Below are 72,089 nucleotides of genomic sequence, written 5' to 3' on the forward strand. Positions count from 1 at the left end.
TCCTATGGGGGAAACAGCTTTAAAGGGTTAAGTACCATGTATAACAACTGGGCTTCCCTAGGGTTGAGAGTGTAATCACATGCGTGGTAAATTTCACAAATATTTCTATGCACAATTATTAGGAATTTTAACATTTTCATGCTTAAACATCAGTGCTTCAGCTAACCGGAAGACCTGGTTTTCCAAAATGATCTGGTTTCCAATAATTACATGAGCCTAGAAACTAGCATTTTCTCCAGAAACCTCAGATTGCCAGCACATGGGCAAAACCCAGTTGTGCTTGGGTTCTGTCAGCAGACACAATATTTCTAAAGAATTTTAATTTGTTGACAATCAATATACAAAATGTTCTGAATAAATAATGAAGCACTTAGCTTATCTTTTAAAAAAAGGAAGCGGTGGCAACAATGGAGCGTATATATCATATGTCATAACTCACTGGAGCTGAGGATGAACTTTCCCCCTCAGACAAGGCTTGCACTTTCAGGAAGGCCACAGTCCCCACAAACCCTTGTTTTCTTTAAACCCGGCCCTACTTTCTTGCACTGATGTCACCTGACTGGTTACCATAGACTTTTCATTTTGTGACTTCTGAAAAAGTAGGTGCCATGGAGATACCAATTCACTTTGCATAAATGGTTGCTAATCATTACAATTTTATAAATTGGATTACATATGACTGTTATTATTTTATGAATTCAGAAACTACCAAGAGAAGTTAAGTATGTAAATCCTGATGAAAGTTACTGCTAGTTAGTAGGAGAGCTGAGTTTCCCATTATATCCCAGAGACTTGCATATGATAACCATATGTTTAGTGGTGGCAAATGGTAAGCAATGAATATGGGGAATGTCATTTTTCATATACTAATGGAATTTTAACGAACATATCCAAAATGTCCCTTTAGAGATTTATTCAAGATGTGTTTTAGTCTAGAAGAGACACTGATGTACCTCTAGGAAAAAATAAAAACTTATTGTGAACCACACAACCAGTACATGGCAGAGGGAAGCCACACAAACGTGGAATTTAGATAATCACTCCACCTGATAACATCCTCATTTCCTGTTATCGTGTTCTAAATCAAGCTAAGTGGAAGCACTCCTTAGAATATGTGGTAAAAAATTGGATGGAGAAACCACTTCTAATCATCATGGCTTCTTAGAATTCAAATCCTTGTTAAGTATTTTAAACCACATAATTACCATATCACGGAGGAACTAGGTTTAAATAGTGCTTTGATTACCCATCTCAGATCTCCCACTGCCTGGACTTCTTGCTTTCCATTTAAGAAGCAAGGTAGTATTTTTATTTATTCTTTTGTTATTCTATATGCATTATAATATTGTAAAACCTAATCACATTGTTCTAAAAAATATTTTTAAGGAAACTAATGTCAGTCTACTTTAAGGTCCTTTGAGAAATTGTTTTGCAACATAAGCTACTGATTTAGCTCCTTTTCAGTGCTTCTGGATACAATTAATGTTTAGACACTGTAAAATGTTTAGCATACTGCTCTATTTTATAATGAAGAGCCAACATCTTATTTTAAGAGCTAGGTCATCTTAATGAGGTTTTTTTGTTTTGTTTTGTTTTGTTTTGTTTTGTTTGGAAATCCAGGGTGCTGTGTATTTAAGGTGTGGACTCCTAGATCACTTCTTTCATCTGATAATCGGACATTAGCCTAACATAGTTGTTCCGGAGATGAGATATTTAAAACATACCTAGCACAATGTCTGGCATATAGCAGGTGCTTAGTAACTGCAACTATTTCTGTTTCTCATTTATCAATATGCTAAAAGCATTTCTTTAACTCTCAGTTAGCATTTGCCTATGTTCCAATTTCTTTTATCCATGGAGGATAAAATGTCTAAGTTAACTTGAGGTAAACTGCTATATATTATAAATTTATTTCATATTTTAAGAGGCAATAATGTGTTTAAAAAGTATTTTAAAGCATTGTCATTATGAAGTGCTTCTAAAATTAATATACTATGCATAATCTTATAAGAGTAAACAAAGAAACCTGAGATTTTTAGTAAAAATGATAAATTAATAATAAATTTAGGCAATGCAAATCTTAAGACAGAATAGTGCCTATATGTACACATTCCCCAGAAGTGCATAAGTAAGGAACACCAGCAAATTTAATACGATTTGAATAAAACAAAATCTCATCCTTTAAGAGTAATTAAATTAATATTTGTAGATCTAGACAGTAAGGCACTGTTACAGATCAAAAACACATTAGAGTAACTATTTCACTTTTCAGTTCTTTGTTTAACCACTGGGAAATTTAAGTTGATACGTAGTCAGCAAACCTTAAGGACTAATACATAGTCACAGTATTAGAGACTGACCCAGAAGGGATTTTAGAAATCAGTCTCTTCAGTAGTCTCTCTTTTGCTACACATATGAGATGAGGTGCAGTGATGTTCAGTGAGTTGCTTGAGCTCCAGCAGCCTGGCTCAGGTTGAGCTGCACCCAGACCTCTTCACACCCAACACAGTATTATTTCCATCTGCTACTTCTCATGAGGAAGGCAGACTGCATTTTTGGGTTTACCTGATATCGATTTAAAAATGAGTTTTTCCTCTATTTTGCATTTCTAATAGTCACCATCTGCAAGATTGAAGAAGAGTTATAAATAAATGGCCCAGGACAGTATACTTATTTTTTCATCACTGTATCTTCATGTCTGGTATAGTACCTGGTATGTCGTAGCAACTATTCATTGCATGAGTAAATTAGTAAATTAATTAACCACGTATATATAGGGCAAATCACCTTACTAACTTGCTGTACCTGAAAAGGAACTTCCACGTTTTAGAAACCAAGATTTTACACTATATTCTGTTACAAAACTTCTCCTTATAAAGAACTTATCAAATTCATATCCATGTTTGTCTCAAGTGAATCTGCTTTTAATCAAAGTTTTCATTACACTTTCCTAATTGTCTGGAACAAAGATAAATGAATATGTAATTAATGAGGGAATGTGTGATTTTTAAGTAGAGCAAAACCATTATTAATTTGCTACATATCTATGTTACAGGACTAAGTAAACATGAAGTTCCTCATTTTTACCTGCCTTTTGGCTGTTGTTCTGGCAAAGCATGTAAGTATAAAGAGATGTTTACGAGTATCTAACTATTCTTTTTTTTTAAAAAGATTTTTATTTATTTATTTAACATAGGTAGAGAGAGAGCACAAGTAGGCAGAGCGGCAGACAGAGGGAGAGGGAGAAGCAGGCTGTCTGCCGAGCAGGGAGCCCAATGCGGGGCTCGATCCCCGGGCCCTGGGATCATGATCTGAGCCGAAGGCAGCCGCTTAACCGACTGAGCCACCCCATATCTATCTATTCTTATTGAAATATAAGAAGAGTGAATGTTTATGCAGACGATGGCAGGGGTAGGCAGTAGGGAATAGAGACAAGTGTGTGACCTTTAAACCCTGTAACTAAAGATATCATTGGCCTTGTCTTATACAAGGTATCAAGGTTAACAAAAATAATTTTTATAAAATATTCTTGTAGGATTGCGGAAACATTAGCTATAAGGTTAAAAGGCATACACTGCCTTCCAGATCCACTTGAATGTACTGGGGAATTTTTTTTTACTCCAACAACCACTTCCTAAAAGTAAGAAATATATTGAGATAAAACAAGGATATTTTGAAAAGTGTGGGAAAGCCACAGATAAAATGTAGACTCCAAAACCATCTCTCAAGCAAGTGTCAGAATTTCACTAGTCTTGGTTACAGTAGCTCAGAATTCATGATGTTTAGACAGAAAACATCGATGTGCTGAAGAGTAATTACCTTTGAAAATCACTGCCAAATAACTTCTTGCAAAATAATCCCTTAACTTCTCAAGGCATCATATTCTTCTAGTGAGAATATACTAAATATTCATATCACAAAATGATAAGGTGGACTAGATATGTTGTGTGATGTGCTTTGAAAACACACATGTCATCTTCTAACTTCCTCAGAAGTAACTGATTTTTTCCTTCCCCTACAGCCTGCACTGTCAATCCCTCTCCCATACCTAATATCGCCCTCCCCACAAGTGCACCACATCGTTAAGGTTATCAGAATTCTCTGTTTCCTTTGTGTTTCCATATGTCGCATATAAATCTTGGAAAGTTTTTATTTCTTAAATTTAGAGCCAATTCACGACCAAAACTAGGGTAAGAATTCCATTTAGGTAAATAGAAAAAAAAATAAACATAGTAACACTTCAGTGATCAGTCTTACACCAAGTTTGATTGTTTCTTCAGTTTATAATCTACTAGTCTTTTTTTTTTTTTTTTTTTTGAGAAAAAGAGAGAGAGAGAGTGTGCAAGCCTGGGAGGAGGGGACCCATGGCCGGTCAGGAGGAGCAAAGGGGAAGGGAGAAAGAATCTTAAGCAGGCTCCACACTCAGCATGGAGTCCAACACATGGCTCGATCTCACAACCGTGAGATCCTGACCTGAGGTGAAATCAAGAGTGGGTCGCTTAACTGACTGAGCCATGCAGGTGTCCCAATATAATCTACTAGTCTTAACCACTCTTCCCCTTTTCTCTCTAAGTCAGTATTGTCCTCAATCTTTCTTTTAAGATTAAATCTAGAAATCAACATAAACTAAATAAAATATAATCTCATGGTATTAAAACATTTTAAGATTCTGTAGCACATCTACGCTTATATTTTAGACTGTAACAGTATTAGTACTTAAAAACCAAGAACCCAACCACTTCTTAAAAGTAAGACATAAATTAAGCCAAACAAGGATTTATTTGAAATATAGAATCATTTGTCCATGAATATTAGGGAAAACATTCAACTAAACCCTAAACATTCCCAGAAAGAGATTTCTAAAAGCCCATGTCACCAAAACAAAACTGACAAGACAGATTTGCATTTTAAATAACCAATAAAACTGAAACTTGTGTTTGTTTTGTCTTTTTATACAGAAGATGGAACAGCACTCCTCCAGTGAGGTAAGACACTTTAATAAAACATAAAATCCTTTCACCTAGTAAAAACATAATATGCACTGAACTAGTAAGTCTTTACATTAGTTTTTTTTTTTCACCAATGAGACTAGAACTATAGTGTCAGACAAAAAATGGAAGTACAACCATAAAAAATAGAGAGGGAGGAGTAAAGACCAAAACATCCTAACTACCAAAATTAAATTTGTGGTTTGTTTCTAAAGGTCTCTCAATATAAATGATAGTAGCTCAGAAGTCGTGATGAACACTGTATATTTTGTCAATCCATTCTTTGTTTCTGCAATAAGAACTCATGTTTTTCTGGATCTGTATTAATTGCTAATATCCAAATGATTCTCTGGCCACGGGTGCATAACAGTTGCCCAAAGATATCTTCAGTGTTACTGAAGGATTTTCATGTTTCCTGTGATGCATTTCACCTCTTTAAAAAATACCAAGGAAAAAAGGTAGTAATGAAAATAAAAGATAATTGGAAATTATACAGTGGAAATAGAAAATCTTCTCTCTTCTCTATGGATGATATTTGGTAAAGCTTTTGATTCAGTTATTCATAACTCAAAATAGTGTGGAATGAGTTCATTATCTGAAATATAGTAAATTAATCATGTAGAGAGAGTGAAACTTTGGTCAACTTTGTTCTTTAACTCAGGCAGAGACTAAATGTTATCTACACAATGGATAATGGTTGTAGATTGGCACTTTATTGCTAGTATGAATACAATCTAGGTAAATTAAGCTATATTGTTTTTCTTTTTCTAAGGAATCTGTCAGCATCTCCCAAGAAGTTAAGTCCTAACTTCTTTATTTTCTTTTCTCTCTTTTTTTAATTTTATTTTGTTATGTTACTCACCATACATTACATCATTAGTTTTTGATGTAGCTCAGCATAATACCCTCCAGTTCCATCCACGTCGTTGCAAATGACCATGTTTCATTCCTTTTGATGGCTGCACAATATTCCATTGTATATATATATACACCACTTCTTCTTTATCCATTCATCTCTCAATGGACATCTTGGCTCTTTCCATAGTTTGGCTATTGTGGACATTGCTGTTATAAACATCGGGGTGCACATACCCCTTTGGATCACTACATTTGTATCTTTGGGGTAAATCCCCAGTAGTGCAATTGTTGGGTCATAGGGTAGCTCTATTTTCAACATTTTGAGGAACCTCTATACTGTTTTCCAAAGTGGCTGCACCAGCTTGCATTCCCACCAACAGTGTAGGAGGGTTCCCCTTTCTCCGCATCCCTGTCGACATCTGTCGTTTCCTGACTTGTTAATTTTAGCCATTCTGACTAGTGTGAGGTGGTATACTCATTGAGGTTTCAATTGGATTTCCTTGATGCCAAGCGATGTTGAGCACTTTTTCATGTGTCTTATATTACATATAATTTAACTTTTTTTATTTAATCAAGATTGTAAAAGAAATTATTTGTTCTATAGAAATTTAAGCAGGAGAAGAGTGTGGTCATTTCTTCCAGTAAGGTAAAATTTAATTTTTTCAATCCATTAATCTTTGATTGATGAGATATCTTCTTCTATCAAACATAAGTCATTTTTTCATTCACCCAGAATGAGTATTATTTTTAGCTATAATTGTGAAAATTGTGATGTCTTCCATTGCTTTACCAAAATGCTATGGACTAACATGAAAGATTATAGGAAAAGATTTGTGAGCCATTTGCAAGTCACATTGTTGAAGCAGAATATCTTTGAGTTTCTTTTTAATGGTCCATCATCTTCACTTTTCTTCCCTAGTTCTGTACACTTTTGCTCACAAAGTTATATTTTCTTTGCTATCACTTTCTGACCAAGAATATTATACTGCATTTCAATAAATGCCCTATCTTTCTTGGTATTGTTTTCTTTTGGTAGGACATTTGTCCCACATCCTATGTGAGGTATATATTGATTTCACATCTATAGTAAAATGTGAAGTAAAAACATTATATTACTTTGAAAAAACATTGAAATTAACCTGGATTTGGAAAACATATTCCAAGTCAATCAAATTTGAAAACCAAGATTTAAAAAAAAAAAGAATGACACTAAAATTATACCCTCTTACCCTAATTCTATGAAGAATTCAATTGGAGAAAATATATTTCTGCATGATCCAGATTCTGTGAGGAATAGAGGACATATCTTTTAATGGTTTTTACTCCTAGAAGCTTCAAACTTAATTTCTTTTTTAAAAGTTATTTTCTACTGTAACATTTTTCTTGAAATTGACTCATTTAAACTTAAGTCAATTTATCATAGAAGCAATATATATTTCCTTCCAAAACATATGTTAGTTGACCTAGTGGTATGTTTTTTTACAATTCACAATAAAATAGTGACTGCTAAAATGAAAACATGAATTGCCTAAATTAATCTCGTGTATTCATTCATTCATTTGGCAAACACTTATTGAACAAGAACTATGTCCCAAACACCATCTTAGTCTCTAGGGATACAATAATAAATACAACAGTCTCTGCAGATACAAGAATATATACAATAAATATGACAGTAAATACTATACTGATTTTATATTTATCACCAAATGGGAAATTCTGATATAATTCACACAAAAGTCACACAATGAAAATTAATCTACTCTAACATTTCTCTTTATGGATGAGGAATTTTTCCTTTTATATTCAGGAAAAATTATTTATAAACAATGCTGTGGAATAAAAGATATAATTCTTTTTCTTCTCTCTTCAAGGAAACCACAAGGAACATAAATGAATAAGTTTATATTTATTTGAATAATTTTTTATTCATATTACCAATTTGTAATATTAGAATATTAATGGCATATGGGAATGTCTATAAGTTTCCTCTTTTGATAAAGTGGAAAGAAATTTATAAGTTGCTTAAAAATGACAATTTTTCCCTACTCACTTTAGTAGTATCCACCTAAATTGGTTCATATTCTTTTTTTTCTTTTTTTTAAGATTTTATGTATTTATTTGAAAGAGAGAGAGAGAGATCACAGAGGCAGAGGGGGAGGGAGAAGCAGACTTCCCAATGAGCAGGGAGCCTGACTCAGGGCTCAATCCCAGTAGCCTGAGATCATGACACAAGCTGAAGGCAGACACTGAACCAACTGAGCCACCCAGGTGGCTCCTGGTTCATAATCTTTTGAGACACTTCTTTTTAATTACAAGATAATTTTTATCTCTTCCATTTGTTTTCCAAAGGTGATGAATAATGAGCAGCCAAGAACCTGGTTTTATTGCTGTTATTTCAATTCTTCTAACTTATCATATTAATAATAATGTAGGTAATATGAGAAATATCCCCAATAACCACTAACATTCAAGAATAATACTGAGGATTTCTGGGCACCTGGGTGGCTCAGTTGGTTGAGCAACTGCCTTCAGCTAAGATCATGATCCTGGAGTCCTGGGATCAAGTCCCTCAGGGAACCTGCTTCTCCCTCTGACCCTCCTCTCTCTCATGCTCTCTCTCTATCATTCTCTCTCTCTCAATAAATAAATAAATAAAAATCCTTAAAAAATTATTAAAAAAAGAATAATACTAAGGATTTCTTATGGTGGTCAGATTTTGGTATTTATTATTATTTTTCAAGGAATATTCTAGCAGATCATCTAGTGAAGTAAAAAACCTTTTCTTTTATCATCAAATAGCAAACTCATCAAGAAATACCAGATTCCCAGCAAAATGTGTCTTAACTTGTTAGAGTCACATATAAGATAAGTAATGGAAAAATCTTATCCAAACACAATGTTGTTTTGGGGAGATTCAAAGTGGCTATCCACACCACAGTGTACATCGGTGCTCTTTGATAGAGACATCAGATATCTGACTGCAGAGAAAAGTGCATTTTTAAATCAAGCTCATGTCAGATCAAGAGCCTACCACCTGCCTTCAACATAGTTTGATCCTAAAAAACATCTCAATATTGCTTAGCGCAGTGATTCTCAAAGTGTTAGCTCTCAACCAGCAGCATCAGATTTACCTGAGCATTCTGAAACACTTTAAAATTTGAGAACCTCTTGCTTAAAGGGAGTGAATAAGGGAATGGATTGAGATGTGTAGGTCACAGGTTTAAGAAACAACTGCTGTGGTAGAACTATCCAAGCAAAAAGCATGATGTGAAAAGGTATCCAGGAAAGAAGCATAGCTGTGGCCCTCAGCCTTATGGCTTGAGGCCCAGCCTGAAATCTTCCTACTTAGTGTTTAGGAAGCATGTTTTACTCTTTCTCTAAGCTGCCAGTTTGTCTCAGATGGAGAGCCACTGGTCACTTATAAATAATAATTATATCCTCTAGAAAGAATGTGCAGGATTTATTTTACCACACACCTCACAAGGCCTACTTTGCCATTTTTTTTGTCAAACTTACATTCACTCGAGGCATTTGATATTGTAGGAATGATATAGAATTGATGAAAATTTTGACATGAAACATATCTGCAGTTATATGTTATACTTTGACACAAAGCAAGGGCTCTGGTGATGAAGCTTTTAATTTATTGAATTCGGAATAAAATGGTATGTTTCTCAGTAGTAATGGCACGGGCCCCAAATATTCCAATAAATTGACCCTACCATTCTAGTACAACTCTAAGACTAAAACATGCAGTTAAGTTAGTTCTTCTTTTCTTCCCTAAGAAGTCTGAAGTTCCCACAGAGGTAAGTGCTTTTCATTCAAATAAAATGAATTAATATCAGCAGTGTTTTCTTTTTGTGTATTTTTATAGCAAGTGCTTTTGTTTTCCCAAAAGAAAGTTAAACCCACTGTGGAAAAAACGAACTACCTACAACAACTGGTAAATTCCTCACACAAATTATAGTTTTAAGCAAACTGTCATGCTATGGCTGTTTCTTCTCCTGAATGTTCACATAACTCATTGTATCCCAGTGAGATAATTATCCCCAAATTTATAGTAGGTAATATTTTTTCCTATTTTTGTTACTTTTAATTTCTGCTACCTTGTCAAATGTGTAGATGGAAGTTCTAAGAAAAATAAGCATTGAACAATTATCCAACTGATTTTGAAAGAGTTACAAACCTCAGGAAAATAGTTTCAAGTTTAAATGATGGAAGTTAGATACCAATGCAGCTGAGGCATCACATCATTGCCTGCTCAACTTCTGACAATGGCATCATAGACAGATGTCTCAAGAGTAAAGGTTTCCAAGCCACACATAGGAGGTCATGTAACCCATTCTCTGTGAACTAAAGAAGTTTGCCATGGGCATAAGGGAAGAGTACATGCTTTGGAGTCAGCAACTTGTGTTCCAACTATAATTTCACAAATTATTACTTAACCTCTCCTAGCTACAGTTTCCTCAACTAAAAGTGAAGATAGCTATATTGACCCTGCAGAATAATATTAGATGATATATGTAAATTATGTTACAAATGTTCAGAACACAGTAGATAGATGCACTTAAAAAAGTGACAAGTATTATTATCATCTCCCTACACAGAACAGACATTCCTTTGAAAACCTTTATAATAGGAGCAGTCTTTCTTTGAACACTTAAAGATGGGGCTCTCCAAATAAGACCTCTCTTAGTAGGGAACTCTAATTATTATAAGGGGCATTCCTATACTTCGTTCAAAATGCCTCCAGTAGCATCCCCCCTTTGTACCACACTTAATGTAACTAAGGATTTATCCAATAATTATTCCCAGGCAATGTTAAAGACCAGTTGACATTTTATATTCCCATTTATTCCCAATCTCCATGAAATGAAAATTTTAAGGAAAGATGCCATTGTGATTTCATATTTAATCTCTAAGAGAAAGTCTTTAGAGTCAGATCTATGGGTTCTGGTATTTACTAGAATATTTATTGAGCCAGATAGACATAAATAGATATATGATAGATAGATAAATATAGTTGATAAGTATTTTATTTTATTTATATAAATAAATTTATATTTATAAATAGAAGGCACTATGAAAACTACTCTATATTTTAATAACTATAATCCTATATGGTAAGTAATGCTCAGAGAGATTAAGCAATATGATCAGGATCATGGATTCCCCAGGATGAAGGGAATTAAAGTTCAGTTCTATCTGACTCCAAAGACCAGACTTCTTATACACATGGAAAAGAAATGACAGACACTGACTTTTAAATCAAAAAATTTTCCTTTTGCTTTCTTCTGCATTTGTTATTTTCACAGAGGTATTGTTCTGGAGGCCTTGATTAAACAGATAATTTCCTTAATTCTGCAATTTACTATAAAGTAGACATAGTTAGAATAAGTTTTATGTGACTAAACTATTCTTGTGTTAGGTAAATTTGCCACCACTTACAAATTATCTGTGTAATTCGGTTCTGCCAAGATCTGCTTTGACCTATGGAGGAGATATTGGAATAAATATTGATAATTTTCTCTCTCTCTAGAACAAAATCAACCAATTTTATCAGAACTTGAACTTCCTCCAATATCTCCTCCAGGCTTCTCATCAACATCAGATTGTTATGAGCCCATGGGATCAGATTAAGACAAGGGCCTACACCTTTATTCCCACTGTGGTAAGTGCTGCTTTCTGATTGTTTTGTTATTTTGTTTTAGGTGAGGGATGAGCTCAGGATAAAGATATATAAAATAGCTAAAGACAAAGTACCCGGACAAGTATTCACTTGGAATATAGAACAATTATGCATAAAATCTTGTAATCCAGAAATTAAATCACAGACAATATTGTCCAAATGTACTAACAAATAACAATTGTAACCATAGTGACAAATAAGTAATTTCATTTAAATTAAACATATATGTCCTAAATGTTTGCTCATCTATCATTTTGCTTGGTTCCTCAAACAATTCTTTAATATAGGAGGGAGATAGATCATCACTTTTATGCAGCAAAAAGACAGTAATGTAAAAAAATGCAAGAAAGTGAAGTAACTTGCCCAAATTCCAAGTATTCTTCCATTTTGTTTTATAAAACAGTTTTGTCTTAAGGAACTTTTCCTCATATGAGAAATAAATAACAAAATTTCTCTTGGTCTTTTTTTTAAATATACAGAGAACAGCTGTCCACCAGTGAGGTAAGGCATTTTACTACAAAGATAATACCCCAGTAATTAGCAAGACATTGTACACTTCCGATGCACTGCACTAGATGGTCTTTGTTCTAGTTATTCTAAGCAATAAACTTAGATTTACAGAATATAGGAGAATTGGAACTCCAGATCTCTAAGAAAAATTGGGGGAGGGCAGAATAAAAATGTACACATCCAAAGATATAGCTATTAGATTTGTACTAGGATACTTTACCAAAAATTTTAATACTACTTTTTTTAAAGGTCACTCATTAATATCGTTATCATACCAGGAGATCTGGTGTATATCTTTTTTTTTAAGATTTTATTCTTTTATTTGAGAAAGAAAGTGTGAGAGAGAGAAAACACGAGAGCGGGGAGGGTCAGAGGGAGAAGCAGACTCCCCGCCGAGCAGGAAGCCTGGCGCAGGACTCAATCCCGGGACTCCAGGATCATGACCCCAGCCACAGGCAGACGTCCAACCGACTGAGCCAGCCAGGTGCCCCAAGATCTGGTGTATATCTTAAAGTTTGCAAATAAAGTGGGGGGGAATCCGAAGTATAATTCTGCAATAAGGACTCCAGTTCATCCAAAACCATATAAAGTGCTATTGTCTGCATGTTTCCATGTATATCACAAATGACTAAAGTCATTTTCACATCATCTGAGAAATAGCCTAGTTGTAGTCCTATTTATTTCACCCCGAGAATGAATAAAAGTCCAAAACAGAAAAAAAAGAAAAAAAATAACAATTTTAAAAATAAGATTAAAATGTATAACTTAAGGAATTTTTAAGGAATCTGGCAGCTTATCTCAGGAAGTAAATCAAAACCACTTATATATTTTTTAAAAGATTTTATTTATTTATTAGAGAGAGAGAATGACAGAGAGAGAGAGAGAGCATGAGAGGGGGGAGTGTCAGAGGGAGAAGCAGACTCCCTGCTGAGCAGGAAGCCCGATGCGGGACTCGATCCCGGGACTCCAGGATCATGACCTGAGCTGAAGGCAGTCACTTAACCAACTGAGCCACCCAGGCGCCTCTCAAAGCCACTTATATTAAATATATATTTAAGACATTATTTTTTATTTTGTTATGGCTATATAATAAATATTATTTATGTTATAATTATATAAACAGGAAAAGAATGTGATTATGCTTACCAAATAACATTTACTTATTTATTGGTTAATTAATGGGATATGTCATTCATCATTCATTTAATAAATATATATTTAACAAGTACTATATCCCTTACATGATCTTAGATCTTAGGGACACAAAGAGCTACTTTGTGTCACAACAGCGATTAAAAGAATCAATAAAAATAAGTTTACATTTATTCTTCCTCTTTATAAAAGAGGGTTTTTTTTCCTCTATATATTTAAGAGGAAATTACATATAACCAATGCAGTGAGAATAAAGTATCTAATTCTTTTCTTATTTCTTTAAGGAAACCCCAAAGAAGACAGTTGATATGGTAAGATATTGATTCTATATAAAGCTATATTTAATTCATATTTTTAAAAACTAATATTAAAATAGTAATAGTTAGGCCTATCTAAAATGCTCTTCTTTTAATAAAAAAGAATGATAATTTTAAGTTACTTAAAAATACAATTTCTCTCTACTTCTTTAGTTTTCTCAATTATCCTAAATTCTTTCAATTAAGTCCTTCCATGTAAGCAAGACCCTTCCATGTAGCATAAATTTTATGTGGTTTCCACTGTTTCCTTAAAAAAAAAAAACCTGGTTTTTACTATTTTTTAACTGAAAACTTTACTACAATCCTTTTTCACCTGTCATACTAATATCCTTATAATATGAGAAAGATCTTTAATTTCACAAATATTAAGAATATACTGCTAAGGATTCAATTACCTTCGTCCCCCAACTTTGATGATGATAAGGCTGCTGCTGATTTTTTTTCCTCAAGAATTCTTCTAGCAGCTCATCTAGTGAGGGAAAGGATACTTCTAAAATGAAACAACCTAATAGTTTATTGAGAAATACTGTACTTCCCTGCTGTTGATTAGTTATTTTAAGTAAATTAGGTATTACTAATTTTTTAACAGAGCCACATCAAAATACCCAAGAAGGAAATACTGGAAATAAAGAAAAACCTTTATAAAAAATATACACAGACTCAAAATCATTTTAGAGATTTGAAATGATCTATCTACACAGTCAAGAGTGCTATTCTAGCTCCTACTTTTGATCATGTATAGCTGAACTCTAGTTCATTGCAAACATGCATTTTTTAAAATAAGCCAATGCCAAATCAGGGTCCTGCAATTACCTTCACCATAGTTTTTACCCCGATTCTCTCTCTCATATTGTTTAGCGAGTTGAATACCGGATTGGGTTATGAACTGGGTAAATCACAGGTATAAGAGCACCTGCTGTGGTAGAAAAGCCAAATCGATGAGCACAATGAGAAAACATCTCAGGAGCAAATAAGGCATGGATTGTAGCCCAGAGTCTTATAGGCTGAGTCACAGCCCAACATCTTCCTCTTCCGTGCTTCAGAAGCATGCTTTACGCTTTCTCTCCATCTCCAACTGTGGGCCTGTGGCTACTGATAAAAAAACAGAGGTCTTCCTGGAAATGGCAGGCAAGCTTTGCCACATACCTCCACAGGCCTGCTTCATTTTTCTTTCTTCTCTCTCTTTCTCACTCATTCCCCTTTGTATATAGTTTGCATCTGCCTATGCTCTATGAGACTTTGACATTATATGAACAGTGTAGGTAAACAGAACATTTGGAAATAAAACATACTTTCAGGCAAGTATCATAATGCTGACACAGAATGCACTGAAAATGAATATTGAAACTCAATTCATAGTAAATTCCTATAAAGTAGCACTTTGTTTCTTGGCAGCCATGACTTGGCCCTTAATTATTAAAATAATTAGCTCTAATTCTCTACAGTAATGACATAAATAAAATTCGTGGTGGGCTATCCAAATAAAGTTGATTCTTATTTTCTTTCCTTATTGTTTTGCTTAAGGAGTCAACTGAAGTACCCACTAAAGTAAGTAATTTTTATTCAAGCAAAATTAAAATATGCCCCCATTATATTTTTTTGTACTTATCACAGTTTATTTTTATTATTAACAGAAAACTGAGCTGACTGAAGAAGAAAACAATTACCGGGGGGAGAGCAAGATGGCGGAGGAGTAGGAGACCTGGATTTCGTCTGGTCCCAGGAATTCAGCTGGATAGGGATCAAACCATTCTGAACACCTACGAACTCAACAGGAGAACGAAGAGGAGAGTAGCAACAACTCTCTGAACAGAGAAGCGACCACTTTCTGGAAGGTAGGACGTGCAGAGAAGTGAATCCAAGGCGATATTTGGGAGGATAGACGGCGGGGAAGGGGGCCTCTGTCGGCCGCTTCTGGCAAGTGATAGAGCCGCGGAGCACAAAATCGGAACTTTTAGAAGTTGGCTCCGCTGAGGGACGTCACTCCAGTGGCTAAGCAGGGGGTGGAACCCTCGCGGGACAGTGTGGTCTCAGGACCCTCGGGGTCACAGAAAGACCGGGGGTGCCTGAGTGCGGCAGAGCTCCCAGGTATCGGAGCGGGGAAGCTGGCTGCAGAGACGGAGCCAAGGCGCGGGCTCTTAGCTCAGGGTGGCCATAAACTGTGATCTGCAGCCCAGTTGGGCCACTGCTCCTCCAGCAGGGACCCAACAAGTGGCAGATCCGGGGAGATTCACCTTCCTCCCCCGGGAGGAGCGGTGCAGGAACACACCGCAGGGATCTGCTGGGTTTGGAGACTTCACACGGGGTCGGGTGCCAGAGATAGAAACGCTCGGTCACAGGCCGGGTGAGCACGGAGTGTGGCCGGAGACCAGGGAGACGGGAGTGATTGACTGCTTTTCTCTGGGGGTGCACTGAGGAGTGGAGCCCCAAGTTCTCGGCTCCTCCGGGGCGAAGACTGGGAGCCCGCCATTTTCACTCTCCTCCTCCAAAACTGTATGGAAAGCTTGCAGGGAACAAAAGCTCTCAAGAGCAAACCCAAGCAGATTACTTAGCCCTGACCCGGCAAGGGCGGGGCAATTCTGCCTCCGGTGAAGACATTTAGGAACCCCAGCAACAGGCCCCTCCCCCAGAAGATCAGAAAGAACAGCCAGCCAAGACCAAGTTTACCAATTAATGAGAACGGCAGAACTCCAGCGCTAGAGGAATACTGCACATAGAATTCATGGCTTTTCCCCCATGATTCTTTAGTCTTTCAAAGTTAATTTTTTTAACTTTTTTTTAAATTTTTCTTTTTCCCTTTTTCAACCAACATCTTATCACTCCCTTTTTTTAAAAAAACATTTTTATTTTTTCATTTTGAGAGTCATATTCTATCCCTTCATAGTAGTTACCCTTATTTTTGGCATCTATATATAGGTGTTCTCTCTTTCAAATTTTCTTTTATAATTTTCAAGGATATTCCATTCCATCATTGTATTAACCCTTATTTTTGTACATATGTAAGTTTCTCTTTCTTTAAAATTTAGGGAGGCACTTTCTTCTAACAGACCAAAATACACCCAAAATCTACTGTTTGGCACTGATCTATGCACCAGCCTGATCATATTCTGTTTTTTTTTCTTTTTTCTTTCTTTATCTCTTTCTTCCTTTCCTCCAGTTTCAGGTCTTTTCTGATCTGTTTAAAGTATATTTTCCGGGGACATTGTTACCCTGTTAGTATTTTGTTCTCTCATTCATCTATTCTCCTCTGGACAAAATGACAAGATGGAAAAAAATCACCTCAACAGAAAGAACAAGAGGCAGTACCAACTGCCAGGGACCTACTCAATACAGACATTAGTACAATGTCGGAAGTAGAGTTCAGAATCATGATTTTAAAGATACTAGCTGGGCTTCAAAAAAGCCTGGAAGTTATTAGAGAAACCCTTTCTGGGGAAATAAAAGAACTAAAACCTAACCAAGTTGAAATCAAAAAGACTATAAATGAGGAGCAATCAAAAATGGGGGCGCTAACTACTAGGATAAATGAAGCAGAATAGAAATTAGTGATGTAGAAGAACAAATGATGGAAAATAAAGAACCTGAGAAAAAGAGAGATAAACAACTACTGAATCATGAGGGCAGAATTCAAGAGATAAGCGATACCATAAGATGAAACAACACTAGAATAATTGGGATCCCAGAAGAAGAAGAAAGAGAGAGAGGGGCAGAAGGTATATTGGAGCAAATTTTAGCAGAGAACTTCCCTAATTTGAGGAAGGAAACAGGCATCAAAATCCAGGAGGCACAGAGAACTCCTCTCAAAATCAATAATAATAGGTCAACACCCCGACATCTAATAGTAAACCTTACGAGTCTAAGAGACAAAGAGAAAATCCTGAAAGCAGCTTGGGAGAAGATATCTGTAACCTACAATGGTAGAAACATTAGATTGGCAACAGACCTATCCACAGAGACCTGGCAGGCCAGAAAGGACTGGCATGATATATTCAGAGCACTAAATGAGAAAAATATGCAGCCAAGAATACTATATCCAGCTAGGATGTCACTGAAAATAGAAGGAGACATAAAAAGCTTCCAGGACAAACAAAAACTAAAGGAATTTGCAAACACAAAACCAGCCCTACAAGAAATATTGAAAGGGGTTCTCTAAGCAAAGAGAGAGCCTAAAAGCAGCATAGAGCAGAAAGGAACACAGACAATATACAGTGACAGTCACCTTACAGGCAATACAATGGCACTAAATTCATATCTTTCAATAGTTACCCTGAATGTAAATGAGCTAAATGCCCCAATCAAAAGACACAGGCTATCAGACTGGATAAAAAAAACAAGACCCATTGATATACTGTCTGCAAGAGACTCATTTTAGACCCAAAGACATCCCCAGATTGAAAGTGAAGGGGTGGAAAACCATTTACCATGCTAATGGACACCAAAAGAAAGCTGGGGTGGCAATCCTTATATCAGACAAATTAGAATTTAAACCAAAGACTATAATAAGAGATGAGGAAGGACACTATATCCTACTTAAAGGGTCTATCCAACAAGAAGATTTAACAATTGTAAATATCTATGCCCCTAACATGGGAGCAGCCAATTATATAAGCCAATTAATAACAAAAGCGAAGAAACACATCAACAACAATACAATAATAGTGGGGGACTTTAACACCCTCCTGACTGAAATGGACAGATCATCTAAGCAAAAGATCAACAAGGAAATAAAGACTTTAAATGACACACTGGACCAAATGGACTTCACAGATATATTCAGAACATTCCATCCCAAAGCAACAGAATACACATTCTTCCCTAGTGCCCATGGAACATTCTCCAGAATAGATCACATCCTAGGTCACAAATCAGGTCTCAACCCGTACCAAAAGATTGGGATCTTTCCCTGCATATTTTCAGAGCACAATGCTTTGAAACTAGAACTCAATCACAAGAGGAAAGTCGGGAAGAACTCAAATGCATGGAGGCTAAAGAGCATCCTACTAAAGAATGAATGGGTCAACCAGGAAATTAAAGAAGAATTTAAAAAGTTCATGGAAACCAATGAAAATGAAAACACAACTGTTCAAAATCTTTGGGATACAGCAAAGGCAGTTCTAAGAGGAAAGTATATAGCAATACAAGCCTTTCTCGAAACAAGAAAGGTCTCAAATGCACAACCTAACCCTACACCTAAAGGAGCTGGAGAGATAACAGCAAATAAAGCCTAAACCCAGCAGGAGAAGAGTAATAATAAAGATCAGAGCAGAAATCAATGAAATAGAAACCAAAAGAACAGTAGAACAGATCAACAAAACAAGGAGCTGGTTCTCTGAAAGAATTAACAAGATTGATAAACCCCCGGCCAGACTTCTCAAAAAGAAAAGAGAAATGACCGAAATCAACAAAATCATGAATGAAAGAGGAGAGACCACAACCAACACCAAAGAAATACAAACAATTATAAAAACATATTATGAGCAAGTCTATGCCAGAAAATTAGATAATCTGGAAGAAATGGATGCATTCCTAGAGATGTATCAACTACCAAAACTGAACCAGGAAGAAACAGAAAACCTGAACAGACCTATAACCACTAAGGAAACTAAAGAAGTAATTAAAAATCTCCCAACAAACAAATCTTCCCAGGGCCAGATGGCTTCCCAGGGGAATTCTACCAAACATTTAAAGAAGAATTAATACCTATTCCTCTGAAACTGTTCCGAAAAATAGAAATGGAAGGAAAACTTCCAAACTCGATTTATGAGGCCACCATTACCTTGATCCCCAAACCTGAAAAAGACCCCATCAAAAAGGAGAATTACAGACCAATATCCTTGATGAACACAGATGCAAAAATTCTCACCAAAATACTAGGCAATAGGATCCAACAGTACATTAAAAGGATTATTCACCACAGCCAAGTGGGATTTATCCCTGGGAGGCAAGTTTGGTTCAACATCTGCAAATCAATCCATGTGATACAATACATTAATAAAAGAAAGAACAAGAATCATATGATCCTCTCAATAGAAACAGAAAAAGCATTTGACAAAGTACAGCATCCTTTCTTGATCAAAACTCTTCAGAGTATAGGGATAGAGGGTACATACCTCAATATCATAAAAGCCTTCTATGAAAAACCCACAGCGAATATCATTCTCAATGGGGAAAAACTGAGAGCTTTCCCCCTAAGGTCAGGAACATGGCAGGGATGTCCACTATCACCACTGCTACTCAACATAGTATTAGAAGTCCTAGCCACAGTAATGAGACAACAAAAAGAAATGAAAGGCATCCAAATTGGCAAAGAAGAAGTCAAACTCTCACTGTTTGCAGATATGATACTGTATGTGGAAAACCCAAAAGACTCCACCCCAAAACTGCTAGAACTCATACAGGAATTCAGTAAGTGGCAGGATATAAAATCAATGCACAGAAATCAGTGGCATTTCTATACAACAACAACAAGACAGAAGAAAGAGAAATTAAGGAGTCAATCCCATTTACAATTGCACCCAAAACCATAAGATACCTAGGAATAAATTTAACCAAAGAGGCAAAGAATCTGTACTCAGAAAACTATAAAGTACTCATGCAAGAAATTGAGGAAGACACAAAGAAATGGAAAAACGTTCCATGCTCATGGACTGGAAGAACAAATATTGTGAAGATGTCAATGCTACCTAGAGCAATCTACACATTCAATGCAATCCCCATCAAAATACCATACACTTTTTTCAAAGAAATGGAACAAATAATCCTAAAATTTGTATGGAACCAGAAAAGACCTCACTCGAATAGCCAAAGGAATGTTGAAAAAGAAAAGCAAAGCTGGCAGCATCACAATTCCATACTTCCAGCTCTATTACAAAGCTGTCATCATCAAGACAGTATGGTACTGGCACAAAAACAGACGCATAGATCAATGGAACAGAATCGAGAGCCCAGAAATGGACCCTCAACGCTATGGTCAACTAATCTTCGACAAAGCAGGGAAGAAAGTCCAATGGAAAAAAGACAGTCTCTTCAACAAATGGTGTTGGGAAAATTGGACAGAAGAATGAGAAGAATGCAGAAGAATGAAACTGTACCATTTCCTTACACCACACACAAAAATAGACTCAAAATGCTTGAAAGACCTAAATGTGAGACAGGAGTCCATCAACATCCTAAAGGAGAACACAGGCAGCAATCTCTTCGACCTCAGCCTCAGCAACTTCTTCCTAGAAACATCGCCAAAGGCAAGGGAAGCAAGGGCAAAAATGAACTATTGGGACTTCATCAAGATAAAAAGCTTTGCACAGCAAAAGAAACAGTCAACAAAACCAAAGACAACTGACAGAATGGGAGAAGATATTTGCCAATGACATATCAGATAAAGGGCTAGTATCCAAAATCTATAAAGAACTTCTTAAACTCAACACCCGAAGAACAAATGATCCAATCAAGAAATGGGCAGAAGACAGGAACAGACATTTTTCCAAAGAAGACATCCAAACGGACAACAGACAAATGAAAAAGTGCTCAACATTGCTCGGCATCAGGGAAATCCAAATCAAAACCTCAATGAGATATCATCTCACAGCAGTCAGAATGTCTAAAATTAACAAGTCAGGAAATGACACATGTTGGCAGGGATGAGGAGAAAGGGGAACCCCCCTACACTGTTGGTGGGAATGCAAGCTGATGCAGCCACTCTGGAAAACAGTATGGAGGTTCTTCAAAAGTTGAAAATAGAGCTACCATATGATCCAGCAATTGCACTACTGGGTATTTACCCCAAAGATATAAATGTAGGGATCTGAAGGGGTACGTGCACTCCGATGTTTATAGCCGCAATGTCCACAATAGCCAAACTGTGGAAAGAGCCAAGATGTCCTTCGACGGATGAATGGATAAAGAAGTGGTATATATATATACAATGGAATATTATGCAGCCATCAAAAAGAATGAAATCTGCCATTTGCAATGACGTGGATGGTACTGGAAGATATTATGCTGAGAGAAATACGTCAATCAGAGAAAGACATGTATCATCTGACCTCACTGATATGAGGAATTCTTAATCTCAGGAAACAAAGTGAGGGTTGCTGGAGTGGTGGGGGGTGGGAGGGATGGGGTGGCTGGGTGATAGACATTGGGGAGAGTATGTGCTATGGTGAGCGTTGTGAAGTGTGCAAGACTGTTGAATCACAGGTCTGTACCTCTGAAGCAAATAATACATTATATGTTAAAAATAAAAAGAAGAAGAAGATAGCAGGAGGGGAAGAATGAAGGGGGGGAATGGGAGGGGGAGATGAACCATGAGAGACTATGGACTGTGAGAAACAACCTGAGGGTTCTAGAGGGGAGGGGGGTGGGAGTGTGGGTTGGCATGGTGATGGGTATTAAAGAGGGCACATTCTGCATGGAGCACTGGGTGTTATATGCAAGCAATGAATCATGGAACAATACATCAAAAACTAATGATGTAGTGTATGGTGATTAACATAACCTAATAAAAAAATGTAAAAAAAAGTTTAAAAAAATATTTAAAAAAATTACCAAAGAATTTGGGTAAATTTTCCCATACAAACATTTATAACATAACCAGACTGGATGAACATTGTTGAGCTACATTATTGAGCTCTCAACAAATATTTTTAATAAATTCTAATCTCTATAAAACTCTTCCTTATACTCTGTCAAAACTCTTAGAAAAATATTCTCCCATAATACTAACTGTATCATTGCGATGTATCCACCCATTCATTATTCCCTGGTTATTCTAAAAAGCCACTGATTGTCCATTTTGTAAAAACAGGAAATTATTCTGAAGGTTGATGCTACTGTGTTTAATTCTAATTTTAATCCCTATAATAATCTATAGTCAGGTCCATACAGATGGTTCAAAATAGAACATGAAAGAGGGGAATATATATTAATCATAAAATAAGTAATGGCACTATGCGAAGAACTCCCTTCTATATTAATTCATTTATTTCTACAAGGTCAGTGACACTCAGAAAGATTAATAATGGTTCAGTGTCACAAATTCTACTAGATTAAATCACACATTTATGTATATAACTGTAAGGAAACAATGTTTTCTACCAATCATGGAAATGCAACCACAATCTGAGACACTTATCTTAGTAAATTAAGAAATTATCCTCTTGCCTTCTTACAAGTACTTTTTCTTCAAGTATTTTGGCCTTGTAGTCTGAGTTAACCAAAGAATTTTTTCAATTCTACAGTTCATTCTACAAAGGAAATATAGAAAATTCAGAAAAATTTTGCATGAATTAACTTTCTTTGGTTAGGTCTGTTTAGTATCATTTAGAATTTATCTAAACAAACCAAGTTTTAGTTTCTTTGGTTATGTCCAGATCTCATCTGGTACATGCAATATTAGGATAATTACTTACATTTTTTTTCTAGAACAAAATCAACAAATATTATCAGAGGTTCACCTTGCCGCAATATCTCAAGACTCTTCCTCCATCAGACAACAATGAAGCCATGGAATCAGATTAAGATAAATGCTTATCAAATTATCCCTACTCTGGTAAGCTCTCCCTTTTTATTTTATTTTTTCATTATGTTATGTTAGTCACCATACAGTTTTTGATGTAGTGTTCAGTGATTTATTATTTGCATATAACACCCCGTGCTCATTACAACATGTGTCCTCCTTAATACCCATCACCTGGCTACCACATTCCCCCACCCCCCACCCCTCTGAAACCCTCATATTGTTTCTCAGAGTCCATAGTCTCTCATGGTTCGTCTCCCCTTCTGATTTCCCCGCCTTCAGTTTTCCCTTCCTTCCCCTAATGTCCTCCATGCTATTCCTTATGTTCCACATATGAGGGAAACCATATGGTAATTGACTTTCTCTGCTTGACTTATTTCACTTAGCATAATCTCCTCCAGTCCCATCCATGTCTATGCAAATGGTGGGTATTGATCCTTTCTGTTGGCTGAGTAATATTCCATAGGAAACAAAACTAAGAGGCAACCCACAGAATGGGAGAAGACATTTGCAAATGACATTACAGATAAGGGCTGATATCCAACATCTATAAAGAACTTCTCAAACTCAACACCCAAAATACAAATAAGTCAAAAAATGGGCAAAAAACATGAACAGACACTTCTCCAAAGAAGACATACAAATGGCTAACAGACATATGAAAAATGTTCTCCCTCTTTATTTTTAATTTAAAAAATAGACTTATTTTTTGTAGTAAAAGTAAACTAAAGAAATAAAATTTCAACAGATTCTGTTCAGTAGTAGCTAAAACAAAATTAAAAATTTTAAGGCTGGAAATTAAATTATAAATCATAAAGCACAAACAGCTATAAAAATAATTAAAATGATAAATTGCATTTACATTGGATTTAAATCTCTCAAGTATTTGCTTATAAGATTTCAATTGATTCCTATAGCAGTTTTGAGTGGTAGGTTAAGATAGAGAATATTATTTTCATTTTACATAAGTATCTGAAATTCTAAAAAGTAGTCCAAGCTCTAGTTAACATTTTTCTTTTGTTTAATTTTTAAAAATGTGACTTGGCAAACATTCTTTTTCAATATGAAGAATAAGTGAGAGAGCAAGAAATCGAACCCAGGGAACTAATAATTTAATATAAACAATATAGAATTTAGAATCAGAAGACCTGACATAAATAAGCTTTTGATTTTGAGTAAGTCACTTCATCTCTCGAGTTATTTTTTTTTTAAATACAATTTAGTTTCTTCAATATATATGTAACATTTAAAATTATCTTCCACATTATTAGAGAAAATATGAATTTAGTATCTGTAGTTGAATGTGAGATGCCTAAAATCTGTTCTAAATATTTCCATGGAGGTATAAATATTATTTTTGTTTGTTATTACAAACATTTAGCTAAAATATGCTATTTCTTTCTCTTTTAAAGAGACACCTTTAAGATTCTTGAATTAACAACTACTTGATTTTGGTAAGTGCCTTTATGTCTAGAATTTAAACAGTAATCTAAAATAGAATTGCTTTGTTTTTTTAAAGATTTTATTTATCTATTCGAGAGTGAGAGAGAGAGAAAACGAGAGGGGTGAGGGGCAGAAGGAGAAGCAGGCTCCCCGCTGAGCAGGGAGCCAGATGCAGGGCTCAATCCCAGAACTCCGAGATCATGACCTGAACCGAAGGCATACCCTTAACTCCCTGAGCCACCCAGGCACCCCTAAAATAGAATTGTTATGTGAAGAATGTGACCTTAATATTGTTAAGTAATATTGTTTCAATTTTAATTAAATGATATTTTGGCTTTTGAAATATCTTATATCTTGTGTATACCTTCTTGATTCATAAATGTCAGTTACCTGTGTAACTTTTTCATGCATGTTTTATGAATATTTTATAAAATATATTATAATAAATTAATTAAGAAAATAAATTATAAGAAATTTTCTCTGTATTGATGATGCATTCAGCCAGAAGCAATAGCTCTGGGGGGAAACTGTCACAAACTTAATGTTCACAGAGATATGTACCATGTCTTTGGGTCGAGCCAAGAAATGCAGATTCAGCATTTCTGTTTGGTAGAAGATATATAATATCAAGAAAGTTTCCTAGACAAGTCAAGCTACTCTAAAATAAATTCTTTGCATCATTTTCTCTGGAAAAATCATCATTTTTTTAATACCCAAAGCCTACTTTTCATAGTTTCTGTCTTAGATATTTTACCCATTGCTTTAAAGCCATAGTGGAGATCCAAGGAAATGAATGCACATGGGTGTTGCTTTTATGCACTCACCTTTAACTTTTCTTATATTTTCCTTGCAGTACATAGGCTATCTCTTATCTTAGAATTCTGTCTCGTTCAATTTATCTCCTTGTTCTTTTCATATGCCCTGCAACAAGACAAAGTTTCAAAGAAATTAGTAATAACAGCAATTTATTAATGATTTTACCATGTGCTGGTCACTGTTCTGAGTCCTTTGCTTATATTAACTAATTCATGCTCACAAAAAAATCTATGAGGTAGTTAATATGATGAGCTGATTTGAGGTAAGGAAACTGAGGCCCATGGGGTTTAAATAAGTTGTTTGTGATCACCCCGCAAAAGTCAAAGAGCCGAGCCTAATACAGATTTCTGGCCCTAAGGGTCAAACCCTCCCCTACTGATGCCAAACTATACCCCAAGTCCAGATAGGGTATTTATTGAGAGGATACTTTTTAACCTTAGGTACACTGTCACAAATTTGATTTGTTTTGTCATGTCATTTTGGTCTTCCTAATGATGAAAAAGAGGCAACTTCACAAAATAATCTTTTATGAGAAAAATACTAACATAGCTACTATAGATACGAACTAAAAATACAGCTGTATTTTATAAATAGCAATATTCCCTTTGCTATTATTATTTATATATTTATTCTACATTTTTAAAAAGCTGATCATGTGCTCCATCATGTGAGGGACATTAGATAGAAATAAGATGCCAAACTTACCCTCATTAAGCTCTGTTCTAGACAAGGACACAGAAATGGCAATACGATGTGCTAAATGTTAAGTTAGAGGCGTGAGGATGTGGTGGTACAAGAAAGGTCAAGTGATGCATCTGAGTTAAGTCCTAAACTAAGTCCTCTCAATAATGAGACTAAGCAAAGCAGTGGCAGCAGAAATAATAAGACAAAAAATCCTGAATTTAAAGAAAAATTACAAAAATTATAAAAGAAACAGAAACCAAAAAAATGTACAATTGATTCTGAAGAATTTAATAATTGTAAAGTGATTTCTTAAAATATCAGCCCAAAGTCATTCTGCATAATAAAATTCTTTTAATAAAATCTAGACTTCAAGTAGATCAAAAGGATTAAAATATAGGAAGCAGTAATATTTTATGTCTAATAAACTATTTGGGAAATAAAAGAAATTAAATATTCCTTCAAAAATTGGCTGAAAATGTAAATATTTACCATTTAATAAATAAAGATGAACATTACTTTTGTATGCTAGATTGAAGAACCTGACTATTAACTTTCATTCACTCATTAATTGTTCAACAGTTATTAAAATCCTACTCTGTGCTAGATATCATTTGAAGCACTAGAAAATAATTAACTAATAATAGTTATAAATAATAACATTCTGCCAGACTAGGGTGGGTGAGTGTTTGTGTGGTTCTATAACAAACATACATTATTTCAGGAGATAAGTCTAGTAGATAATACAGCATTGTCTTTTTCCTTTTAGGTTTGACCAGAAAATCTATCTTCTACATTTTCTTATCTACCATATTACTTCATACTACCAGGTTGGACAGACCTGTTAATAAGGCAAAAATATTGAGCCAAAGGAAAACTGTGCAGAATATTTCCTGAGTCATTTATACTTCTCCTGTTAATTCATGTTGAGTATACTGGGTCTGTATTGTGGTTTCATACAAACTGGGCTGATGATTATTTAAGATGTTTTCATCATTCTTTCTGATTTGGAAAACCACATTTCTTTCCCCCCTCAAAATAAAATTTCAATTGCATTCTTTGGTGTATAATCATGATTTCCATTGTTCATCCTGGCCCACTAGGCTACTAATGATAATATAAAGAGTCCTTTACCAATTGACTTTATATGAGCTTGGCTATCACTGACATAACTTTACATTTAGATTTTACTTCTCATAATGGATAACCGTGAACACTACTAATTATATTCCCCAACCACAACTGGGTTTACGGTACTATTCAGCCATCATCTTACCATCTTTCTGATTTATTCACGCTCATAATGTGCCACAGCCTCAATCCCAAACCTTCACCAGAGCCCTCAATCCTCCTCTCAGTTCACATTGTCCCACGAAAGAAGGGAGCCAGGCATTGAAAATATAAACCTTCCAAGGCCCCCTATTAATGGTATCTAACAAATGAAGAAACATAAAGAGCAAATGAGTGGGTGCATGCGTATATTATAAGGAAAACTCTAAGGGGATGAATATACCCAGAAAAGACAGAGGGAAGAGAAGTTAAAGGAAAGTAGATCAGAGGTCAGAAAGGAAGGGATAAAGATGAAGATTATTGAGCTTAGAAATTTGTGTTACACATTTGGTTGTGATGGGAAGGCACTGGAGGGGTGTTCATAGGAGAGTGACATTCTAAGATGTGTGTCTTTGGTGAAAAGATTTGAAAATTGAAGACTTTTTCTTTGACTTCATAGAATATTCCAATCCTTTAGCCCTTTCATTATATTCCATTCTATTCAATCCCACTTAGCTTCATTTCCTTTCTTATTCAGACTGAACACTCAAGGATTTTTTTTCAGAAGGAAGTAACATATGACATATACTTTGAAAGAGTGGAACAGAAAGAAGCTAAGAGAAGTTTTCTTTGTCTTCATAGAACACTTCATGCCTTAACACTCTGATTATATTCCATTCTCTCTATTTCCTATTAGCCTCACTCCCTTCCTTACACAACCCAGACTTTATCTTTGACTATTTCAAATATTATCTTCATACTACATATAACACTTCTGCCTCTCTGCACTTAATACTGTCTGGAAAATGCCCAACCATGAGCTCAAAATCTACTGCCACGCCATCCAAGCAACTGAATCCTAAAGTAAGTTAGTTTTCTGAACTTTTTTGTCATCTAAGAGTGTTTATCAAACTTTGTCTTGTTGGCATTAGAGTTAGCTGTCTTCCTCAACTCTCCTTATACTTTCAATTAATCCTACTAAAAAACAACCTTCCTTTCTGTTTTATAGACTATATTGAGTCCATTAAGCCCTAATACTATCCACCACCTACTACAATACTTCAATAACTTGATAAATCTCAACATAACTTTAACTGTCTCCTTCAAGTCTCAAAGACTATGGTGACCTTCCTTTATGTCAAAGCTAATAGCTCTTTTGATGCTTTTTAAAAATTTCCTCTGTAATCTCTCCTTTTAAATAGATTGTGGTAAAAGTAATAATGATGATTATAATGCATGAAACTGACTGAGCAGCTATGTGCAGGGTAATTTATATATTTGCCTCAATTAACCTTACAACTATTACTCTTACATTACTAATAATGATTAATATACCTTACAGATGAGGAAATTGTAGTAGAAAATGAATAAGTTGCCCCCAGGCATACTATTCTATTTAGACCTATTAAGATTTACTTCCTGGCAATTTTTATAATTTTCTTCCTTTAGCTATTTCTTCTAGGTATTTTGCATGGACACCTCTTCTTTACACAAACATTGATATTTTCTAGGACTCTGACTTCAGCCACTTCTTTTTAACTCTACATATTTTTCCTATATGATCTTATCCACTTTAAACATTTTAATTGCCACATACAATTAGCCAATTAAAATCAGCTTCAAATTCTCTAGATTCAGCTTTATAACTGTTGTCTCTCAAATTTAGATAGGTGAACCAAACTGAGTCCTGAAATCTCCACATATTTGTTGGCTTCCCAAATTAAAATGTAAGCAATATGAGAGGCAATGTGTAAGCAGAATCTTACTTTAATCCCTAGTAGTCAAAGCATTATCCAGTGTTCATGAATTCCCAGGTCATTCCATATATTCCAGACCTAATATTTTATTATAGTAAATTAAACTGGAGCATAGCAGCTATAATAGCTCCTTTTTGAGATCAGTAAATAATTTTCAAGGATTTGTCAAAGAGTCAGTCTCTCCAGATTCAAGTTTATCTCATTGGTAATTGGAAGAGATTTAAAGAATATTAAAGTAGGAAAACATTATAAGAATATAGCCATTGCTTGCATACTTATGGCAACAGTACTTCGTAGTATATCTTTGTTATATCTCTTGTAAGTTAAAAACCTTGACAATTCCAAGAGTGTAGCTGTCAGTAACAGAGGAAAAGGCACCCCATCTCCATTACTACAAAAGCACAGGATATGTTCTGGTCCATCACTATTCTAAAATCACCTACTGTCTGTGGAGTATGATATTGTTCATAACAAAAGAAAACTACTGTTATGCTTATTTTTCACATCCATTCTTTCCAACTGTCAAATATATTCCATAGGTTTCCTATACAGTTGAATCACAAAATAATGAACTTAATAATACCCATTTTTTAGTATAACAATCTGAAATAGGGGGTTAATTAAGTTTATACCTTTTTCCCTTCTTCATTCACAAAGAAGTGATATCTCTGGAGCTTTAAATTCTGAAGGCCTTATTTTAATGTTGTCCCGAACTACCTTTTGTCCACTGAGTTGCATTTCTCATATTCTCTAGGGTCTAGAACAGTACTAAGGGACTAAGTAAATGATCAAGTGAAGGAAACAAAGGAAAGAAGAAAAGAAGAATGGAAGGAAGGAAGGGAGGGAGGAAGGAAAGGAAGGAAGGAAGGAAGGAAGGAAGGAAGGAAGGAAGGAAGGAAGGAAGGAAGGAAGGAAGGAAGGAAGGAAGTAGATCTTCAAATTCTCTGGTTCCTTCCTGGGCTGTATTGAGTCTAGTGATAAGCTAAATCAAATGCATTCTTTTTCTTTGTTAGTGAACTTTTGATTTCTAGCATTTCCATTTCATTCTTTCTTATACTTTCCCTCTCTGTGCTGAAACTATCTATATAATCTTCATCTTGTCTACCTCACCATTAGAGTCTTCTATTCAAAACTATTTAAATTCTCTGAGAGTTCCAACAAATCAGTTTAATAACTGACTTTGGTTCTGATGATTGTTTTTTTTTTAATCTGTAGACTTTTTTTCTGAGGGCCAGACTTAGGCTATACTTTAGTAGATAATAAGGTTAATATTTTAGTGGTTGTACATGAGCACTTTTCCTTCTGTGAGGCCATTAGTGGGGGAGGGGCTACATTCATTGATTCTACAGAAAGAAAATTATGTACTTGGAAAAGAGGGTTCTCTCGTCCTAACAAACCCTGCAGCCCTGACCATGATTCAGGAGGGTACCAAGCTAAATCACTTCACATTACTCTGATTATGACTTGGGCACTGCCAGCCAGTACGATGTTTTTTATCACTTCTTATTTATATTGCATATTACTAGAAATACTTGGTTGTCAATAATATATTTACAGGACAGAAGAGCTCTTTCAGTTTTTAATATTTATTCATAGTAGGTAATTCATGTTTGTAACACTAATACAGAAAAAGATACCACCCTGTTATTTTTTTAAATATTAATGTTAATCCATTTTATTCCAGGTTTAACATAAAATAAATCAAGCATAAAATTCCTTCATCACACTTTCTAGAAATGTCAAAATTCAATCAAGTAATCAATACCTGCAAAGCGTATTTAGTAATTAAGTTTAATGCAGTTCCTAAATTTGTCTTTTACTGCCACATAATGGGAACTTCCATATTTTTATGATTCTCTGAAATGAGGGGAGTAATTTAGAGCCAAATAAGTCAAATTGATAGGTTTTTATTTTTTCAGATATGATGCTGATTTACTTCAAAACAAAAGAAGTAACCTTAAATTAAAGACTTCCTATAAATACCCCTGGAGGAAAGTGAGTGAGGCACAGTGTCCAGAGCAAGACCAGATCTACAGCCATTAGTTGCCCTCCTGGAAACAAGGTATCCTTCCCCTAACCCTGGTATAAAGATGCTTCCATTTGTAAAAGATTCTCCCCTAGGTTTCAGTTAGATAGACTTTCATAGAGTGCCTATAAATGCATATTTACATTCTCTCCCGGTTTGGAGAAGTTAGTCACACGGGGTGTTGTATAAATCTAATCCACCACACGTCTAAATGATCACTTCAAGACTACATAAGAGAAGACTCATCAGGGGAATTTTTTTTTTTTAATCTCTACATTCAGACTGGACTCAGGAGTTCAGATAAACCCTAAAAGGGTGGGTTTGTTCTACTCAGGTACTCTCATGTTCCTCTGAACAACTAAAGAGTGGGGTCAGGTCATCCCCTCTCATGTAAAAGCTAGTTGAAGGGAAAAAAACTGAGGAAAAGGAGAAGGGAAAATTATTATTTGAATGAGACATGAATGCTTTGTTCCTTCTGGAGCATTCTAAAGTATTAAATTACAAGTGATATATGGATAGATAAATAAACAGACAGTGGACAAGGGAGAAAAGATTTTTAAATATTGATAAATCTGGGATTTTCCATTCTCAAATGATTTTTTTAGAACTCTAAAATTATAATTGAGTTATCCTTTGTTGGCTGTTAATTATTCCAATAGGAACACTTTATTTTTTTATATTCTTTATGAAGAAGAAATACTTATTCATCTTTAATAGAATTGCTGATGCATAAGAGCTTCATTAAATTAATAGTCACATTAAGACAAAAGTCAAATTAAGTAAAACTATGCTTACTGGATTATCTATCATATAATAATTTAAGCTGGTATTATTTGAACCAGTTATACAGGATTTCTGTTCAAAGCACACTAAAAAAACGGTGAATGTGCATTTTCTCACATAGTTTCTTTTATCTATATTTATCTATATTTTGGGGCCATCACATATAATCAAATTGATAGGTTCCCAAAATAATAGTGGGATAAGGGGAGGGGGTTCTTCTAAATTATTGAAGTGCCATATAATTTGACAATTATTGGATAATTATTAGACAATATGACAATTATTATTATGGCAAATTAGACATTTGCCATATAATAAGTGTACGAAAATCTGGCTCCAACCAATTAAATCTTCCTACTTCAGAAACCCAGATAAGGCTAAAAGGAATGATTTTAGAGAGATCAATAAATATATCAGTTAACTTTATATTGTTAATCTTTAGGTCACATGTGCTGTACAATGAAGTATAGGCTAATTTAAAAATAACTGATCTATATTAAAGAATAAAATATTATCTTCTTTAGGTACAAATTCATATTTTTGTTTCACCAGTTAACATTTTTATTTTCTTTCTGCAAAAATGTTAAAACAACACCAAAGGGAAATTTTAGCACTATAAACAATTTTAGGAGATTTGTTTGATTGCTTAATTTGTTCCTCTGTTTGTTTATAATATGACCCATTCTAAAAGGATTTAAGACAGCTTGCAAAATAAGTAAAACAGAATTTTTTTTAAAAAGATATAAATTGATAAGGGAAAAACAAGACTAGGGGAAATAATATAAAGCCAGAGATGCAGTAAGCATTCCCAAATGAGATGCCATAATGCCCTATAGAGTTCTAAATATGGCTAAGATATTTGACTCTAAAATTCCTGGTAGGCAAAAACCAAAAATACATGCAAAAACAAGAGATAAGTAATATCAATGTATCTAGGACATGAAAGTATATCCGTAGCTCAAGAAAAGCCTAGGTATTGGGACCTGTCAGGAATTTCTCCAATGTTGTTTATAGGGAAAGAGAATGAGGCACAGATCTTTTGTCTCATGCATCTTTACAACTAACAAACGATGGTAAAACCTATTGGTTTCTTTCTTATGTAGCCTCTCAGCAAAAAAACAGATGTATAATACCAAACAACATTATAGCAAAGACCATCCAATATGTGGTCAAAACCATGTTAAACAGGTAAACAGGTAATCTAAAATTAAATATATATATATGTATTTTGAGAAATGGATGGAGTATATAATTTGCAGGGCTTCCCCCATCAGTACAATTTTGCAGCCAAGATCTTGTTATGAATTAGGCACTAAAGCATTCATGGTCTCATCAAAAACTTGAAAATATTTCATTTTATTGGAATATATATAGCATACAAGTAATACATTCTCACTTCACAAAAAATTATATACTATAGAAGATAAAATGAAATTATGGAAGTTATTTTAAAAATCAGACATGATCTAATTAGAAATAACCCATTAAATACTTTAGCTATATTTAACATCTGAATATTCATTTGGCAATATATTATGAACCTGACATCATTATTAATAAAATACTTTTTGGCACTTATATTTTTCACATTTTGAGATATTAAATAGTGTTATATAAGTGTCTTGTATATATATTTTTAGTTAAGAGTAGAGATAATTTATGTCTTGAGGGAAGGGAGAAGACAACCAACTAGAGATTGGCTTTACTTTCTTTGAAGAAAATTGAGCCTAATCAAGACACACACCTGAACATAGGGTGTTTTCAGAGAAAGATGAAAAAATGGATGATTAAGAGCCTAAAGGTTTATGCCACAGCATACAGTGGCGGCAACATTAGGACTGGAAATTTTTCCAAGTGGTTGATACCAATCTCCCGATTATTCTGTAAAAAGAAAATACTAATACATCACCCATAGAATGGCTACTTTTAAGCAATTCTATTTCATGGTAAGCCCTCCATGACAAATTAATTGCAAAAATGTATCCCTAAGTAACTAAATGAGTTCACTCCCACTTAAAGAAGTTGAGTTAGAAGCCAATTAATTGTTGAAAGACATTTGCAGAAAAGGGTAATTTTGTTTTAGCATCATTCCTGTTAGATAACAACAGTAGTTAATAGCAGGACCAAATTTTCTGTTGAGGGTGCTTCTAATCGGACTAATAAAGCCATGCATTCTTTTTTCTCTCTCTAGGAGAAGAGAAATTACTAAGATATATATTGTATGTTTTCTGAAACAACCACTTTATAAAATTAATCTTCATAGGGTCATTCAAAATGAAGTTTCTATTATTGGCCTACATCTTGTGTGTTTCTTTTGCAAAGGTGAGTAAATAGACTTCTAAAATGTAGCAATAGTGTAACCATGGAACAACTGTAGACAGGAATTCTCATTATTAACATGTTAGTATAGTGCTGAAAACACTGAAGCAGAGAGACGTGTTAATGCGCATGAGGTTTGTTGTGCCAAACTTTTCAAAAGATATTTTAAAAAGCAAAATAATAAAGTTGTGTTATCTAAATGGCTAACCAGCAAGGAAAAGAGGTTAGTTCAAAAATGCAGTGGGCTGGAGGAGGACAAAGTTACAGGGAACCAGAATCCCGTGTAGATTGTTTTAACAGAGTTTATGTCTTCAAATTACAGAAAGCTGGATTGGGCTTCTTCTGGCAGTGATGTTCCATTGCTGGAAGTGTTTAGGTAGAGTCACAAGGAATACTTGATGGAGTTAAAGTCAATGGACATAATGACTTTCAATGTAGCATAAGCAGATGAGACTCTGATGTAAGAGATAGCTGATGGAAAATTCTTAAGCCTAGCCAATGAGTGTGCTAAATATCCTTTTTTGTAAAAGGAGAAACTTATGACACCTTATAGAATGGTTTTGAGCATTAAATATTTATCTAAAGTGCTTATTAGAGTTCCTAGGAACTCAAATGCTGCTTGATATTATTAACTACTATTGCAATTATTATTATCATCCTGGGCAAATTTCAAGATATTATTCTATCTTCTAAAATTACCTGAATTAAACTCTAATTCTTAAAATAGTAAATGATGAGTTTCTACACCATTTTTTATTCTTGGCATAATCTGTGGTGAATTCATAAACTATATTGAAGCTTAATTGGAGAACAAGTGAATATATGATCCTTCTGCAAGTGTAAACAAGTGGAAATTATACTTGCTTGTGCACACACACACACACACACACACACACAGAATGCAAACAAAACCTGAGAATGAAAGACAGCAGTAAAACCAGAAATATGAATAACAGCCAGATGGTCTTTCAGTTGATCTTTCAGATTTACCAATTTCAAACTAAAATCCTTCAGCCAAAGTAAAACTTTCTAAGGCAACTATTGAGCTCAAAAACATATGTGGTATGCCTGGGTGGCTCAGTTGGTTAAGCATCTGCCTTCAGCTCAGGTCAGGATCTCAGGGTCCTGGGATGGAGTCCCACTTCTGCCTCCCTGCTCAGCATGGAGTCTGCTTCTCTCTCTGCGCCCCCACCCCCTGACGCCTGCTCATGCTCACTCGCACTCTCTCTCTCTCAAATTAAATAAATAAAATCTTAAAAAAAAAAAGACATATGTTGATCCCAGGTGGAGCCCAGAGAGCCTCCCTGCTCAGTGGGGAGTCTGCTTCTCCCTCTCCCTCTACTCCTCCCCACCCCTGCACCCCCTCCCCGCTTGTGCTCTCTCTCTCGCTCTCTCTCTTTCAAATAAATGAATAAAATCTTATAAAAAAGAAACGCTACTAAAAAGACTGTACAAATTCTTCAGTAATATGGAAATCTGGGTACAGGTGTTTTCAAATAAATAGCCACATTGAATTAATTTTTCCTTTGTTTTAGATGGGCTTCCACTTCCCTGATGAGGTGAAACTATTTTCCATTTACATATGAATATTTTTTTTTACCTTAAAGTGTATTTTACATTTTAAAAGTCTCTGATTTCTATACAATGCAGTTTTGTGACTACTATTGCTGTTAAAATATTAGTGCTATTAATCTGTTCTTATTTGATAGAAAAATGTTTATGGAACACAAATATATTTGTGTTTAACCTATTTCCCATAAGGTCTTTATTTCTTTTCAATGAGCAGAAGCACTAAGTACGTGCACTCTCTCCGCAGTGTGATAAAGTTTTTGCTATGCTCGATTTTCCTCTACGTGCCTCTATAAAATTTATGACAGTGTACTGCACTTACTTGAAAAAATTAAGTGATGAATCTGGAAAGGTTGTGCCTGTATGAAAGACCAGAGCAGAAGAAAGCATGATCTAGGAATTACTAGCAGAAAGAATGTGTCCCAAGGAGCTAGATAACTTCTGGGCAGAAAATACCCACAGAGTATCCCTCTGTAGGAGACCACAGCATTCATCAATTAACTGATAGTAGATTTTTTTAAGTTCTTTGTCATTTTTGCCTCCTATTCTGATGACAGGAGTGTGCTAAGAAAATTATACTTGCACCTACCCACAAGTCTGCACTAGATAAACATGACAATCTAGAAAAGAAAAGCCAAGAGATGTGGTCTGCATATGCACACTTTTGACCCAATACCATGAGACATATGGCAAAGCTGTAGAAAGGTTTTGAAAATAACTGTTAAAATGAAAATGGTACAAAATATTCTTTTGAATTTCTTGTAAGAGTTAATATTTTACTTATGAGAAACTAGGGCTCTATGGTCACAATACAAATCACTGACATTTGTCTCTGTGAACACTCTGAAACCTGTAGCACTTGTGCATCATGCATCATACTTAAGGATGAAAATATGCCTAAGGAAACATTTTTAACTCAGTAATTCAGGAAACCAAACTAAATTGGAAAGAAATATTATATACAATATTAAATTACTTTTTTCTTCCATGTTTTATTTGAGTATAATTGGCACACAATGCTATATTAGTTTCAGGTGTCTAACATAGTGATTCAACTTCTCTATATGTTATGCTATGCTCACTACAGGTATATCTACAATCTGTCACTATAAAGTGCTATTACAATGTCATGGATTATATTCCCTACTCTGTGTCTTTTTTACTCCCATGACTTACTCATCCAATAAGTGGAAGTCTATATCTCCCAATACCCTCCACCCATTTTACCCTCCTCCCACCCCCTTCCCTCTGGAAATGATCAATTTGTTCTCTATATTTAAAGGTCTTTTTCTACTTTTTGTCTATTCATTGTTTTGTTTTTTATACAATATTAAATTTTAATGAGGAAGCTGGCCTGGCTGGGAGATGTAGTAACTAGGTCTGAACAAAGAAACCTGGTGTGTTCTTTCCAGTACTTAGGATCCCAATATCTAGCACATGGACAGCACACAGTAGGCACTCATCTTATACTTTTTAAAAATAAATCCTTGATTATCCATCAAGAAAAAGCTTAAAATATCCCAAAGCCACTGAGGAACAACCTGCACTTATTGAGAATTTATATTGCAAGGCCTTGTTTAGTCACAGGAAATTTTGTAATAAACACAAATGATGCTCTAATGTACATATCTGGTGTAAATAAGCCAATTGTGCCCTGTATATGAAAGTTTATAAGTAAATATGAACGAGAAATTTAATGATAGTGTAGAAACACTGGCACTAATAGAATATTAATTTTAGCCATTGCATATTTATTTTGTAAGAATGTATTTAGAAAACAGAAGAGTCTACATAGTCACAGGAAAACAAGGCAAACAACTCTATCACTTAAGAAAGAAAATGCCAAGTTGCTTGGAGAGTTTTGTCAGTTATAGTCACTCTGAATGTAGGTAGAGCTCTAAAGAATGGTATTTTTCAGTGGCCTGGAATTTAAAACAAACATTATTTTCTTTGTCGTTTTAGAAAGTTCTCTCTTCTGGTGAAGAGGTAAAATATATTCATATTTATTTATATTTTAAGATATTAAAATGTAGTCTATATTATTTTCTTTTTAAAATAGTATTTTTAAAAAACAGTGTTTCTATCTAATAATGTTAAATAATTCAGTTTAATGTTTTTTTTTTCTTGAAAAGCTAAGTAATTTAGAAACACCTTCTTTGCTTGCCATGATGGGCTCATTAAAAATACATATATAAATATAAGCATATGTGTATTTATATATCCTGTAATTTTCCTATTCATAGTGATATCTTGTCTGGTTTCACTGCCAGCACTTTAGATTAAATGATTTAAACCGAAATTTAAAGTTATATATCATAGAAAAGTACTGTTGATAAAGAAGGCAATATTTTCTAACAAACATGAAAACTGGATCTATGATAAATGGTGTCTGCCACTGACAAGTTAACTTGGAATATATGTAAAGAAAATGTCTGTCAACTGGCTCGCATTAACATAAACACATAAGAAATGTTAAATATAGTTTATAATATTTTAAAATATGTATGTTAAAAACATTTAAAATTCTTTAAATTATAATTAAGCTATGCAATGAATCAAATAATCTAGAATCTTGATATATAAACCAATATATACCAAAATTGCATGAAACATTTGTGATAGTAAATAAAATTTTATGGATGTGGGACCAAGAAATGTCTTAATTTTCTGTAAATTCCTGCATAATTTTGGGACCTTGGAGCTCCCTGCCAGTCTCACATACATGTAATAGACAAATGTGGGACAACTGGAGGTTGTAGAGGTCCTTCTACAGAAAGAAATAATTTGAAATTTAATAGTGAATGCATCAGCAATATTAATAATCCTCTCATTTAAAACACAAACAGCACAGGGAAAATTAAATGTCAAAAGCCAGTAGTAGATATTGCAAAATGATAACCACATTAAGTCTAGTTAACATCCATCACCACACAGTTACAATTTTTTTTCTTGTGATGAAAACTTTTAAGATCTACTGTCTTAAAAATGTTCAAATATACAATAAGGTATGAACTATCATCAATTATATCTCAATTTTAAAAAAACAAAAAAGCCAGTAGTCACTCATCCACATCCAGTCTGCTTTCCTTCTTAATAACAATTTGAGATGCTTGGCCTTGATGAGTGGACAAGGATGCTACAGGATGGGGGAGGAGACCAAAAGGGTGCCTGGAAGGGGTATATCTAAGTGAATGCTTTGGTGGGGCACTTAAGATGTCTGGGAACAATGAGAGCAGTGGGCTGGGCAGAGGGTACAGAGAAGAAGGCCTGCCTGGAAATACCAGTTCTATACTGTGCACACGCTTTCCTTCTATTTTTCTCCTGGCCTAAGCTGGCATATTGTTCAGTTTATAACACTCTGATTTGCTTAAACACAAAATATTTCTCCCAGAATTGAGATTTATTCAGTTTTCTCAAGAGATTATTAGTTTGAATCACGAAAATTATGGAAGCATGTTACCCTTAAGAAAGAGACTAAATTGGAATGCTTACAAAAAATAATCTTCACTCGTTGTATAGCATCATGGTCATAACACGGGTAATATATAGATAGGTTAGGTATAAAGAATCAACTTTAACTGATTTCTTTGCTTCTCCTTTAGGATTACAGTGACAATCATTACCCTCTTGACCCATCTCTGAATATTCTCTATCCCACATCAGGCCTTAATTTTGCTCCTCCTTTTCGTCCTTCAAGGAATAAAATCCCCAGTTACCCTGGGAATCCTGACCCTGATTCAGGGGTACCCTCGTATCCCTGGATTCTCAATTCTCCAGGAGCCCTCCTCTACCACAGTCCTAGTTTTACCATAATTACTTCGTCGGTCCCCTCTTCTCCTCAGATATCTTCTTACTTTGTCCCTCCCTTGAGTAGACTTGAAGGACCTTTTATCCCCCTCAGTGCTTCCATGCCTGTGGCTGCTGAGCCCCATATATCTACACCTCTTGTAACTACACCTACTACACCTCCCAACCCAAAGCTTATTGCAGTCGAGCCTGGGCCCCTAGAGTCTGATGAAGCCGAGCCTGCTGCTTCAGAACCTCAGCCTTCTTGACTAGGTGGGTTGCCTAAACCTTACTCCCATAGAGCACGGAATTTGTAGGAGATAGAAAGAAAGTGGATCTCCCCATAAGCCAACAAATATCAGATTAAATATTTTGAACAGCTTTATTAAGATACAATTGGCATACAGCAAACTACAGATACTGAAAATGTACACCATGGTAAGTTTTGACATATCTATATACCTATGGAAAAAAAAATCCCACCCTCCCCTTTCTCCTATCCCTAATCTATTTTCTGTCCTTACAGACTGGTTTGCATTTTCTAGAATTGCATGTTAACAGAATAATACTGTAAATATTCTTTTTTGTCTGGCTTCTTTCACTCAGCATAATTATTTTGAAATTTGTCCATGTAGTTAAGTACATCAGTAGTTGTTTTTTTTTTTTTTTTTAGGGTAGCATTTCATGATACAGCCATATCATATTTTTTTTTTTTTACCCATTCATCTGTTAGTAAACATTTTAATTTCCCAACTGGATGCTACTGATTTATTTCCATTTTTTTGTTAATGAATACTGTACTGGTTTAAACCTCCAGTTCAGGGTTAAATAAAAGTGATCAGATAGACATCCCTGCCTTGTTTCTGATATTAAGGGAAAACATTGTTTTTCACATATATACATGTTCATGAGCTTTATTTTAGGATGGCATTAGATCACTATGCTGTTAAGGCTTTCAAGCAGTAACAAAGAAACATTTTTATCTAAGGCTCCTTTTTCCCATTACAGAGATCAAACCATTCTGAGTACTCAAGTTTATGCCCTGTGAATTTTGGGATTTTTTTTTTACTCTTATGAGATCAAAAACTTTTCCCTGCCCTCTGTGAGCACTAGATATTGTTCCACTTTGTCTTTCAGTGGCTTTTTAAACCTGGCTTCAGGGGGTATCTTCATGTGAATATCCATACTCAGTTGAAAATATGAGGGTGTCCTCTTTAGATCTCTGTATTTTATCTTTGTCCCTCGCTTTCCTCCCCGACGCTCTGCCCCGTGAATTTCAGCTACCTTGTCTTCCTGGACTCCTAGCTCCATCTCCCTCCACAAACGAAGGCCAGGAAACTCTCCAGGCAGTAAGCTAGGACAATCATAGGGTTCACTTTATTTGCTTCCTGTCTCTTAGGGATCACTGTCCTTCACCATTTAATGTTCAGATCTCAAGAAGCTGCGGCTTCTGCGATGTTTGGTATCTTTTTAAAAATTTTTTCCAAGTAAGAGGATAAAACCACTTTCTGTTACTCATCTTGACCTAAATTATACTTTTTAAAAGTAATCATTCTTTAAAACTTCTTTAAGAAGCACCTATTCCCTAAGTTTTAGTGGATGTAGTCCAAGCAATGGCTATTTTATAAAAGGGAAAGTGGGATTCCCAACTACATGGAAGATGCTCTGAATTCAGGGCACAGGCTGAAAAGAAATGGGAGCTTAAATCCACCAGTGAATAAATTCTGCCGTACATTGCCACTAATCGAATGCTGCTAGCAATTGTTTCCTACATGGAGGTACAAATTTTCTTCCTGTTCCCTTGTTTCTGATAAACAAACTGAGGTTTCTAAAGGGGAGGAGGGTAGGGGGATGGGTTAGCCTGGTGATGGGTATTAAAGAGGGCACATTCTGCATGGAGCACTGGGTGTTATGAACAAACAATGAATCATGGAACACTACACCAAAACAAATGATGTAATATATGGTGATTAACATAACAATAAAAATTAAAAAAAAAAGAGCAGGATCAAGTTAAAAGGTTGTTTGAAATTGCTCCCGAGAAGTCGAAAGAGCTAGCCTTATTCTATAATGCTCCTCACATCAACAAGTTTATTCAGTAGGTTTCTTTAATTCAAAGCACTGTCCAACTACCAGCATATGCTGTGGCTCACATGGGGGTAGAGGGAAAATGTTGGAAAGTATGCATAAAGAGAAATAGGACTTGATAAAAATGGGCCTTGAAAACACTGCTAAATATTTGGACTTTTTCCTTAGCCAAAGGAATTTATCAAGAATCTTCACTGAGAAGAATGATTTGACCAGTTCTCTATTTTCAAAAGCTAAATATGGTGGCAATCTAGAGTATTCTAAATATGAGTTATAAAGAGATCACCAGGATACAACTTCCTAGAGAATAAAGATTATTCAGGAAAGATAGGCCCAATATAATGAATGAAGTACATTTTACAATGCATGAAAGATCTTTTTTTTTTTAGATAAAAAAATGAAATTTTCTAGAAAAGAGAGTAACAATCATTTATTTCTGTAAGTCATACATGATACTGAGATTTAAAAATCACACATTAAATAGACTAAATCTCATCATCTGAAACCACCTTGGAATATATTTTTACTACATGAAAACGAGAAAGTGGGGTGTGGAGAGGCATTTGTCCTGTGTCCTAGAGCTTCTGCAATTAACTTATGTCTTGGGTAAGGAACTTAGGAACTGAGTAGATAGTTCTTCCTTAAATTAATCCAAATTAAATGTGATGAATATTCTAAAATAATAGTGGTCAATAGAAGGAAGAAACTTCCATAGGAGGTATAGGGGTTGAATTGTGGATGAGAGGAACCATTGCCAAAGCTGACACAAGTCATTCTGTATTATATCCATTCAGCTTCCCTTCTTACCCCACACCAAGAACCACTGCCTTAGAAAACAGGAAAAATGATTTAGATCCGAACTCTCCCAGTCCCCACCCCTTCCCCCAACAAATGTGTCTTCCATCCCCTGTTATACATTATCTTGGGAAGAAAGGCATTGGTCAAACGTTCATTTGTGCTCATTCTACCTGAGTTCATCTAAACAAAAATTTGGTTGCCCTCATTCCAAGTTCTTACTCCTTTATCACATCCAAAAGCCATTCCACTTTTACTGTTATAAAATTGGACAGGAAAATGTCAAGGCTTTATTTTACTTTATTTTGCAAGCCAAATCAGAATTTCTATTGAGGTGACATCAGTAATTAAAGTAGAATTGAAAATCAAATGTGAGGGCAGTTAATATTGTTGGTGATGCCTCTTAATAACAGTTATTGTCGAGACAATTAAAAAGCTTTAAATTTTAATATTGCTATATTCTTTGGTTTTTACTTATTTTACTATTATATAAGATCAAAAGATATTGGTTGGTAAATCAGTTCAAGATGGGCCAGTTTAATAATTTCATATTTTCAGTAAACATTTATGTTTAATTTCTTACTATATTAATTACTTAATTCATAACAAGTAACAGAGAGAGTGTGCTACTTTTCTGGAAAAGTCTCTTAAGGCAGAGAAGGAATTCTATTTTATATCACTCAGTATCAGAAGATTGTGTTGATCTGGACCCAAGGCCCTCACACAAAGGAATCCTATATAATATATACATGCATGCAAATAAAGCATGATACTGAATGAACATTGCATTTTAAAATAGTTACAAGACTGCATGCGTAATATATACAAGAAGAAGAAAATAAACTTGAGTCTCTTAAACGTGTATCTTAATCGTAGTATAGATTTGTAGGTGATCTTTCAATATAGACCTTTAACATTAAAATCACAAAACAATATTTTGCTGTGTGAGTAATTTTATCATTCTATTATATAAAACTAATATGTTATTTTCCTTTTTCCAGATATTGTTGAACAAATCAATGAAATCTACAAAAATCTACTTTCTTTTCCAGACTTTCATTCTTTTATATTAAAAACACTATTCTCCCATATTGATTGGTTTGTCATTTTTTTTTCATCAGACTTCATTTACACAGAAATGATGTTCATGTTGTACTTTTCCCACTCAAAATTTTAAAAGGCTATTTCCTAAATATGTAAATAATTGTCAAAGATTTAAACATATGTTGGCAATATGTGTCTTTCTTTTGAATAAACACTATCTAGAAAAAACCCAGCACAAATAGAATTTTTTAATGGTTTGTTTCCAAGTTATTTCTTTTGAAAATGTGACAGAAGGTAGTTAAAGGGGAGACAACCATCATTCCACAGCTCCCCCCTTCTCCTTCCCTCGAAATGTTTCATCTACTTTTTAAAATATTTATTTAGGGGTGCCTGGGTGGCTCAGTCGAATAAGCATCTGCCTTAGGCTCAAGTCATGATCCCGGGGCCTAGAATCAAGCCCTGTGTCAGGCTCCCTGCTCAGCAGAGAGCCTGTTTCTCCCTCTCCCTCTGTTGCGCCCCCTGCTTGTGCTCTCTCTCTCTGTCAAATAAATAAATAAAAAATCTTTAAAAAAATAAAATATTTATTTAATATCAATTCACATTACACTTACCAGTGCTAAGCACTCTTCTAAGCTCCTAGCCCTGGAGGTCAAAAATCAATTTTACTGGGCTGAAGTTAATTGGAAGGGCCATGGTCCCTGGATAAGCTTTTGGAGAGCTTTGGCTCTTCCAGCTTCTTTCTGTGGCTGCTAGCTTTCTTTAACTTGTCTCTGGATCATTCTAATTTTCAAGGAATGTATCATCACATCTTTGTCTGCTCTGAGATTTCCATTCTTTTCCTCCTGTGTGTGTCCAAATCTTCCTCTGCCTCCCTCTATAAGAATACATGTGACTGCATATAGGACCCACTCAGATAATCCAATCTCTCCATTTTAAAATTAAAATCACAATTTAATTTAATCACATCTCTCAAAGAGGTATTTTTGCCAACTAAGGTAACATTCACAGTTTCCAGGGATTAAAACAAAGATCTCTTGTGGAGACACTTCATATCCTACCACAGTAACAACAGATAGGATTTAGACTGAAGTTAGGTGTTGCATTGATGAAAGAATACTTAGTTGAATCACTGTACTCAGACATGAGAAGACGGATGGTATTTGAGCAATGAACCAATGCTTTGGCAAACACACAGCTTCATATCTTCAAGTATATGAATCCCCATAAGTCAGTTCCTAGTGAAGTCTGTTTGAACCTGAAAATCAGGGGAAAGAAAATGTACTTATAAAGCTGAGATCCTGCTAACAGAGTTGACTCTACATGAGGTAGGAAGGAAAGGAACTTAAATAAGAAGTAGGTTAATATTTTTAAGGCTCCCCTGGGACTGCTTACAAGTAGTAGAAGGAGAAACCAGGGCAGAGGGGCACTGATGGAAAGTGTGGTGGGAAAGTGTGGCAGCGTGATGTATCTGCTGCTAGCACAGTCACATGGGTTACACATGGCCTGGAAAATTCAGAAGCGGAGAAAAAAGTTTTGAAATTTTGATTCTTTGGGGCCCCAAAAAGACACAAACTTTGACATCATTACAATTTTGACTCATTGTAAGATTGTGCATTTAGTAACACAGTAATACTATTATTATCCCCATTTTAAACATTAGGAAACAAACATGTAATTAGCAACAAACATATAATGAAGATCTTTAAGAACAAGGGAGGAACACTAAGAGGACAAAGGAAACCTTGGATAAAAGTTAAATAATAACAATGTCCCAACATGCAAAAACATTCAAAAATTTTGAAATCTCAATGCCACTGTCTAAAAAGACCTTATGATGTGAGTAAAATTTCCCCAATAAAATAAATGGTGTTACAAATGACAACAATCTGAGAAACTCCTGATGACAGTACTTACCTTCAGAGTTATAAATAAAAATAACTGGCACAACTAGCTAGTATCCTATGGAAGTGGGAACATTAATCTTCTCTACTTTCTCATTGTTTCTCTATCCTCCCACATACTAAGTTTTGACAAGCAAAAACAATAAGACAGAGATCAACACTATACTCACTTCTGGGAGTTCTCTTGGAAACTTCCTGTAAGAATGAGAATTTATGGCCCAGATTGCAGTTGCTGAGTACAAGACCCCATTCCATCCAGCAGGGTTAATGAAATCCTCAGACTCACCTGAATAAGAAAAGGAGGAAATCTTTTTTTTTTTTAAGAGAACTTTGCAAGGAGAAAGAAATTTAATTTTTGAGAGTTTAAAAATTGGAAGAAATTTGTATGACTTAATTTCAGTGCAATTTTTTATCACTGACTGGGAGTCAACCTTAATTAGTAGACGAGAAATATTTAGTTTGATTTATTCCTGAGCCTTCTAGGAGCAGAAGCTGAACTGCTCACTTTTTTTTTATTTAAATTCAATTAGCCAACATATAGAACATCATTAGTTTCAGATGCAGAGTTCAGTAATTCATCAGTTGCATATAACACCCAGTGCTCATCACATCACGTGCCCTCCTTAATGCCTGTCACCCAGTTACCCCATCCCCTGACCCAATTCCATTCCAGTAACCCTCAGTTTCTTTTCCATAGTTAAGTGTCTCTCATGGCTTTTCTTCCTCTCTGATTTCTTCCCATTCTTTTTTTCCCTCCCTTTCCCTGTGATCCTCTGTGCTGTTTCTTATATTCCTTATATGAGTGAAACCATGTAATTGTCCTTCTCTGATGGACTTATTTCACCCAGCATAATATCCTCCAGTTCCATCCACGTCGATGTAAATGTTACGATTTCATCCTTTCTGATGGCTGAGTAATATTCCATCGCGGATATATACCACATCTTCTTTATCCGTTCATCGGTTGATGGACATCCCGGCTCTTTCCACAGTTTGGCTACTGTGGACATTGTTGCTATAAACATGGGGGTGCACGTACCCCTTCGGATCACTACATTTGTATCTTTGGGGTAAATACCTGGTAGTACAATTGCTGGGTCATGAGGTAGCTTTATTTTTAGCTTCTTGAGGAACCTCCATACTGTTTTCCAGAGTGGCTGCACCAGCTTGCATTCCCACCAACAGTGTAGGAGGGTTCCCCTTTCTCCACATCCCCGCCAACATCTGTCGTTCCCTGACTTGTTAATTTTAGCCATTCTGACTGGTGTGAGGTGGTATCTCATTGAGATATTGATTTGTATTTCCCTGATGCCAAGGAATATAGAGCATTTTTTTTCATGTGCCTTTGGTCATTTGTATGTCTTCTTTGGAGAAATGTCTGTTCATGTCTTCTGCCCACTTCTTGATTGGATTATTTGGTTTTTGTGGTGTTGAGTTTGATAAGTTCTTTATAGATTCTGAATACTAGCGCTCTATCTGATATGATATCATGTTTCATGTTCTAAAGACAAGGCAAACTGTCTCTTCTGCTATCTTTCCAATCTCAGGAAACTGCCGCCCAATTTTTGGAGCCTCCTTTACCCATCTCTTTTACCCATAAACCACATCTAAGCTGTCAGTATGCACTGTCAGCTCTACCTCTGGAATATATGCACAATCTAATAAATTCTCACCATTTCCACTGCTACCATCTGGCCAAAGCCATCATCATTTCTTCCTTGGATTACTGCAACAGCTTCCAAACTGCTGCCTCTGTAAACCTTATCCATCCATTATCTCTTCCAACCCTAAATCAGATTGTATCATTCCCCTAACTCTGAGAAGTTGCATGACTGCCAGTATCAGAATAATTCCTATTTGCTACCCTTAATAACAGGACTTCTCATTACCTCTATGATTTTGGTCTTCTTTCAAGCATTAGTTAAAATAAGCTGATTCCTGTAACATAGAACCCCCAAATCTCAGCAGCTTCATGTAGCAATTATTTCTTAATTACACCACAGTCCACTGGAAGTTGGATGGCTCTGCCATTTCCTTCAAATAGTGAATCAAAAATCCTGTGTTCCTTTCAGTGTATGTCTTATCTCAAAATATTCTGCTTCCATTGAAGCTCATAGAGGAAAGAAAGGAGGTGAAAGATTTCAAGAAAAGTTTTATGACTGGGTCTGAAAAAGGAATCCTCATTTCTGTGCATCTTCCATTATTTAATAGGCAAGCATATGTTCCCAATGTAATAATAAGGGTAATTGAGAAAAACTAGATTGGTGAATATAGAACCTATATCTGCACACCTCACCTTGCTAGGTAAAAAGCATCCATTTTACTCTTCCTCCTAAGCGTACAGCACTGTCACTTTCTTGCCAATTAGACAAAATTCAGGATTACAACTCTCCACCATCTGTTATGTGACTCCTCCTGCTCCTGAAAATTGAGCTGAAAAGACAAGTTATTTGCCCAACAAACATACCCAATGTGCAATGATAAAGCTGAGACGGGGATAAACAAAACAAGCACTCCCACTCGGAAACAGTCATCACTGTCCGTAACAATACTAAAATTTCACTCAGCAGATATTGTAAAGACTTGAGATGAAAGAAGTTCCCTAACTTTTCTTTCTCTCTGGAAATAAATACTCGATCCATTATTCTCTTCAGTCATACTTACAGTGGATTTTCCATCCTTGGTGGCTTTCAAAGCCTACTGTCTGTTGTGGAAAACTGGCAGCTCAAGAATTCGTTATTTTAGGTCTCAAATAGTCAAAGGATTTTTTTTCAGTCCGAGCTCAAGGTTTCTCTGATAATCTAGTTCAATAAAAAATCTTGTAGGAATCTGATCTACGTGCCTCCAGTCAATTACATGTGCCTCCAGTCAATTACATGTAATTGACATGTAGTCAATTACATTTGACTACATCAAATGTCCTTTTCTAAAATAATTTTCTGTCAGCCTGTGCTACTCTCTCTTAATTTGCTAATGACTTCAATAAAGTCTTCAGGGAAAATATGTGGGACTATGACACTATTAATCTGACCTTTTCCCTGAGTCACTTTAAAAGATTTATTTGGCCTTTGTTGCTCAAAAACTTTCTAAATCTCGTTACTTACTATTTGGCGTGTGTAAGAAATCAGCTTTCCAACCTACAAAGTCCCAACATTCTGTATTCCCTCTATTCACTTTTATGGCTGCTTGTAAACCAGCCAGTTCTTCCCTAAATTCATTGCATTTCTTCTTTATATACAGGCAACAACTAACAGACATCAGTAAGGTTGGATTTGCCAACTGCTTCCTAAGAGTTGCTGGCTTGCCTGATAACAGACATGTCGGCTGTCACCTGTGTTACTTCAAAGATTAAAGCAGGTGACCAGAGAAAAGGGTCTCCCAATCTAGCCTCCATTGTTTTGTTTTGTTTTTTCTTGGGTTTTATTTATTTGTTTATTTGTTTATTTATTTTTAATTTTTTTTTAAGTGGTCTCCACACTGGGCTCAAACTCATGACTCTGAAATCAAGACCTGAGCTGAGATCAAGAGTCCAAAACCCAAACGACTGAACCACCCAGGTGTCCTTCTTCTTGAATTTTAAATCCTTATTAACTGCGCTGGCCATTTCTCAAATTGTTTAAAACCTATAAGGGATCAGGAATAACAAGTGGCTGCATTAAATACCAGCACCAATTACTTATTTTTTTCTCTATAAAACCCGTAGTTAAAAATTCCTTCGATACTGTTAAGAAAATTCCTAAACTCAATACACTTATCTGATATTACAGTCATTTTCCTACTCCTCAAGTCAGGTAAGGCAGGATCCTTTAAATAATGATGCCTGAACAGATCCTGCTTATTCTTTTTCTTTAAAACACACACATATGCACGCATGCACGCACGTAACCCACAAAGAGAAGGGAAGAGAGAAGAAAGCCATGTAGTTTAACAGTTAACCCTCTTTGCTCTCTGGTTAATGGCACTCTGGAATCTCTTCTTGCATCTGCATAAACAAGGAAATGAATCCTTGCTTGGTTTCCAAATACACTTATGGGAGACATTTCCATTGGGAAATGAAGTATGAAGGTGTGAATGACTGTGAGGCTAAACCTTACTGAACTCTAAAAGAGGGAAAGCAACCTGAAACTTGAAGGGATTAGAAATCACACCATATGAAAAATGAATGCAGGAAGTGGAGACTTAACCTGAAAAAGAAAAGTATTTCTAAGGGAACAAGATAGCTGGCTTCAAATTTCTGAAAGATTCCTACATCTTCACAGAAAGATGTATTAGATTTGTTAAGTAACAAATCAGCCAGAACATGTTACTCAAGATGTGGGAAGACTTCAACAATTAGGACAATCTTATTTTGAAATGGCCTGGCTTGCAGGAAGTAAGTCCCTCATCCCTGACATTATTCACGTACAGACAAAGGTAATGTTGAGAGAAGATAGACTGTGACTGAATAGCTGGACTAAATTAGTGGTAACTAGATGGATTATTAACACAATAAGATATTTGCCAAAAAACAGTAGACACCAACGCTTCGTATTCTCTTTTAGGTATCATAGTTCCTGTCAATAGTTTATTGAAAAAAAAGAATAGCCATCTAAAAGCAAATTTTTTTAAACAAATTTTATTTGAGTGTAGTTGACACACAATGTTATATTAGCTTCAGTTGCACAACATAGTGATTCAACCTCTCTATATGTTATGCTATGTTTATCACAATGTAGCTACTACCTGTCACCATACAACACTATTACAATACCATTGCCTATATTCCCTATGCTGTACCTTTTATTCTATTACAAAATTCACAGGCAAAAAAATTTTTAAATCAAAATAAAATGTAAGACTGAGAATTTAAAGTGCAGAAAGAGCAAAAAACAAACGGTCAAAGTGGTCAGTTATCAAAATCAACCAAATGCTCTAAAACAAAAGATTGGAAAGGAAGGGGTGACAGCTGGGGCCTGGCTCTTTATCTAGTCATGTGTCTGGCCATGTGTTTGTTTGAGATAGTCATCTTGAATTGGGTGCCTTTTTGTAGTGGATGCCTCGACAATCAAAGTTTAAATCAGGCACTCGGATTACAGAAAAAGAGAAAACCCAACTGTCAGGACTTACACAACAATATATCTCTAGAAATTTCCTGGTAAAGAGCAGCTAGCCTTTTGGAGAAAATACATTGTCCCACTGCTAGCCATTAATATCTTCACAGGTTCTCTTGAGCTCAACCAACATTGACTGAGCATCTACTTGAGTCCAGGCATGGTGCTAGAGCACAGGGAAACAGAGATGAATCCACTCCAGTAACTGTCCCCAAGGATTATCTGTGTGACGTGTTAGAGTATTTATTTATTTTTATTCCTTCAGAATCAGAAGTAGCTCCTGTCCTTAGAGAGCACTAGTTCAAAGGCTGGGTTCTAGAGACAGAGAGATTGTATCCTAAGTCTGTGTCATGGCTTTAACAACTGTTAGCTTCATGACAGTAGGCATGTAACTTAACCTCTCTAAAACAAACTTTAAGACTCTGAAATCTCAGCCTATTCAAAAATTGTAAAACATATGGAAAATCACAATATAAACAATGCACTAGGTACACTTAAGCTATTATCATTGTTACCTTATCTCTAAATCATCCAGCGACAGAACCTGGCACACAGGGGTTACTTTAGTTATTTTTTTTTAAGATTTATTTATCTGAGGGAGAAAGAGAGCATGGGCCGGGTGGGGGGGGGGGCAGAGGGAGAGGAAGAGAGAATGCCAAGCAGGGAGCCCGATAGGGGGCTCGATCTCATGACTCTGAGATCACGGCCTGAGCTGAAACTGAATAGGATGCTTAACTGACTGCACCACCCAGGTGCCCCCACAGTGGTTACTTTAAAAATACATGGTAAATGAACAAGTATTTAATATGAATAGGTTACTTGCATTCAACAGTACACAGCAGCCAAATATTGCAGCACACTCTTCTCACTACCATCAAAAATAGGTATTTTGACAGCTATTGAATATTACCCATATCACCATCAATTTTGACTATACACTTGAATGATCCCTTTGAGGGTCTTTTGAAAAAATACTGCTCTCAAGTCCCACACACACAAAAAAATGTAATTTAATTGGTGGGTTGCGTCTGGGTAGTGATATTTCTGAAGGTTCTCCAGATGATTCTAAAGTGCATCCAGCATTAGGAAGCACTGATCTTTATATCCTGGAAAAATTAGATATGCAAATTTTATCTAGTTAATTTCTAGAACAGTTTCATCCATTTTTGTGCAAAAAGTAAAATCTTCCAAATTCTATGGAAGACCATTTATTCAAAAATAAACCATAAGTTCTTTGAAAGTTAAAAAAATAGACAATCTATGGCCAAATGTTGATGAAATTGAAAAGGATTCTAGGCATTTCAAAGGACACTCTAGAGAGATTATCCAAATTTCAGTAGCCTAAGAAAATGGAGTGTACATTGCACATAATGAGGAGCTGAACAGAGTCTTTTAGCAATGGGCAACAACTAAGAATTGTTTGATCAGGGAAAGATGAAATGAAAGTATTATTTTTACAGTGACAATATAAAGACAGTGTGTGTCTTATTTCGGAACGAGGAAAAAACTGAAACTGAGAACAGTTAGAAAGTCTTGGTTAGGGGGGCCTGGGTGTCTCAGGTCATGATCCCAGGGTCCTGGGATCGAGCCCCATGTCAGGCTCCCTGCTCAGTGGGAAGTCTGGTTCTCCCTCTGCCCCTGGCCCTGCTTGTGTGTGCGCTCTCTCTCTGTCTCTCTCAAATAAATAAATAAAATCTTAAAAAAAGAAAGAGAGTCTTGGTTAGCGACAGTACAAATAAAAAGAAATACTGAGGAAGGAAGACACTTAGAAGAAAATTAAGATTTGATGACTAATTAAATAAGAAAAACCAAAGGTGGAAAAGAAGAAAATAGGAATCCAGGGTTTCTGGATCATTTTACCAAGTGAAAGTACAAAGAGAAGAGGCAAATCATAAAGGAGAAGATGATCAATTTTTATTTGTTTGTTATGAGTAGTTCTGCTTTATTTTTTTAATATGGAGAAAATAATTAAAGAAGAAAATTTGGTTATATCGATTTTGAAATGCCGAAAGTGACAGAAAACATCCAATCAGAAATGCCAGGTAGGAAAAAAGAATGCAGAACACAATTTCATGTGAGAATTGAAGACTGGAGGTAAAGATATGACAGATTTTTATTTAAGACATATTGAACATTTCCCATAGGCCAGGTCACTTCACAGTTAACACTTGAATTCATGCAAATAGAGGAGTTGGAAACAAGAACAAAAATTTATGCTTCAAATATGATTTTGGATAATAATAAGGGTTCAGGCATAAGAGAATCAAAAATGCTACTTTACCAATATTTATCAAATGGTGTTTGAACAGCTGCTACCCCTCAAATTTATGATATATAGAGACTAACAAGGCATCACCTCTAGGAATTCGTTGCTTAGTTTTAGAGAAATATAAATAAGCAATCATAACATAATTTGATAGGCAGAAAAATGACATGATCATATGTGTTATTAGTGGTATGGTCTCTAGAGCTGTTGAGGACATTCTAGACAGAGAAAATAAAGCCATAATAGGAGGCATAGTTGGGAAACAGTCAGAACAATTTAGAGAAGGAATGATAAAGCCTGAATGAAAATGATGGCAGGAGGGATTAAAATAGTGATCATTTAAAAAAACAAAAACAAAAACAAAACAAAACAAAACAAACAGCAATCATTCATCCTAGTCTGGAGTCTGATTATATAACTTCTTTAGGATGATCTTAGCATTGCTTTTGAATGTAATGGATTTTTTACTAACCAAGTATAATTTTTAGTCAAGGATCTTTCTGTCACAATCAGTATATCTTCCGAGTGCACTTAATTTACAAAGAACAACATATTATCTATGCTATCCATGACTTCATGGGTGATTCAAACGTGCCACCCAGTCTTCCATCGACCTTTTGCCATTCCTATGCAATCAGTCATCAGCAAACCCACTTTAATTTACCTCCAAAATATACCCTTATATCCAAACACTTCTAACCTTCCCCACGGCTCTGAGCCACGTTCACACTGTTTTCATCCCTTACCTCCTAACTCATCTGCACGCTTCCACTTGCTTCCGCTTTTACCCTACCATTACTGCCCCCCACACACATTACCTGCCCAGCAGTAGAAATTACATTAAGTCAAACATTATTCAAATCATATCACTTCTCCCCTCAGAAGTCTCCAGAGCCTTCTCTATTAACATAGAATATATTCTAAGCCCCTCACCAAGGACACAAGACTTCCCCGCTCTAACTAATGACTTTTCTGACCCCAGTTTCTACCACATTCTCCATCTTGCTCCATGCTCAAGGTACCAGGGCTTTCTTTCTTTCTCCAACTATTTTGTGTTTGATCTCATCCAAGAATCTTTGCACTGATTGAACCGACTAGGCGCTTTGCCCCCTAGACCCACTTTGGCTCTCACAGAAATTACCTTGTTTCAGAGGATATCTAAATAAATACTTCCCACCAACCCAGCTGCTTTATGTTCTGTTGCTCGTTTCTTTTCTTAATTGCAGCTGTTAATATCTCTTTTTTAAAGTTCACCTTTTTGTTTTTGTAATCTCTACACGCAGTATGAGGCTTGAACTCATGACCCTAAGATTAAGAATCACTCGCTCTTCCAACTGCCAGCCAGGTGTACATTTTTTTAGGTTGTTACTTGTGTATTTGTCTTTATTGTCATCCTCATCCAACCTCCACAAAAAATAAGCTCCATAAGGCAGGAATTTCTGTGCCTTACTCACACTTTGTTACCAGGGTCTACAACAATGCCTGGGATATACTGAGTGATCAATTTTTTTTTTTTTTTGGAAAAAAGGAGGAAGAAAGAATGAGATAAATAAAGGAATGAAGGAATATAGGAAGAAGAGATTCTTAAAAACCTTTATCCTATTCTTAGTCTGGGAAATGATATCTTGGGAACATTTCTTATATATGTAATTTTGCCTCCTTTCTTACAGTGGATCAGAATATTAATGTGTGTAACCATTAGGAGATAGATATTTTTTGAATGAGAAACTTAGTAAAATTTTTAATTTGAGATAAATTTGCCTCCATCTCTTAGAATCAAATAGGGGCTAATTTTAATTTGAATTAGCCAGTAATCTGAAACTAAGACCAGTAACAATATCTTTTCTTTCATATATTTTCAATATCCACTACTAAATATTTTATGATAAATCTGTGACACACTGAAGTCAGTTTTAATGATTGTGTTGTCAAGACTCAAGCTCTTTTTTTTTGGTATAAATTTCAGTCCTATGAAAGAATTTATAAATATGACTGGATAAAAAATGAGATGAAAAAGATGAACTAAAATGTAAATATCAAGAGACTCTAAAGCCTTCTCAAATGATAATAGCTAGTGGAACATTGTGTGGTGTAATAGTATCACTTCTAGAACAGTCTTTAATTGAGCTTTTCATGGAGTGAAAGAAGAGTTTTAATCCAAGAAAAATTTGGCATTTTTGAATAAACATGACATTTTATCACAGAGGAAGATTTATCTTTTTTGCTTTTATTAAAAGTACTGTGAAATGTTCTGGTCCATTAGTCGTGAGGGAATGAAATTTGAGTTACATCTATCATTACAATAATATTTTAGTTTTTTCTTTAGTGTTCATTCTTTCTCTTTTGACTGTATTGACAGATGTTAGGTTGAGTGAAAAGTGCTAATGCTCTGAATCGATGTCAGGTCCTTTGCGAAGAATAAGCCTCTGGGAGTGAGAAGACAGGAATCAGGTTTGAGACACAGGAAATTCACCCAAACCAGAAGGCTGGGGACTTTTGCAAATTCTCTGTCTCCCTCATTTATCATATTCAATGTGTCAAAAATCTTAGCTATACATTTTAAGGCTTTTTTTGGGGGGGTGAGATCTAGGACACATTCAAAAAAGACCATTAGATGTACATTATAATAAATAATTCTAAAGCAAACACACATGTAGCCACCATCAACTGGAAATTTCATAACAAGTTATAAAACATTTCTATCACCTCATGGGACACTTTTATGTGTCCTTGTACCAATCTACCTCTTCCTTATCTCTAGAGTTAAAAACTAGTGAGTTAAGGTCATTAATTTTGTTTTTCTTTTTAATATTACCACCTCTGATGCATTCCCTAAAATAACATTGTTTAGTTTTGCCTATTTTTTAACTTTTTATAACATAAATACTACTACATACATTATTTTGAGTCTTGCTTCTTTTGATCAATAGTAAAGAACATTTGCAGGATTCTCTATGTGTGTTTATCTCCATCTTATAATTTGTTGTTCTTGTTGTATAGTGTTCCACTAAGCTACTGGAAAATGATGTGAATGCTTATCAAGGGCTTCTACCTTTGGGGAAGCTCTCAATAACTAAGTGCACATCATGACATGTTTGTGAACGTTGGCCATCCTTCTCCCCAGCCATCACAAGCTAATTTAAGAGGCCATGTATAAAGTGGCCACAGTGGACAAGATGGAGGCCAGGCATGATTTTAACAACATAGACTTTCAGTCTGACATGGCTCAGCATCTCCTGGCAGCAGCGGGGACCAAAGCTGAGCCCTCAATAGAGCCCCACTCCCCAAAGGAATCAATCAGCCCACTTGGTGACAGACTGGTTATAGACTACTCCTATTATGAACGGAGTAGGATTTTGTTTACAAGAAATAGGTTCGCATCCTTGATATAGACTAACTGTCCCTTCCCAGAGTATTATGTCAGCAACATCATCTACAGACTTACTAAATGCCTTTTTTTGCCACAATAATGTTCCACATAATACTGTCTCCTTTCCAGGACCCACTTCACAGGAAAGGAAAAGCAGTAATGTGTTCATGGCCAAAGGATTCATAGGTCTTGCCAGGCAACCCATCATCAAAAGCAGCTGGCCTGATAGAATGGCGGAATGGTTTACTAACAATTCAATTATGGCGCCAGTTGGGAGACCAAGATTCCTGAAAAGATGCACTTCTATCTTATAAGCCGCAGTACTGGCTTCAAATACACTATTCTTTCCACCGTGATTATAATACATAGCTTCTGGGATAATGGGGTGGAAGTATGAGCAGCTTCTCTAACTTTGATACTTAGTAACCCAGGCAATCTCCACAGTTCTGAACTCTGCTGATTTGGAGATCTTGTGTCCCATGAGAAGAATGAATCCTTGAAAATTGAAAATGTTCCAACTGAGTTTGAAACTGGGATGACTCCAGACTACCAATGAATCTGAAAAAGAAAAAAAAAATCAGGTTGCAACTAGACAGTGGTCTCAAGATAGACTTTGCCTGCAACTCAGGGGTTTTTGGAGAGCTTCTTTTCTCTTAGGAAAAATTAATGGAAAATTACATAACTTAAAAAAGAAAAGATGGGACCAGTAAGGATCCTAACTTTCCAGAAATAAAAGTTTAGGTCACTTCCCCAACTCAGGTAAAGAGATGCAATCTCCTGAAGTCTGGGCTGAAAGCAAAATAAACATGAAATGGGTTGTATCTTCATTTGTATGCAGGATATTTAGACCTTCTTAGATGAAGGCATGAAGTTTATTTGTTGCATAGAAATTGAAACATATATAGAAAGGAGTGTTAAATACTGAGTAATCAAAGGGATGAACTACAACTGTCAGTAAGCTATTGTCTTAGCTCAAACCCATCCTTCTGTACTCTTTGAGGTAAGGCTGAAAACCCGCAAACCATATTCCATTCCTCCTTCTGCTAGTGCTCTATTAGACTTTTTCCATAGAGGGTCGGAAGAAAGAGATAAGGGACACTCCTATGTCTTTCTATTCCTATCAGCTTTTCCCAACAATGTCTCTTTATCACAGCAACAACAAATCATTATAGTAGCAATAGTTGGTCCATGTCTGCAATTTTTCCATTACGCCCTAAACCAATCTTACCACTCCCTCTCAGAGATACCAACCAGAGCCAGCCTGTGCCTCATTTTCAGAATTTAGGGTACCAGCCAGGCAAAGCCTACTTACAAAATTATAAGCTTTTAAAAATATTTCTTCTCTTAGCTCACCTAAACCCATAGATCATAGGTGCATCCTAAAGTTTTCCTTTTGCCTTTTCACTTCTCCAACACTTGGTTAACACAATCAGTTATATTATGTGTCCTCTGTTCAAATAACTGTATTTTCTCTTCTGACAGGACCCTGCTTGATACATATTTACAGCCATTCTGTCACTTAACATATTTCCTGTATTTTTTCTTATGAATCTCCCTTAAGCATCCTCCACTCAGGCTTTCTACACTTAATCTCATTGAAAGTTTCTGGCCAAAGACCAATGACGTTCATGCTTGTTCTCATCCCATCACATAGCTTAAATGCCATGTAAACACTGTCATGTTGGTGATTCCTAAATTTCTATCTAAAACCTGGATATATTCTCTGAATTCTGGATTCATATATTCAGCTGCTTACTTGACTTTACTTGGGTGTTATATAAGCATCTCAAATATTCTATCTGTTGAATACCAATCTCCTGATCTTCCCTCTACCAACCTGTTCTATCTTTCTTCAACATTAGTTTTCCAGTTGCTGATGACTAAATTCTTGGCATTGTCCTTGACGGCTCTCTTTTTCTAAAATTATACATACAATCTTTCAATAAGTCTAGGAAGTTAAAACTTCATATTATGCAGCATCTAGTCATTTGTCAGCATACCTATACGGTTACTACTGTGACATAACTCCTGGGTTTGTGTAACAACCTCTTAACTGGCCTCTCTGCTTCTATCATCGTATACCTCCCACCCCATTTGGTATTTTTTTAAAAATAAGACTCAAAATGATCATATGAAATGTTCATCAGATCTCATTATTTTACAATAGTACACACTGCCATGTATACCTTGTCTAAATTTTGACACAGAGAGGAGATTTAATATATGAACCAGGTATTGATGAAAGCCTTTTTCCAGCAAGAATAAGCAACTCTACTATTCTACTGAGGACATGTTTCACTTTATTTGTGTAGACAAAATGTTGACTTAGCCTTTGAGATATCTATTTAAAATAGCTTAAATGGACATTTCAACCTAGACTTGCTATGATTCCTCATTATAATAAAAAAGATTAAAGTTTTCTGAAAAGGTAAATGTCATGGAAATGATTAATTATTTGACTGACCCTATAAAGTTCTGGTGATGCTTGAATGAAGAGACTGACATGAATAAATATAATAGCTATACCCTAAGCATAAAAAGATTTTAAAATAGCTGTGGACTGAGTCTCAGATCATAGTAGAAAGACTCTTTGCCTGTCACAAAGGTTGGATATCCGGTAATACTATTAAAAATTACTTGACTACATCTATTCTTTTTAGGTATTTTCTACAGGAGGAAAAATTTATTGATTATACCAGGAATGGAAGTTAAGATTATAAGAACTTTGGAATGGAAATTAAGATCATTATAAGAAAATAAAGAGAATTATATTTACTGCGCCCCAAATAGATCATGAATTAGTTAATACGCAATTATTTGATAAATCCCAAAGTAGATGAAGGAAATGTTGAAATCAAAAGGGAAGCTCTCTGTGGTATTTCAGAAAGGATTTTAAATGGTAACTATTGTTATGGTTATTTAATTTGAAGGTACAATTCGGGAATCTAAAACCTGAAAAAAAATGAACATTATATTAATAACATTTTATTGATCTTCATATTTATCACAGTGCATAGCATTTTATTTTGTATAAAATGGCACCTAAAATGATTTAATGATTGGCCCAACAGTTTTTCTATAACCCTGCTTCAAAATGTGCAAGTAGCTACTATATGTACTCCTATAATCACTTTATTGGAACCTATATTTTTATTGTTAAAATTGGACTGCAACCCATAGCTTAACTTGTCCCTGATGAGCTGTTTCATGACTGTCACTAGAATTCATTTCATCTACAAAGAAACAGCATTTATTTTCAGACATTCTTCCAGGTTTCTAGGTGGGGTCAGAATGGTTGTCACTGACGACAGTAGGTGACGTTTAAGGAAAAACAAAAACACTTATCAAATTTTATAGGTGAGAGTTCAGATACTTATGAGTAAATAAGGAAAAATATTATATAACATTTCTTTATTTAACCTATGACAGACTATTACTTTAGGTGCTATTAAATAGATGATAGATAGATAGATGATAGATAATATGTAGACAATTAAGCTAAGGTAGAAGCTCTAATAACAGCTCTGCACCATAAAACGTTTTGGTCTATTTTGTGACTTTCTGTGTAAAAATATCTTACTTATTTAAATACCAAATCATTTTAAATGGAATTTCAGAGATTCTAATGTGAGAAAAATGTGTATCAAATTAATACCTGTGAAGATATTAATGGCTAGCTGTTGAACTGCTTATAAAGTTTCTCTTCACTGGGTAAATTGTAGAAATAACTCCCTTTTTTGAAAATGCTAAGGGAAAAGTCAAGAATGATTTGAAGGAATATCTTGAGCGGGTAGGGAGAAATACTGGTAAATAAAATACCCCCCACCTTTTTTTTTTTTAATTTTATTTATTTAATTGACAGAGAGAGAGAGACAGCGAGAGAGGGAACACAAGCAGGGGGAGTGGGAGAGGGAGAGGCAGGCTTCCCGCCGAGCAGGGAGCCCGATGCGGGGCTCGATTCCAGGACCCTGGGATCATGACCTGAGCCGAAGGCAGTCGCTTAACCAACTGAGCCACCCAGGCGCCCCCCCCCCCACCTTTTTTACTTGAGATAATCAAGAGAAAGGATTTACCATTTAAAAGGAGAGGCCAAAGTTGTGACATGTGTTTGTGAATGCGTGTGTGTTTCAGGATGTGTGTATATAAACAATAAGGGTAGGTAGAAATGAGTGGCAGCAACATACCAAACAGGCATGCTCTGGAGATGTTCACCAGCATCACTAACCTAGCCACACATGAGAGGTAGGCTCGAATGCCATTTTCTACAGGGAAATGAATTTACTCTTTAAAGTAGTGGAAAGTAAGGCTGAGATTTAGCAATGACAGTTCTAAAGAGGCAGAGTTTAGGTTGAAGAAAGTCATTTTATAGTGACATGACCTTATCAAAGTCACTTAATTTTCTCTCATTTAAGAAGTTTATAAGTGAAGTGCTTTGGTAAATAATGAGGAAATCTGTAAAACCGTGTACACATGAGACAATTTCATTTTCCTTTCTTATTTTAACGCTCCCGTTTGTGTTCTTTATAATCAGATGATTTTCTGCAAGTATGAAATTCCACTTTATTAAAGTAAATATGTTAATGTTTTCCCCCCACAGAAATCTCCTACAATGAAATTCCTGGTTTTGATCTGTATTTTGAATGTGTTTTTGCAAAGAACAATAAATACAAGAAGAATCTGAGGGAGACCTTTTATAATTGCTTTTCATTTTTTTAATTAATTTATTTTATTTATTTCAAGATTTTATTTACTGGAGAGAGAGATGAGAGAGAACATGAGCTAGCAGGGTTGGGGGATGGGGTAGAGGCAGACAGGGAGGGAGAGCAGACTCCCTGATGATCAGGGAGCCCAATGCCCTGCTTGATCCCAGGACCCCAGGATCATGACCTGAGCCAAAGGCAGGCACTTAACTGACTGAGTCACCCAGGAGTCCCTACAATTGTTTTTTAAAAAATGTCTAAGTGGACAACATTTATATGGTTAGACCACGTATTAAGTTATAAATTCAGTAATTAAAAACACATTGCTTTGCCCTGAATACTAAAAGAATTTCTAAAAATCCATTTACTCACCACCTATATTTTACAAATGTAAACAACTTACCACATGGACCTTTCTCTTTGGAGTAAAATAAATAGATGTCAGGACTGCTGAAGTTTTCCCTGGAAGTTTGATTCTCCTTTGACTCATCCCAGATATAAACCATTCTGAAGTTTGTGTATAGGCCTCCCTGGCTTGTTTATATAATTTTAGTATGCACGTATATGGCACTTAAAAAGGGAGTTTTGTGAGGCTTTACAATTTTACATAAACAAGACATATAGTTGAATATCTTTCTGCAACTTGCTTTTTTCACCCAGTATTAATGTTGTTGAGATTGATCCATGTTGATCAATGGATTGATATTTTCACGTTGATTGTTTTCCTGCTAGATCAAATATATAATGCATTATATCTGAGTAAAACATAAATTATATTTTCTATATGATCCTACTGATTCAATGATCCTTATTCAAAGCCTTTGCTAGTAGCCTAAAACCATTTTTTTAATTATGTATGCTATCAGCTAAAAAGTTGAGTATTCAACAAAATACAATAGCGTGTGCATCTATGTGTGTATTATATGTATATATGTCTGTGCATAGTAAAAATCTTAACCCAAAATAGAAGTTAAGAATTATCAGAGAAAATACTATTTTCTATCAGTATCACAATGGATAATCTTTTTTAATGACTATACAATTTAATAAATTATGAAATGCAGATAACAGTATTAACGCCAAGAAGAATTTCTTCTGTAATCATTTGAATATGAAGTAGTTATGTAGGATGCCTGGGTGGCTCAGTCATTAAGCGTCTGCCTTCGGCTCCGGTCATGATCCTAGGGTCCCGGGATCGAGCCCTGCATCGGGCTCCCCGCTCGGCGGGAAGCCTGCCTCTCCCTCTCCCTCTCCCACTCCCCCTGCTTGTGTTCCCTCTCTCGCTGTCTCTCTCTCCTCAAATAAATAAATACAATCTTTAAAAAATAATAAAAAATAAAGTAGCTATGTATTCTAATAGCAAACATTCTAAAAGGAAAAATATTAAAATAACTAAATGAAGCAAACCACTTTTTTTTCTCTATTTTTAATTGGGAAATGTTCAAAGCAATCATGATTACTTCAGTGAAGAGGTAACATTTTAATATTTTTACATTTAAATATAACTTTTAATGTTTTATATTTTCCAATGCCACATTTGCAGCAACTAGCTCCTTAAATCTCAAAGAAATCATTTTATGAAAATTGATGTAATTATAGTCATTGTCAAAAATTTAGTTAACCCAATACTAATGCTATCTTCATAAACTTTAAAAATTTAATATAAATTCAGAATATAGAGTCCTTTACTTTTTTTCCCCACAAAGTATTCAAATGCATTTATTTGGCACCCAGAAATAGGTTTATTCTACTCCATGTGCTTCTTTATAGTTTTTAAAGTAATCTCTTTGTGCAACATGGGGCTTGAACGCATGACCCCAAAATCAAGAAACACATGCTCTTCCAACTGAGCCAGCCAGGCATCCCCGTTTGCTTCTTAGAGTCCTTTACTTTTGATTGAACTCTCTCAGACAGTAGAATATATAAATTACTCCTATTTATGCATTAAAAATTTAAATCAGAGGGTGTAAACTGGCAGCATGAATGCAAAATCCTACCTGTGTGATTTGATGGTTTTATCCTAGATTGAAATATCAATCTACCTATTTTTATAACTGGGTAATGGAACAACGGTACATCTTGCTTGGAAGTATACTAATTCTATTTTGAAGAGCTGAACTTCACTACTGTTGTGTTGCTCTGTGATGGGACATCTTTGCCACATCATCTTCATTTAAATCTGGACAAGGAAATATTTTCACTTATAAAAATGATTATTTAACCTAAAATGAAACTATGAAGTTATTGCAAAAACACTGTAAGAGATATAAAAGGAGAAGACATTGCAAAGCAAGCATAGGGACACTCTCCCTTTAGTTACAGGGATTATTAGTGAATGTCCTCATTTTAAAAAGAAATTTCTATTCCAAGGATATTTTTGTAATCATACCATTATGATATAATATAACCTGGAGCTATGGAACATTCTGGAGAGGTATCAGAAGAGTCCAAAACTTCTCTAGGCGGGTGGGGATTTCTCTCCCCATAGGGATTCCTTCTTTATCCACTGTCTTTATCATCTGCCTACTTCTGGAAAAGTACAGAGTGGGAGTTTTTATTTTGCCTATCACTTGCCCAACAGAATATGTAAAGGCATCTGAGTATGGTAGGAAAACTTAATAGGAATGTGAGCAGGTCTTAATGTCAAGGAACTGGTAGCAACACTTCTGATAAGCATTGAAAGGATATATTCAAAACTCTGTCACAAAACCAAAATAAGCCTCTAGTCAGAATGTTCTTCTCACCACCAACAGAAACATTTTCTTTCTCCTTTGTCTATTTTATCTCCAGGATTTAAGTGATATTGACTTTAATGATGATCATTTTGAACACCAGCCTCCAGAAAGAAATTTCCTTTATCCTCCGGACGATGATGAATTTCTATCTTTTTCACCCATTTAGAGAACACAAGGTAATTTCACATTCATCTGTGAATGTAATGGATCTTCTCTGAGATGATTTTTTTATAAATAAAATAAATAAACTCAAGCAAAATACTTGTGATAGGAATAGAATTTGTAGGATACAAAATACGGTCGCTACAATGCTAGAGTCTGGCCAAGTTGGTCCATATCCAGGATCAACACTTCATAAAAGGAAAGCCCAAGCAAAATATCGACTTTCTGTGTGCTTGTTTTCCTCATCTATAAAATCATGATACTGGTATTGACACATAGAGTTATGAGCAGCATATGAGATGAAGTAATACATAGTAACCAAGTCATAAATATAAATAATACTGTTCCAAGATTTTTTTAAAGGAAGCATTTTTTTTCCCTGCAATAATCTCTTTGTTACGTAAATAAAGCCATAAGAGGGGCACCTGGGTGGCTCAGTCGGTTTAGGTCCAACTTTTGATTTCCACTAAGGTCCTGATCTCAGGGGCGAGAGACCGAGCTGCCTACCCCACACACACCAGGCTCCGTGCTCAGCAGGGGTCTACTTGAGATTCCCCATCCCTCTCCCTTTACTCCTCCCCCACTCACACGTGCATGCATTCTCTCTCTCTTTCTCTAAAATAAAGAAATCAATCTTAAAAAAAAAATAAAGCCATAAAAAGATCAGTAAGTCTAGAAGATTTTGACTTCTGCCCTAGCTCTTCAATCTAACCCATAAAGACCAAATTCCAGATTCAGCATATTTCCAGATACATCTTAATACCAAACTGCCATTCTCCCGTTCAGTGGTTATAAACTCTTCAAAGCAAGTATTAATTTCCTGCCATTCCCCAAGCATTCTCCCCGGAACTATCACTTGATACACAATCTCCACAACAATTATTAGTATTGCTGTTTCATTTTATTGATAAGCACAGTAAAGCCCAGATGACTAATTTGCCTGAAATTACACTGTTAGTGGGCAATAGAGACCCCACGCAAACTGCTTTCAGTTTCTGTTTGTTCTCGATAGACCCAAATTCCTCCCTAGTTCACTAATATTGTGAAATAAAAATGAAGATATTATATTTGCAACAAATAAATAAGTAAAGTTCTATTTCATAAAAGTGCTCTGGTACTAAAGAAACTAAAAGGGATACCAGGATTATTAGTCTTGGTTTATATTTTAAAAACTAAATATGTTTATATGTGTGTGTATTTAATATAACATTATTTAGATATAAATCAAATCACTGTATTATTTGCAACAGGCTCATCATGGTATGGTAGCAACCCTAGAAAATATTAGTGTGTTACATAACAGAGGATTATTTCTTCCTCACATCACATCACATCACATCCTGATGCAGGTGTGATTCATGACTTTCAAATGCTACCTCTAGAACACATGGCCTCCAAAGTACAGACATCAGAGTAAGACAGAGAAAAGGGAGCATGCCAATTATTAATTGCCAAAAACAGGATGGCATATGCAACTTCTCAGAATCCACTGGTTAAAACGAGACATGTATTTCCATCCTTCCTGCAAGGAAGCCCAAAACAGGTGAGATAGAGAATTCACTCTCTTTGCAATAACACTATGTCCGATGGTAGTAGTGTTAGTGTGGCGGAGAGAAGAATTTGGAGGACAATCAGATGAAATTAGTGCAGCTTTTAGTTTAAATTTTGAGTTACTAACACCAAATAATTTTTTATCCTTAGATATGTGTCTCTGAAATATTTCCCTCCTGGAACATCGATTTATATACTACTTCTAACAAATCAAAATCTTATTCTATGTTCTCATATGTAAATTTGGTTCTACTGTGATGGCATCTGTGAGTTATATCATGCCTACCAAAGGAAATGGATAACAACAGCTTTGGAATATGAATTTCTTCACTTCCACTAATAAATCTCTCTTGCAAGCATATAATTTACTGTTGTATTATTTCATTTCCCAAAGATCTACCTACAGCAGTCAGGGCTATTATTATTTGCTTGGCTTGCCTTTTCTGTCTCCATTTGTTTTCACCATACGTGTATCACATATGGTGTCACACCTGTTACCATTCATCTAAACATAGCTAAGTTCTTCTGCTAAACAAAAGACCCAACAATAGCAAATCATAGACTAGGTAATATATGTAAAGTGATAAGATCTCACCCTGACATTTCCTAAGCTCTGCTCCAAAGATACTCATTCAACGAACAGCTTTTCAATCTCCTTTGTGCCAGGAGCTATTCTAAATCCTGGGAAAACAGGTGTGACCTAATATAGCAAGGAGCCAACTCAATGAAATTATACTTCACTGGAGCTAAGCAGAAAATACATAAATAAAAACGTAGTTCATTTGAGGAAATTAGGATAAAAAAAGATGCTAGAAAACTAGAACATGGTTCTGTGATAGGGAGTTTTGGAGGATTTCAAAATAATCTGATAAAAAATTTTAAGCCTTGTTAATGATATACTTTAGTGGAGGAGCCCATTATCTAGCTCTTCTCAGTGAACCAGAGAGAAAAATCTTTAAGTGGATACTTCTCCAGATTTCCTGATGCATATTTAAAAAATGTTAAAGTCTTGTGGATCATTCAATATGTAAAATACAGTAAATCTCCATAATTTTTATCCATTTGCCTGAAAATTACCTTCACTTCATTCCCTATTTATTTATTCATTCAAGGAATATGTTTGAGTCTCTATTACATGTCATGCATATCACAGAAGTGCTGGAGATAATCATCTGTGACAGTAAGACAAAGTTCCTCTCCTTATACACCTTATATTCTGGAGGGGCACTCAGACAACTAACAAATAATCTGCAATAAAACATTAAGTACTTAAAAAACTTAGGAAGAAAAAACATGAAACAAGTTAAGCTGGCAGAGAGGTTGTATAATTTTGGAAGTCAAAGAAAACTCCTTTGAGCAGGTGAGGGTTGTACAGAGGGTACATACAAAGCTCTAGCACAGGAATCCTTCAGCAAGAGGGAACAGGGAGTACGAATGCTCTGAAGTAAGAAAGAGCCAGCCGAGCTCAGAAAAAAAGGTCAGAACACTAGTGTGGCTAGAGTGGGTGAACAAGAGAAAGAAAGGTAAAAGATGACGTGACTAAGAGGTATGCAGACGCTGCACTGATAAGGACTTTTTCATTTTACTCTTACAGTCAGAAGCATCATGTTTTTGGCAGATTAGTGTCACGATTTGATGTTCACTTTAAAAATTATTCTGACTGCTGAGTGGACATTAGATCCTCTACCAGGAGAACACAAGTGGAACAAACACAAGTTCAATGGTCTAGTGGCTTGATCTAGGATGGTAGCAGCTGAGATGGTAAAAATGGGAGATAGTGAAAAGGAGAAGGCAGAGAAAGAAGATGAACTAATGGATTGGGTGTGGGGTGGGAGAAAAAGAGCTCGAAATCTATTTGGATCATGAGAAATAGGTGATGCTAGTAAAAACTCAAGTAAGAGATGTGGAATATATAGCTGGATATGTGTATCGTTCTTAGGGAAGAACATTGACAAGTGCTGTTCAAGTAAAAGTGTATTAGGTCTATGATCTAGGTTGGTACTTCTCAAACCACCTTTTGGTGAACTCTGTTCCAATTCTATACAGAAATAAGAAGGATACATCTAGAATAAAAATCAACACACTGCTTCCTAAATTTGAATCCTAGGATTATCAGAGACATTGTATTTCCAGAAGAAACTTTTAAGCTAAACTTCACCCAAATTCCCTAGTCATGACTGAGCAAGGTCAAAAGTAACAAATATTATCAATAACAAAGTCTTGTCTCTTCTATAGGTTCCATATGTCTCTATCTGTCTCTTCCTACTCCATCCCCACTGACCCTCCCTCAGTTCCTCTCACTGAAAAGGACCTCTGAGCTCTCCCACCTCTTCACACACCTCTCTGATCCCACTAAATCTCTTCAGAAGAACCCCTCTCTCTTCAATCTACTCTCCATACAGGAAGGTGATCTTTCTAACAAAAACTTACATACATTAGCAATTTTTGCAGGAACTCTTAACTGCATTGTTAGGCTCACCATTTATGATCTTCCCCATTCTCTCCTTTACATTTTATGGTCTAACTCTCTTCAAACTGATCTTTACTTTCAATGCAGTCATAATCAAAATCCCATTGGGGTTTTTGGGTAGAAATTGGTCAACTTACTTATTTTTAAATTTTATATGTAAATACACCACATGGAGTAGCTGAGACAAGTTTGAATAAGAAAAACAAAACAGGGAACTTACATTAGCAAATCTTAAACATAATATAATTTAAGGCAATGTGTGAATATACAAAGAGATCATGGAATAAAATAGAATCCAAAAATAGGCCCACACATATCTGGTCACTTAATTTTCGACAAAGTGTCAATTTTCATAAGAAAATATGGATGTTTTAATAGATGATGCTGAAGGGAATGGATATCTGCATGGAAAAAATAAACATTGTCTTCTACCTCACAATACACAAAAATTAATTTGCATTATATCATAAACTTAAAGTCAGGCTAAAAGATAAAGCTTCTGGAAGAAAACAAAGAAGTTATTCTTTACCTTGGGTAGGGTAAAGATTTCTTGGACAGAATGAATAAAGCACAAACAAACAAAAAAAATGTTGACACATGGGACTTCATTTAAAAGGGAAAAAAAGTCTTTTTATCAAATATCATCATTAGGAACATGAAAGATTAAACCACACATTAGGAAGAAGAAAATATATGAATATTTATATCAGTAAATATAAATTGATATTTATAAATATAAATTTATATAAATCTATATTCACATAAATAGATAATACATATACACATGTATATGTGTATAAAACAAAGGCCTTATTTCTAGTATATATACATAGCTATGGTTATAAATCTATAAGAAAATGACAAACAGCCCAATAAAATAGGCAAAATCCATAAACTGCCATTTCTCAAAACAACATATTTAAATAGACAAAAAACTATGAAAAGTTAATGAACATCCTTACTTACCATAGAAATGTCTACTTTTCTCTTAGACTTTAATCCCTATATGGCTTCATGTATTTCATTTTCTGAACCATCTGATACCCTTTCCTGAGAACCTTCCATTATACTTTATGAAACTCATGGTCAGTCACTAGCAAATCCACTATATTCTAAATCTCTCTCGGCATTTCACTTTATCCCTTAATCCGATGAAAACTGGATTCAAGTTTATCATTCCTAAGGATAACATCATTGAAATAAAATTTTAAAGACCTAAATAAATGAAAAGATATTTCATGTTCATGGATCAGATGACAATATTTTAAGATGGTAGTACTCCTGAAATTGATGTATAGGTTCAGTGCAATTATTCTCACAATCCCAGAAAAATTGCCCTTTCTGGAAAAATTGACAAGCTGATTCTAAAATTCATGTGTAAATGCAAAGGATCTAGAATAGACAAAACAATCTTGTAAAGGAAGAACAAAGTTAGAGAGCTCACACTTCCCAATTTCAAATGTTACTATAAAATTAATCAATACAGCATGGTACTGACATAAAGATACACATACAGAGCAATGGACTAGAATTGAGAGTCCAGAAATAAGGCCTTACATTTATAGTCAACTGGTTTTTAATAAAGCTGCCAAGAACATTCAGTGGGGGAAAGAACAGTCTTTCAACAAATGGTGTTGGGATAACTGTATATCCACATGCAAATAATTAAGTTGAACCCTACCCCACACTATCTACAAAAATTAACTAGAAATGAACCATAGACCAATATGCCATTGCTAAAGTGCTAAAACTCTTAGAACAAAACATAGAATTAAATCTTCATGACCACGAGTTGGCAGTAGTGTCTCAGATATGACATCAAAAGCACAGGCAACAAAAGAAAAATAGATAAATAAATTGGACTTCATCAAAATTTAAAACTTTTGTGCATTAAAGGACACCAGTAATAAACTGAAAAGAGAACCCGCAAACAATGGAAGGAAATATTTGCAAATCATCTGTATGATAAGGGACTTAGATGCAGAATAAATATACGAAGAACTCTTACCACTCAACAAGAACACAAATAACACAATTTAAAAACTGGGCTAAGGATTTGAATAGATTTTTCTCCAAACAAGTTACATAAATCACCAATAAGCACAGGATGCTCATTAGTCACTAGGGAAATGGAAATCAAAACCACAGTGAGATACCACTTCACACCCACGAAGATAACTAGAATAGAAAATCAGATAAATGTTGATAAGGGTATGGAGAAATCAGAAGACTCATATGTGCTAGTGGGAATACATAATGGCACATCCACTTCAGAAAACAGTCTGTCCATTCCTCAGAATGCTAAATTGAATTATTGCTATATTTTCACTAAACTGTCCAGTAAACACCTCAAATATAACACTTGTCTAATACTCGGGTACTGATTACTTCCAGATCCAATCTCCACCTACTGTTATCTTCCTTCTCTCAGAAACTAAAAAATTCTATCCTCCAGTTGTAAAACAAAACAAAACACTCAAAATCATCCTGATTTTACTCCTTCTCTAAACTCTCACATCTAATATGACATTATATTTTGAAAGTGCCAATCTTACAATACATCTTGAATCCCACTATTTCTCACTACCCCTCACCTGACACCATACCATCCAAGCCAACACAGTCTTGTTAATAAATTACTGCAATCGCCTTCACCTTCTCTCTTTGCTGACCTCCTCCCCATCCCTTTAGTGTATTTTCTGCACAGTAGTCAAAAGGATCATGTCAAAGTCACATTTGTCCTTCTGAAATTCTGTAAGTAAGCCATTGTGTCTCTGCCCAAATTTAAAACAAGGGAATAAAAGATCTAAATAAATGAACCATATATTTAATATTTATTTCCACGGTGAAAGTAGACAAACAGTTCCACTATTTTACAAAGGAAAACTTTCATTGTATTTATATGGAGAAAGCATTCCCTTTGGCAGTCCATAATAACTCTTTTTAAAATTAGATAAAAATAGAGTGGACATTTATAAAGCACATTTCAAGTATGTCATGCTGTGATTCCTCTTCATAATAGAAGAGATTAAAAATTTTCTTGGAATGATAAAGAGTATGGAAGCCAATAATTCTTTGACTAACCATATAAGTTTCTGGTGATGCTTGAGTGAGAAGACTGACATGGTTGAAGATAACACCAGGCCATGAATTTTAAAAAGGGTTTATATAGCTGTAAGACTGGGCATTACAGCCTTTCAGAAGAATTCTTTGCTTACCATTAATCTTGGAAATAAGGTCATTCCGTTAGCAATAACTTTGTTCTCTTTAGGTACATGTCAGAGAAGAAGAAAATTTATTAATTATACAAAGAATGGCAGTCAAGTTCTTTGTGGAAAATTAAACCGCTTATATCTTAAATGGAGCATGAATTAGTCAAAACGCAATGATTTCTGAAGTAAGAAGCAGGTGAAAGAGATTTAGAAATGATACATACCGTAAGCATTTTGCATTAAAAATGTAAATATTAAATATTAACTAAGATTTACTTACCATATTTCAAAGAGTAATTTGGAGTTCAAAAGCCTGAGAGAATTATATTGTTGATATATTATTATTCACATTTATTAAATCTAGCATATTTGGCAAAAAGAGGTATTTAGTAAAAATTTGCTTAATATTTTCTCTGCTTTCCTCTTATAATGTCATAATAGCTATTACATATACTCATCTGTTATTTTTATAAAATGGGAAAAGATTGTTAATTTTCCATGTGAAGGTAATCTCTTACAATAATGCAATGCAGAATTTAATTTTTCCCTGGTAAGTTGCTTTAGCATTTATCCTGGCATTTATTTCATCATTATTGCAAGAAGCATTTAATGTAAGATATTCCATATATCCACCAGATTTTAGAGGTTTAGAATGACTGTTTTAGACAAATGGAGAAATGCAAATAATCTTTAAGTGTCTTTTAAAAGTTGAGAAAGTCAGGATTTGAAGCTTCGTGGAGAAATAATTAGTGGTATAAATTACCCTTTTCCTAATCTTAGATTACATTATTTTCGGTAGCACTAAGATAGAAGAGAAAACAATTAAACAACATTATCATGTATTGCTATTAGCCCTATGCCATACACAATTGAATCACAGAACTTGTTAGTGAGATTTCTTTTTTTCCAAAACATTTTACACCTTTTTTTCACATTCATATGCACTCCTTGCTACGTGGAACAAAAACTATTCTATATATTTCAATGACAAAACAATGCTGCTTCCCCTGTTCATAGATTTTTATGGTTTTTCCATGGCAAAGAAATACAGCATTGCTTTCATTACTAAAACAACAAATATATTCCTCACTAATATCAAAATTAAATACTGCCTCTCTCTTCCTGTGCCTTTCTATTTACATATGTTTTCTTTCAATGCCAAATTTTATGTAATCTCTTAAAAGACATTTAAATGTCAAATTTAATACAGTAAGAAGCCATCTGT

General features: G+C 35.2%; 1 protein-coding gene across 3 annotated transcripts; it reads left to right on the forward strand.

The window, feature by feature from the left end:
- The first annotated feature begins 27,933 nt into the window (after positions 1-27,933).
- On the forward strand, positions 27,934-43,415 carry PRR27 (proline rich 27). 3 transcript variants are annotated; one of them, XM_027600206.2, is made up of 7 exons: positions 27,934-28,104; positions 30,917-31,059; positions 33,998-34,128; positions 35,661-35,684; positions 37,657-37,680; positions 39,297-39,753; positions 43,365-43,415. In XM_027600206.2, the coding sequence occupies exons 3-6, from the start codon at positions 34,081-34,083 to the stop codon at positions 39,747-39,749; spliced, it is 549 nt and encodes a 182-aa protein (XP_027456007.2). In that variant the 5' UTR covers positions 27,934-28,104; positions 30,917-31,059; positions 33,998-34,080; the 3' UTR covers positions 39,750-39,753; positions 43,365-43,415. The 3 variants fall into 3 exon arrangements, with proteins under 3 accessions (XP_027456007.2, XP_027456008.2, XP_027456009.2); XM_027600207.2 differs by having other exon boundaries at positions 34,070-34,128; XM_027600208.2 differs by lacking the exon at positions 35,661-35,684.
- The last annotated feature ends 28,674 nt before the right edge of the window (positions 43,416-72,089 follow it).

This window comes from Zalophus californianus, chromosome 2 (genome assembly GCF_009762305.2).
Source record: "Zalophus californianus isolate mZalCal1 chromosome 2, mZalCal1.pri.v2, whole genome shotgun sequence".
Taxonomy (NCBI): Eukaryota; Metazoa; Chordata; class Mammalia; order Carnivora; family Otariidae; genus Zalophus; species Zalophus californianus.

What these genes read in the sequence shown, in the direction of transcription:
- PRR27 (XM_027600206.2), top strand. Translation starts at nt 34,081, where the DNA reads ATGAAGTTTCTATTATTGGCCTACATCTTGTGTGTTTCTTTTGCAAAG. An exon ending in TGTGTGTTTCTTTTGCAAAG is followed by an intron (nt 34,129 to 35,660) that starts GTGAGTAAATAG and finishes CCTTTGTTTTAG; the next exon opens with ATGGGCTTCCACTTCCCTGA. An exon ending in TTCTCTCTTCTGGTGAAGAG is followed by an intron (nt 37,681 to 39,296) that starts GTAAAATATATT and finishes CTTCTCCTTTAG; the next exon opens with GATTACAGTGACAATCATTA.